General features: G+C 36.9%; 3 protein-coding genes and 1 non-coding gene across 5 annotated transcripts; 1 reads left to right on the plus strand and 3 right to left on the minus strand.

Annotated features, from left to right (window-relative positions):
* The first annotated feature begins 34,460 nt into the window (after positions 1 to 34,460).
* LOC141620876 (jacalin-related lectin 2-like) lies at positions 34,461 to 35,304 on the plus strand. Its single transcript, XM_074437632.1, has 3 exons — positions 34,461 to 34,482; positions 34,712 to 34,809; positions 34,978 to 35,304. Exons 1-3 carry the CDS (start codon positions 34,461 to 34,463, stop codon positions 35,302 to 35,304), a joined length of 447 nt encoding a protein of 148 aa, XP_074293733.1.
* A 244-nt stretch (positions 35,305 to 35,548) lies between these two features.
* LOC141618684 (actin-related protein 2/3 complex subunit 4) lies at positions 35,549 to 40,169 on the minus strand. 2 transcript variants are annotated; one of them, XM_074435766.1, is made up of 8 exons: positions 40,039 to 40,169; positions 38,693 to 38,758; positions 38,347 to 38,399; positions 37,813 to 37,840; positions 36,940 to 37,014; positions 36,733 to 36,837; positions 36,233 to 36,322; positions 35,549 to 35,824 (listed from the first exon to the last, which is right to left on the minus strand). In XM_074435766.1, exons 1-8 carry the CDS (start codon positions 40,039 to 40,041, stop codon positions 35,735 to 35,737), a joined length of 510 nt encoding a protein of 169 aa, XP_074291867.1. In that variant the 5' UTR covers positions 40,042 to 40,169; the 3' UTR covers positions 35,549 to 35,734. The 2 variants fall into 2 exon arrangements, with proteins under 2 accessions (XP_074291867.1, XP_074291866.1); XM_074435765.1 differs by lacking the exon at positions 40,039 to 40,169 and adding an exon at positions 39,392 to 39,482.
* TRNAY-GUA (transfer RNA tyrosine (anticodon GUA)) lies at positions 40,169 to 40,253 on the minus strand. Its single transcript is given in 2 exon segments — positions 40,169 to 40,204; positions 40,217 to 40,253. It is a non-coding gene; the product is annotated as a tRNA-Tyr (tRNA).
* A 1,643-nt stretch (positions 40,254 to 41,896) lies between these two features.
* On the minus strand, positions 41,897 to 53,128 carry LOC141618687 (uncharacterized). The gene is made up of 9 exons (XM_074435769.1): positions 52,447 to 53,128; positions 51,493 to 51,683; positions 51,013 to 51,139; positions 50,140 to 50,208; positions 49,941 to 50,057; positions 49,737 to 49,838; positions 49,445 to 49,659; positions 47,347 to 49,111; positions 41,897 to 42,606 (listed from the first exon to the last, which is right to left on the minus strand). The coding sequence occupies exons 1-9, from the start codon at positions 52,930 to 52,932 to the stop codon at positions 42,103 to 42,105; spliced, it is 3,576 nt and encodes a 1,191-aa protein (XP_074291870.1). The 5' UTR covers positions 52,933 to 53,128; the 3' UTR covers positions 41,897 to 42,102.
* Positions 53,129 to 58,357: the final 5,229 nt, after the last annotated feature.

The following is a 58,357-nucleotide window of genomic DNA, read 5'->3' on the forward strand; positions in this document are numbered from 1 at the left end:
ATACATATTATCCTAAATAGAATTTCGGGTTTTCACATTAGCAAGTCCAATGGTGTAACTTAGACACTTAATTGCAATTTCTTAAAATTACAAACTATTTGCTACACACCATTGGAGAAGGCCATGTATAATGGGCTTGCCTTAAGCAACTAGCTTCATTAAGCTAGTTGCTTAAATTGCCCCACTATACAAAACAACCAATAGGAAAATTAGTTCCGTAAATTAGGTTTGATTTATTTTTAATTTTTGATTTATTGGAATTTGTGATTCATGTCAAGCTAGTGTAAAAGGTAGCTAAACCATTGGAAGAGTTTAGTAGCTTAAAATGGTTGTAGCTTAGGATATGACATGGATTTGTCAAGTTAGAAGATATCCGTTTACCATTGGACTTGCTCCAAGAAATTGCAAGCAACAAAAGAGTAATTATTTTCGTTTTAGGTAAAAACAATTAAAATGAATTTTAATTTAGTCGTACCATTATTAAGCTAATTTATTATCGCATATTCCATTCCATATTTACGTTGAGTTAATATTAGGTCACGGGTTAATTCGGAACGGTTCGGCTTGCAACAGCTGCCATTTATCAGTTAAACCTCGGGTCATCTCGGATTCTCGGAGCAGCAAAGAAGGTTGACAGCTGTCACACTTTAAAACATAGACAGAAAAGAGCGTCCCTCGCACGTTATAACAAGTAACAACATGAGACAAACTCCCGTACACATTTTGGAAGTTTCCTTCCCATGACAGTAGGATAATGGACGGAGAATAAGTTAAAATTGCAGCACTAGCTATTGATGATGCACCACGTAAAAGCAGTGGAAAATAAATTGAAAGATTCCGGACAACTAAAGGATAAGGTAAGATTGTGGAGCATAAAAATTGTGAAATAAAGATATTGAAATTTGAATATAATGTCGAGTTTGTTACAAGCATGATAAAATCTCATGGGCTGTCATTAATAATACAAAATTAGTTATCTAACCTAATTCAATTATTAAAATTGTCGATCGTGGTACTCGGTATTGTGTAGTATACCTGACAAAGCTAATATTGATTATAGACGAACTTAGAAGAACAATTCAAAAATGACGAATAGGACTCGATCATTTATTATCACAACCTAAACTAACAAAATACAACGTAACTGATCCTATGCAAACACAAAATCTCATTGAAGACGGCGGCACGTATCCGTCACTTTGGAGGGACGGATACCATTTCCTCTCACAAATGACCCAAATAGAGGAGAGAGGGAAGCACATGGGGGTGCCCCCACCTTGTCCCCCATATCCATTTTGTGAGTGGCATTACCCGTCACTTGCTCCGACCCGTCTTCAGGAAGACTAATTGCTATGCAAAAATGACCGACAAACCCACTAAAGTGGGTACAAAAAAGTATGACAAATCAATCCGAGTTTACAAGTTAAACTCAAGCCTCAAATTTTGGATTTGACAAGGTTTGAGCTGAACTCGATCCGAGCTTAAATTTTTGTGTTGAAATCGATCCCGCAAATAAAAATTAAGCTCAAATAGGCTCGAATACACTCTTACCTTAGCCTCTTGTCAAGTTTCATATTTCGCTTTAGTTGTGTCAATTTTCAATTTTATTTTTTTTTGATGAAATGTGAAAATTATATTAATAATTAAGCAAATGAAGTACATAATCACCAATACAATCAAGCATTAACTACAATTTCCTTGAAATTATACTAAGAATTACATCCAAGGTGTCCATAGCATAAGTTGAAATTTGGATGTCCACTTCCAGTCTTGTCCTCTTCCCTTCACCATGGCTTGAACAGTTTTGACCGTTTAGGATTAAGTAGCTTACCCTCCAAACGTCAGATATTTCGAGCCATCCAAATCTCATAAATCATTGCCATAATAGATGTTATAACAATCTTCTTCTTCATCAATGACCTGCATCTCCACAGACAGCACCATTCCAGTATCCCTGTACTAGGAAAAACAACCCCCAACTAGGCAGCCAAAATATTCCAGCAACTAGCACAAAACCTGCAACTATACAACAGGTGGGTATGGTCCTCAGGCTGTGACATACACATAACACAAGTGCCTTCATTGATGATTCCAAATCTGAGCAGTATATCCTTTGTCATCAGTCTACATTGGATAGCCAACCAGCCTATAAAATAATGCTTGGGAAGATTGAGCATGTTCCAGATAACAGGGTCCCAAGAAACTTTAATTTGATCCCCTTGTAACGAAGTATACCCCACAGAGACATTATATCTCCCTGTGTTGGTACTCCATTTGCCATTGCAGTAGGCAGGCTTGAACTGATCCTTGACCTGCATATTTTCCTCCATGTCCAGCTTGAGCTAGCAGATGGGACATAATCACGCCAATTCTGACCTTTGATATACATATGATTGACCCATCTAATCCAAAGATGGTTAGCCTTATCAGCTAACCACCAAATTCCAAAGTTTGCAATTAACAATACCAAGACCACCAAATTTCTTGTCAACACAAACCCTATCCCAAGCCACAGGAGAAGTCTTACGAAAATCTTCAGAGCCACTCCAAAGATAATTCCTACATATTTGCTCAATTTTATCCAACACTGTAGTAGGAATGATGAAAATACGTGACCAGAAAGTATGGAGTTGTGATAGCACAGCCTGAACAAGTACTAGTCGACCTGCATAGCTAAGCTTTCTGGCTCCCCATCCACGAATCCTCAACACCACCTTCTCAACTAATCTGGAACAGTCACCCACAACCATTCTTTTATAGAATATTGGAATACCAAGATACCTGAAAGTAATTTACCCCTCTCTGAACACTGAAACCCCCAACACATACTGAACATCCTCATTACTCATGCCATTAAAATAAATATCAGACTTCTCACTGTTCATAACCAGTCCTGAAGCAATAGAGAATGTTGCAAAAGCTCTAAGAATAATGCTAATTGAAGCCTTGTCCCCATGTAGAACATTAGAAGATCATCTGCAAAGCACGGATGAGTCAGTCTAAGTGCTATACAGAGAGGATGATAGTTAAACCCCATAACATTTGTAACCGAAGCCAAGATCCTACTGAGGTACTCCGTGCAAAGAGTAAACAACAATGGTGACATGGGATCACCTTTTCTAATCCCTCTCTTGCAATATTTCAATATTATCATTGGTTTGTCGTGCAATGGCATGATACATGTCGTCGTCGTGATGTAATCATATCCCTTATGCCCTGACTCGGGCCAAGACATACTTTTACTTGTTCAAATAACAACTAAGGTGAAAATGCGTCAGGAAAAATGAATCTCTTTATGATCATACTATTTTTCAAGATTGTCTTTTGTGTATATTTACATCAAAAAGAGTATTTTGAGAGCGAATTTATTGAGTCGCGTCGTGAATTGAACATATGATTACTGATTTACTTGTCAAACGACATTGGATGGTTATGAAATTCAATACCAACTACTACCAAGATCGTGTATACGTGCAATAGTGAAGTTAGGAGGGATAGCATGAGCAGATGAGTATCTAGTTCCAAAATTCAAAGAGTGACTGCAAGCACCAAGCAAGGTCTATCCATGGCTTCATCCGATGAGCATGTTTATATGTTTCCTGACTTGAACATCTTTCATAGGCATCTGCAATACTAAAATACTCCGTATTAAATACTTCCGCCATTTCCTATATGTTCAAAGCTCTCGACAACATCGACTGGAACTTATTGTACGTTCAGACTAATTACCGACGTAAATATTTACCACAATGACGCAATCTATTTCACCCGGTATGTTTAGCTCTTCGTGTCCTTGGTAATGCATTTTTTCATATTTATGTTACAATACAACTTCAAAAATTTTAAATAATAGACAGATTTCGGTCATTTATTTATTTGTAATAGAGAGCCCGTTTATCAAGCTCAAGGAGAAAGAAGCAACATCGATGCTAAAAGTTGGTCCAATACCGAGTCAAAGTACTCAAAATCCAAGCGACGAAGGCAAACGAGTTGTATGGGATGAAAAGGGCCGAACTAAGATTGCTCAAATGTTTGTTTCATACCATATTTAGAGTCGCCTCTAGGGTTTCTATGAGGGCTTCGGTCTATGCTTAGTCGTCGCTTTCTCCTTGCTCCTGAAGGCTGATCTCTTTGATTCTTATCGAGGGGCTCACATTTTTATTTTTCTCACGTTTTCTTCTACTCCTTTCAACAAGTTTTTATTCTTTCGTAGATTTCCTTTATAGTTGAAGTTAGGGCATGGGTGACCAGGTTAGTTCAAAGACAGACAAAGGGAAGAGGGTTATGGATAAAGACGAGGAGACCTTTGTGTGGGACGTCGGAGGGAGTTCGATGGAGGAAGGTCCAGAGAAACATCTACTGGTGGGGTGTATCTGGTCCTCAAAGGCGATTAATGCGAAGGCTACCATTGATTCGATGATCAAACTCTGGAATACGAAAGGTACGATTACGGGTAACCTGATCGATGTTAAAAATAAAATTTTTGTTTTCAGTTTTGACGACGAAAAAGATAAAGCGAGAATTATGGAGGGCCAACCATGGCATTTCGATAAATTTATCTGGTGCTTTAATGATCCTTATGATGATGGTAAATTGTCGGATACGCCGCTATTTCTTGTTCCGATATGGGCTAGAGTGTATGACTTACCAGTTAGGGGGAGAGCGAATGGGGAAAATATTCGTAGGCTAGGGATGCAGCTCGGACAGTTTGTTATGGTAGATCAGACGCCTTTCTCGGAAATTGAACGAACCATTAGAATTAGGGTTGTTTATGATGTCAGGAAACCCCTAAAGTCAAAGGTTGGGGTGAGAATGCCAACTGGGTTGCAGGTAGAGTTTGAAGTGAAATATGAAAGGCTCCCGATATTCTGTTACGGGTGCGGCATCCTAGGGCATGGCGAGAAAGATTGTGATGAGGGCCCATATGACGAAGGAGAATTACAGTTTAGCGAGGCTTTGAGAGCATCTCCTTGAAAGGTGTTCAAAACTGCAACGGAGGTTAAGGCGAAAGGAGCGAGATCCTTAAATGAGGCTTTTGAGAGGGAGAATAAATGAAGGGAAGAAGAAGCGGTGGGTAACATAATTGATAAGCTGAAAACCATTGCACTAAAGCTAAAGGGGGGAAGAGTGAAAGAAAGGGAGGAGCAGGCTAATAACATGGTGATGGTGGTTGAGGAATAGGGCACCGAAAAATGGCGGAATGGGGAAACTAGGGGTGAAACGGAAACATTCAACATAGGGGGGAAAAAGGAGGGGATGCTGGCTGTGGAGGTGTGTGAGACTAGGGCTGTTAATGAGAGGGTAGGAGGGACTGCTGATGTGGAGTGTACGGAGTTTAATCAAGGGGAGGCCATGCAAACAGATGGTGGACTGGTAAAAGGGCAGTCGAAGGGGATGAGTACATGGAGGCGTTTGGAGAGAGATCATATTATGAGGGCAGGGACCGGAATTACAACTGCTGGGACGGTGATTGTAGGAGGGGCAGAGGGAAGGGGGGAGAGGGAGGCAGTGGAAAAGAAACGTAAGAAGGAAGAGGTTGCTGGGACACAGGGGGTAGACAAGCTGGATGATGTAGGGAGTCAAAAAAAGGTTCGATTAATGATAGGTGTAACTTCAACTGAGGCGGAGGTTGAGATGACTCGATCCCGCCGGGCATTATGAAAATTTTGAGCCTTAACTACAGGGGGTTGGGCAACCCCGATGCAATAGGCGGACTTCGGGAGATAATCCGAAGAGAGGCCCCTTCTATAGTTTTCTTGTGTGAAACCAAACTTAGTAGTGTAGAAATGATAAAAGGGAAGCAGTGTTATTTTGTTGGTAGAGAGGTAGATAGCGTAGGGCGATCAGGTGGCTTAGCTTTTCTGTGGAGGCCGGTGGTTAATTGTATCTTTAATTGTGCGTCGGTGCACCATATGGACTTTGTGATCGAGGGAGAGGTTGCTAAGTGGAGAGTGACGGGCTTCTATGGGTGGCCTGCGGTTCAAGACCGTCTCCTCTCTTGGCAATTATTGAGGCTTCTAGCTCAGCAGTCGGATGAGCCCTGGATTTGTGTAGGTGACTATAATGAAATTTTATTCTTGACGAAAATGAGGGGAGGGGAGAGGGCTCAGTGGCAGATGAACAACTTTAGAGCGGCTGTGGAAGATTATGGATTACGGGACCTTGATTTCGAGGGGTATGATTTTACCTATAATAATGGACAAGAAGGCGATGACAACCGTCAATGTAGGCTGGATAGAGCAATGATGAACGAAGCGTGGAGGGACTTGCTTCCGTATGCTAAACTTACACATTTGGATCGAGAATGGTTGGACCATGCTCCACTTAAGGTCAACCTTGATGCGAGAGTAGAAGGGTTTGAAGGACACAAGAAAAAATTCAAGTTTGAGCAAATTTGGGTAGGTGAAGTGGGGTGTGAGGAGACTATAAAAAAGGTATAGGATGAGGGGGTCTTCGACTTAACTGATACTATCAGCCAATGTGCAATGGAGCTGGGGAAATGGAAAGGTTCGAACATATGCCAAATACTGAAGGATTTGAAGACAAAGAGAGGTATCCTTAAGAGGCTCAATGAGGGTGAGCAGTCGAGGGCTCTGATCAGGGAACGGAAACGAGTGATAGGGGAGATTGCCGAATTGCTGCGCAAAGAAGAGTCGTATTGGCGACAGAGATCGAGGGCGTTGTGGCTAAAAAATGGCGACAAGAATACTAAATTTTGCCACTGCAAAGCCCAACAACGAAAGCAAAAGAATTTTATTCGTCAAATTGTTGATGAAAATGGTCGAAAGTTCGAAGATAGGGAATGAATCAGAGGGGCGGCTGTCAAATATTTTGGAGCTCTATTTACATCATCGGAACCGTCTGAATTTGAGGATATTTTGGAGGGAGTTTCGGGACGGGTGACACATGAGATGAATGATATCCTGAGAGATTCTTATAAAAGTGAAGAAATAGTAGAAGCGTTGAATCAAATGCATCCTCTCAAAGCCCCGGGACCTGATGGTATGAATGCTCTTTTTTATCAAACGCATTGGCATATTGTAGGTCCTTCTGTGGTCCGCATGGCTTTACAAGTGCTTAATGGTGCCCCGTTTCCTGCTGGGCTGAATACTACTTAAATTGTCCTTATCCCAAAGAAGAAAGCCCCGGACAAATTGGGAGATTTTCGACCTATTAGCCTATGTAATGTGCTATATAAAATTATTTCAAAAGTATTGGCTAATAGGTTAAAAATGTTCGTTGGCGAGCTTATATCTGAAAACCAACGCGCTTTCACACCGGGTCGCCTTATCACTGATAATATTTTGATAGCTTTTGAGATGTTCTATTATACGAAAAATTCGAGAGGGGCGGGGGCACATGGCGCATGGCGAAGTTGGATATGTCAAAACCTTATGAAAGGGTGGAATGGGATTTCTTAGAGCAGGTCCTTTGTGTGATGGGGATGGACAGGAGGTGGATTCATAGAGTAATGGAGTGTGTGAGAACAGTCTCCTATTCGGTTTTAATTAATAGGACGGAATCTGAGGCTTTTCTCCCGACTAGAGGGTTAAGACAAAGGGACCCGTTGTCACCATATTTGTTTATCATTTGTGCTGAAGTCATGTCAAGCATGCTGCGTCGTGCTATGGAGCGGGGCAGCATTCACGGTATTCGTATCGCACCTTTAGCTCCGGTTGTGACCCATCTGTTGTTTGCGGACGACAGTATAATTTTTTAAGGCCAATGTACGGGAAGCTTGCACGGTAAGGGATATCCTGAGAAGGTATGAAGTTGCGTCGGGCCAGTCGATCAATATAGATAAGACAACCATATCGTTCATCAAGGGAACCAAGGCTTTTCGCAAGGAGGGAGTGATCGGTGCTTTAGGGGTCAGGGAAGTGGAAGTGCAGGAAAAATATTTGGGGCTCCCTACGATAATAGGCCAGTCGAAAAAAGTCCTTACTAACATTATCTGGGATAAACTAAGCAAGCAACTTCAAGGGTGGAGAGGGATGCTCTTTAGTAAGGCGTGAAAAGAGACATTGATTAAGGCGGTTGCTCAGGCTATGCCCACCTATGCCATGAGTGTGTTCAAAATCCCGACGACATTCTGTGACGAACTACGCTCTATGGTGTCGGCTTTTTGGTGGGGATCGGACAATGGGAGGAGGAAAATGCCGTGGGTGGCGTGGAGTAAAATGTGCAAGCCAAAGTGTCGTGGAGGGTTGGATTTTCGAGATTTCGCTAAGTTCAATAAAGCTCTCTTAGGAAAACAAGATTGGAGACTAATGACAAATGATACTTGCCTTATGGCTCGAGTTCTCAAAGGGAAATATTTCGGGGATCGTTCTTTAGTGGACGCGGAACTCGGTCACAACCTGAGCTATATTTGGAGAAGCATTTAGGAAGCTAGCGAGGTTGTTATGCGAGGAGTGAGACGGCGAATTGGGGATGGTTGGAGCACTTCGGTGTGGTCGGATCCTTGGATCCCGAAGACTCAATCTCGACGTGTCATTTCTCCTGGGCTGGGTAACGATATGGAGATGAAAGTAGCCCACCTGTTGCGTGATGATGGCTTGGGCTGGGATCGACAGAAGGTGAGCTCCCTGTTTCTACCCTTCGAACTGGAGAGAGTTTATAATATTCGCATTAGTGCAACGAGACCAGTAAACGATTGCTGTTGGGATTTTGAGAAGGATGGTGAATATTCTGTTTGCTCGGCCTATAAATTACTTGTTGATGATGATGGCGGGATAGAATAGTCGGACTTCGCTCGAGATAAATGGCTTTGGAGCAAGATATGGAAACTGCCCGTTCTTCCCCGTATCAAGGTGTTTTTCTGGCAATTATGTCACGACAGTTTAGCTACAAAGGCGAACATCGCTAAGAGGCTAACTGGGCGTGACACGTATTGTCCGTTTTGTCATAATAATATGGAGACTTGTCTCCATATTTTTCGGGACTGTGGGTGGGTGGAGGGATTCTGGAAGGGATTGGGTTTGGTGGTGTCGGTGGAAGGTGGGGGAGAGAGGGTGAGGGAGTGGGTGGAGACCACCTTGAAGGAGATGCGAGAGGAGAGTTGTGTAGAGTTCATGGTAGGATGTTGGGCGCTGTGGAAACGGAGGAACAAGTTCATCTTTGAGGGTGTAAGGGGAGAGCTAAACGCGGTGATTACTCGAGTGAGACTGTTGGGTGAGATGAGGGCGGATAACGAGAGGGAGATGTACTTTTGCGTGGGAGATGGGTCGAAGGCGAAAACAGGGGAAAAGAGGGTGGTGGAGGAGTAGGGGATACACCCTACTACTAAGAGAATAAAAATTCTCTTAGTTTTCCCTCCAAAAAGCATCTACCTAAATTAGGAAATAAGTATCATAAAATTATCTTTTCAATAAATATGTTTTAATAATTATAACTCTAATATTTTTTATTAAATTCATAATTTTTATTTTTTCATTAAAATTAAATAAAGTTAGTATTAAATTATACATTAAAAGTTGTTAAATTTTTCAATAATGCAATAATTATTATTTTAGAGAATCACTTGACATCCCCTTTTTACTAAAAAGAAATAACAAATCTCAAACTTTTTCCGCCTAAGTTTACCGCCTACGTCGCTAACTACTACTTACAGTACTTAGTATATTTCTCTAATTAACTATTCCCCTAATTAATTTTAAGAGTAAATTATCAATTACACGCACGCTTAATCCACCTTTTTACATTTACTCCTATCTTAATTTTTTTTTTTAAATTACACCCAAATTAATAGCTCAGGTTATATTTTGCACTCAATGGCATTTTCAAGTGAAATTTTTTTATAAAATGACGAATTTGCCCCCGCGATTATAAGTTTCCGTTGGCTTTTGATTTTTCATTTACTTCCCCTCTTTTCACTTGTTTAACCTAATTTATCCCAAAATTTTCCCCCAAAAATCCCCCTCTAAAATTTCTCCCAAGTTTCCGTCATAATATCTTTTTTTTTTTTTAAACCCAAAGTGGGTAAAATCATTACTTCGAAACAAGCAAAGCTTCAGCTACCGGCGGCAACTGATCGATCCACACAGTTTTACCAACTACACCCGGTGACACATGCGCGAGAGCATGAGCAACCTCATTGTTCACCCTATTAGTATGAGACCAAACTACATTAACAAACGAAGAACAAATACGGAAAATATCGTCATAATATCTTAATCATTGAGATTTGAGAGATTGTTGATCTATCACCACTATCACTTTAGTAATTTATGTAAGTTGTCCTTCTATTTCTTCTTTCTAATTTGTTTTATTGTTTGATTTCTGCTACTTCGGTAATGTCGTGTTTATAATTGCTAGCTATTGAGTTAAGTTAGTTTTGATGATCCTAATTTCTGGGTTTTCAATTTCTGCTAGCCATTAAATTTGGTTAAATTTGTTAACTCTAATTTCTCAGTTAATTTATGGGTTTTGATTTTCCGTGTTTTATATTTGAAATTTATGGGTATTGTATTTGAAATTTCTGGGTTTTGCATATTTGTACCGTAAATTAGGTTTTCCCATCTTTGAATTTCTCCCTTATCAGCTAACCACCAGATATACTTACCCAACATAGCCACATTCCAAAGTTTGCAATTAACAATACCAAGACCACCAAATTTCTTGTCAACACAAACTCTATCCCAAGCCACAGGAGAAGTCTTACGAAAATCTTCAGAGCCACTCCAAAGATAATTCCTATAGATTTGCTCAATTTATCCAACAATTTAGTAAGAATGATGAAAATACGTGACCAGAAAGTATGGAGTTGTGATAGCACATCCTGAACAAGTACTAGCCCGACCTGCATAGCTAAGCTTTCTGGCTCCCCATCCACGAATCCTCAACACCACATTCTCAACTAATCTGGAACAGTCACCCACAACCATTCTTTTATAGGATATTGGAATACCAAGATACCTGAAAGGAATTTACCCCTCTCTGTGTTGGAGCTTGTGTCCTCCACAAATTAGTGTGATAACATTTGTAAATCTCTTACAGGTTCACAAGAGTATACTTCGTATATTTAATCAGTTGATTAACGTTTACCTAATAACGGTTAGCTTGCTAGAAAGTTTGACGTTATTATCATACAGATGGCGGTGATCAACTGGTCCCTAAAGGTCACACCTATAGGATGTGTTTGAGAAATGTGGTTATAGAAATATAATCACATTGATGCCCAATATGACTAAATAGTTAGCCAATGTGTTGATGAGATAATTATTTAATGAAAATTAAATAATATTAGTTGAGACGAATTAACTGTCAATTCGTAAATTAAATATAATAAGTTATATTTAATTAAATGTATGTAATGTTAGCTTGGAAGAATTAATCTGTTAATTCGTAATTAAATATAATCAGTTATATTTAATATCAACAAGATGAATGTGTCATAGTGGTAATAGTGAAGGTGCACATACCAAGAGATCTTGGGTTCGATCCTCACTAGATGACAATTCAACACATTTTATATATTTTTGGAAAGACCAAAAATAAAGAGATTATACTCTCCTTATTTCGGTCAGATGGGCCGAAATTATGAAAGATTTATCTTTCCTAATTGACTCCCATATTTCGGTCAGTATAAGAAAGAAAGGGAGATGATTATTCTACCTTAATTTTTTTTCTTGACCTTGCCTTCTCTCTCTCATCGGAAAAAACACAAAAACAACTAAATTTTACAGAAAATTTTAGATCGATTTCTAGCATAATCAAGGGGCATATCTCATATCGTCTTGGGTGAAACTAATAGGCGAATATCAATTTTGATATTGTTCTTAGGCCAATTTTGCTAGAACCGAAGGTTAATTCTAAATCCTTTATACTTTGTTTATGTATTTTGTTTATGACCATTGATCATCATTGTTAAATTCGTTATAATCCTTCTAAATTAAGGGAAGTACACAGATTATTTCCCACACTCTGAACACTGAAACCCCTAACACATACTGAACATCCTCATTACTCATGCCATTAAAATAAATATCAGACTTCTCACTGTTCATAACCAGTCCTGAAGCAATAGAGAATGTTGCAAAAGCTCTAAGAATAATGCTAATTGAAGCCTTGTCCCCCTGCAGAACATTAGAAATCATCTGCAAAGCACAGATGAGTCGGTCTAAGTGCTCTACAGAGAGGATGATAGTTAAACCCCATAACATTTGTAACCGAAGCCAAGATCCTAATGAGGTACTCTGTGCAAAGAGTAAACAACAGTGGTGACATGGGATCACCTTGTCTAATCCCTCTCTTGCAATATTTCATTATTATCATTGGTTTGTCGTGCGATGGCATGATACATGTCGTCGTCGTGATGTACTCATATCCCTTATGCCCCGACTCGGGCCAAGACATACTTTTACTTGTTCAAATAACAATTAAGGTGAAGATGCGTCAAGAACAACGAATCTCTTTGTGATCATACTATTTTGCAAGATTGTCTTTTGTGTATATTTACATCAAAAAGAGTGTTTTGAGAGCGAATTTATTGAGTCGCGTCGTAAATTGAACATATGATTACTGATTTACTGGTCAAACGACATTGGATGGTTATGAAATTCAATACCAACTACTACCATGATCGTGTATACGTGCAATAGTGAAGTTAGGAGGGTTAGCATGGGAGGATGAGTATCTAGTTCCAAAATTCAAAGAGTGACTGCAAGCACCAAGCAAGGTCTATCCCTGGCTTCATCCGAGGAGCACGTTTATATGTTTCCTGACTTGAACATCTTTCATAGGCATCTGCAATACTAAAATACTCCGTATCAAATACTTTCGCCATTTCCTATATGTTCAAAGCTCTCGAAAACATCGACTGGAACTTATTGTACATTCAGACTAATTGCCGACGTAAATATTTACCACAATGACGCAATCTATTTCACCTGGTATGTTTAGCACTTCGTGTCCTTGGTAATGCGTGTTTTCATATTTATGTTACAATCAACTTCAAAAATTTTAAATAATAGACAGATTTCGGTCATTTATTTATTTGCAATAGAGTGCCCGTTTATCAAGCTCAAGGAGAAAGAAGCAACATCTGTAACAACCCGGATTTTCCAGACTTAATAATAAAGTCTAAAATAGAAAACAGCGGAAGACAAAATACATATCCGAGTCATTAACTGGTTAAATAATTCAAAATATTACATAAGTGTTCAACATTATCTTAACTTAGTCAAATTACAACACATTATTTATATATGATAAGCGGCTAGCCAATCCCGTCTTCAAAATCCAAGCCCAAGTCCACGGGAAGAGTCGGTCTTCTAACAAAATCTGTAAAATCAGTGAGAGCATTGTCATTGACCATACCTGTCGCTTCTTTGAGCATTGAGCATTGTCACCGAGAATCGTTACATATGAGCATACATGTCGCTTTTTTGATGCGAAACTCCAGAAGGGCCAACCGGTTAGCCCACACATTCTTCACATGATTGAGAATGTCGAGAAGCTGGAGGCACTGAATTGTAAAATCAGTGAGAGCATTGTCATTGACCGAATGCTTCATTCTCTTCACGATGGTTTTGCCCTTTTCAGGGCGAACTATTACATGAATGACTTGAAAAAGAGTCCTCATGAGCTACACTCCCTTCTCGTACAGACCGAGAAGGATATGAAATTGAGTGGGAGCATGAAGCAGGATGTTCTCACGATTTACAACAAGAGTAAGGGTAAGGGCAAGGCTCATGGCGACCTAGCTGTAGGTAAGCCAAAGTTTAAGAAGCCAGGAAACGGTAAGAGTGCGCCTGGTGAGACTAGTGGCTCACAGGGCAAGGCAAAGAGCAAGGGCGGTGACATAGAGTGCCACCATTGTCACAAGACTGGACATTGGAGGAGGAACTGTCCCGTCTACCGTGAGGACATCAAAGCAGCCGCGTCGTTCTGTTGGTATGTCATCTTATATTCATATGATTGAGATTAACCATACAAGTTTTGAAACTTGGGTAATTGATACTGGTTGTGGTTCTCATCTGTGTAATTATTTGCAGGACCTAAAGAACATCATGCCTCTCGAAAAGGGTGATGTGGACCTGCGAGTCGGGAATGGAGCACGAGTTGTCTAGCGTCTCGAAGGAACATACGTAATCCAACTCCCTAGTGGTTTTGAGTTATTTTTATAACTGTTACTATGTACCCAGTTTATCTAAGAACAGTATTTCTATTTCCGTACTTGATATAGACGGTTTTGAATTTTCAATAAAGGATAATAGCTGTATTTTATTTTTATGAAATGATTTATGGCAAAGCAGTTTCCATGAATGGAATTTACATCTTAGATCAAACCACGGAAGTATTACACATGAATAATAAGAAATTAAAGGTTGGTGACAAAGATCAAACCCATCTATGGCAATGTCGAATGGGACACATAAATGAGAAACGTGTATAGAAACTCGTCGATAATGGGACCATTCCCGCATTCGAATTTTCTACATATGGCAAGTGTGAATCATGTCTCATTGACAAAATGACTCGAATTTCCTTCAAAGGTGTTGGAATGCGCGCTAGTGACCTATTAGGACTCATACATACTGATGTTTGTGGACCTATGTCAATTACCGCTAGAGATGGCTATAGATATTTTATCACTTTCACGGACTATTTGAGTAGATACGGATATATCTACTTAATGAAGTATAAAAGTGAGTCCTTTGAGAAATTCAAGGAATACCAGAACAGGGTACAGAACCAACTGGGTAGAAAGGTTAAAGTACTCCGTTCAGATCGGGGCGAATATCTTTCAAATGAGTTTGATCAACAACTTAAAGACTGTGGAATCGTTTTGCAGTTAACTCCACCTGGAACACCTCAATTAAATGGTGTGTCCGAATGGAGAAATCGAACCTTACTTGATATGGTTCGATCCATGATGAGTCACACGGTAGTACCTGATTCATTATGGAGTTATGCTCTTTTGTCAGCTGCTCTTATACTTAACCGAAGTCCGTCTAAAGTTGTCGACAAGACTCCATATGAAATGTGGAAGGGAACGGTCCCTAACTTGTCCTTTATTCGGGTTTGGGGCTGCGAGGCTTATGTCAAGTGGTGACACGAGGATAAGCTCGGCCCGCGATCGGTCAAGACATACTTTATAGGTTATCCAAAAGGAACATTTGGTCATTACTTCTATTCGCCTACCAAACATCGAGTTTTTGTTGCGGCTAGTGCGACGTTCTTAGAGAAAGAATTTCTCGAGAACAAGACGAGTAATAGAAACTTCGAGCTGTCGGAGATTCAAGAACCAACTACCGAGGAACGGATGGAGGAAGTTGTTCCTCCAACTGATGATACGGTTAATATTCCAGAGGAACCTAGGAGGTCGGGTAGAGTCTCTCATCCTCTGGACAGATACATTGGTATGGTCGAGGAGAATGACGTTTTACTTCTAGAAAGTAATGAACCCGCAACCTATAAAGGTGTTATGGCCTGTTCCGACTCAAAGCTATGGCTTGAAGCCATGCAATCCGAGATGGACTCCATGTATGAGAATAACGTATGGGATCTGGTTGATTTACCTAATAAGGTAAAACCTCTACAGTGCAAATGGCTTTACAAAATAAAGCGTTCTATAGACGCGCAACCAGATATCTATAAGGCACGACTTGTGGCAAAAGGTTTCACTCAAGTGCACGGATTGCATTATGATGAGATTTTTGCACCTGTAGTCATGCTACGTTCCATTCGGATAATCTTAGCGATTGCTGCATTTCATGACTATGAAATTTGGCAAATGGATGTGAAAACCGCCTTCTTAAACTGTTATTTGGAGGAAGAGTTGTACATGGTGCAACTCGAAGGTTTCATAGATCCTGAGCATCCTAAGATAGTATGCAAGCTTAAGCGTTCCATTTATGGACTTAAGCAAGCTTCTCGGAGTTGGAATCATCGTTTCGACCAAGTGATAAAAGAGTATGGTTTCACTCTATCGGTCAAAGAACCATGCTTATATATCAAGTCGAGTGGGAGCAAGATTGTATTCTTGATATTGTATGTCGATGACATACTCTTGATTGGGAATGACATTCCTCTCCTATCTTCGGTTAAAGAATGGTTGAAGAACCATTTCCAGATGAAAGATCTGGCTGAGGCACAGCGCATTTTGGGAATCCGTATCTACCGAGATAGATCACGACGGACGTTATCACTTAGTCAAGACTCTTATTTGGATAAGGTTCTTGAAAGGTTCAGCATGACCAACTCCAAGAAGGGGAACCTTCCAATGACGTCTGGGATGCAGTTGAGCAAGTCTCAGTCACCCACGACGCCTGAAGGGGTTGAGCGCATGAGTCGTGTTCCTTATCCATCAGCTATAGGATCAATCATGTATGCCATGATATGCACACGTCCAGACGTGGCATATGCATTGAGTATGACGAGTCGGTACCAAAAGAATCCATGTACCTACGGAGGACTAAGGATTGGGTATTGACTTATGGAGGAGATACTAAGCTATGCGCAACCGATTTACGAGATGCTAGCTTCCAAACGGATCTCAGTCTGGTTCGTCTTCACTCTTAGTGTGTTGTAGCAGATTCTACTACTGAATCGTTGAATTATGATAAGCATGTAGGGCACGTCATTTCCATGGGAATTAAACGTGTTCCTAAGTTGTAGTACTTGATTATGGATTTGATACATTATCTTTTTCATATACTATTTATAACTTCATCGTTTTATTATAATATTTTGTTTTTCATGTGGATTGTACTGACAACATTGAACGCCACAAAGTGAACTGAATTACATTATATTTGTTTTGGTCCGTAATCGCCAATGTGTGCTGATAACTCCGACTATTATATTGTGCAGTCGATTGATGGTGGGTTCAACGAGCCATAAGTCAAACGGTTGACTGATCGATCACAGATGCGAGATTATGACGATACCTCGTAGGACAACTTTTTGTGACAACGTAATGGAGTCCTAAATGTTTAATAACATTCGGTGCCAGGTCGTGGATAGGACATCCATTGTGTTCCTAGAGTCGATTCTTTTGACTATCGTTTGTCTCTTGAGATTAAGGCGCTTTTGGGTGACTTTGGGCTTTTTCTCACGGGTCTGCCGAATCGGAGGCTAAGTAGATTTTTTCTGGGTCATTTCATACTGTGCTTACATCTGCAGGATTCGAGTTGAGGAAAATATCCAACCCTTATCAGGTATAATTATTTCTCAAGGCCACTCGAGGAGTTGTAACTGAAATGCATGGCCATGCTCGAATGTTGATTCGTTTATCAGTTAAGTTACTCTCTAGTCGGGGAAACCACTCTTGATATTGATCGCTTGTAAAATACGACCTTTGTGAATTCGGATTTGCAAATTGTTTTACATTGAGTGGGAGAAATTTTAGGATATGAGAATCGGTTATCGCACATACACTTGTGAGGACAAGTGGGAGTTTGTTGGAGCTTGTGTCCTCCACAAATTAGTGTGATAACATTTGTAAATCTCTTCTGAGTTCACAAGGGTATACTTCGTATATTTAATCAGTTGATTAATGTTTACCTAATAACGGTTGGCTTGCTAGAAAGTTTGACGTTATTATCATACAGATGGCGGTGATCAACTGGTCCCTAAAGGTCACACCTATAGGATGTGTTTGAGAAATGTGGTTATAGAAATATAATCACATTGATGCCCAATATGACTAAATAGTTAGTCAATGTGTTGATGAGATAATTATTTAATGAAAATTAAATAATATTAGTTGAGACGAATTAACTGTCAATTCGTAAATTAAATATAATAAGTTATATTTAATTAAATGTATGTAATGTTAGCTTGGACGAATTAATCTGTTAATTCGTAATTAAATATAATCAGTTATATTTAATATCAACAAGATGAATGTGTCATAGTGGTAATAGTGAGGGTGCACATACCAAGAGGTCTTGGGTTCGATCCTCACTAGATGACAATTCAACACATTTTATATATTTTTGGAAAGACTAAAAATAAGGAGATTATACTCTCCTTATTTCGGTCAGATGGGCCGAAATTAGGAAAGATTTCCTAATTGACTCCCATATTTCGGTCAGTATAAGAAAGAAAGGGAGATGATTATTCTACCTTAATTTTTTTTCTTGACCTTGCCTTCTCTCTCTCATCAGAAAAAACACAAAAACAACTAAATTTTACAGAAAATTTTAGATCGATTTCTAGCATAATCAAGGGGCATATCTCATATCGTCTTGGGTGCAACTAATAGGCGAATATCAATTTTGATATTGTTCTTAGGCCAATTTTGCTAGGACCGAAGGTTAATTCTAAATCCTTTATACTTTGTTTATGTATTTTGTTTATGACCATTGATCATCATTGTTAAATTCGTTATAATCCTTCTAAATTAAGGGAAGTATACAGATTATTTCCCACACTCTGAACACTGAAACCCCTAACACATACTGAACATCCTCATTACTCATGCCATTAAAATAAATATCAGACTTCTCACTGTTCATAACCAGTCCTGAAGCAATAGAGAATGTTGCAAAAGCTCTAAGAATAATGCTAATTGAAGCCTTGTCCCCCTGCAGAACATTAGAAATCATCTGCAAAGCACAGATTAGTCAGTCTAAGTGCTCTACAGAGAGGATGATAGTTAAACCCCATAACATTTGTAACCGAAGCCAAGATCCTAATGAGGTACTCTGTGCAAAGAGTAAACAACAGTGGTGACATGGGATCACCTTGTCTAATCCCTCTCTTGCAATATTTCATTATTATCATTGGTTTGTCGTGCGATGGCATGATACATGTCGTCGTCGTGATATACTCATATCCCTTATGCCCCGACTCGGGCCAAGACATACTTTTACTTGTTCAAATAACAATTAAAGTGAAGATGCGTCAAGAACAACGAATCTCTTTGTGATCATACTATTTTGCAAGACTGTCTTTTGTGTATATTTACATCAAAAAGAGTATTTTGAGAGCGAATTTATTGAGTCGCGTCGTAAATTGAACATATGATTACTGATTTACTGGTCAAACGACATTGGATGGTTATGAAATTCAATACCAACTACTACCATGATCGTGTATACGTGCAATAGTGAAGTTAGGAGGGTTAGCATGGGAGGATGAGTATCTAGTTCCAAAATTCAAAGAGTGACTGCAAGCACCAAGCAAGGTCTATCCCTCGCTTCATCCGAGGAGCACGTTTATATGTTTCCTGACTTGAACATCTTTCATAGGCATCTGCAATACTGAAATACTCCGTATCAAATACTTTCACCATTTCCTATATGTTCAAAGCTCTCGAAAACATCGACTGGAACTTATTGTACATTCAGACTAATTACCGACGTAAATATTTACCACAATGACGCAATCTATTTCACCCGGTATGTTTAGCACTTCGTGTCCTTGGTAATGCGTGTTTTCATATTTATGTTACAATCAACTTCAAAAATTTTAAATAATAGACAGATTTCGGTCATTTATTTATTTGCAATAGAGTGCCCGTTTATCAAGCTCAAGGAGAAAGAAGCAACATCTGTAACAACCCGGATTTTCCAGACTTAATAATAAAGTCTAAAATAGAAAACAGCGGAAGACAAAATACATATCCGAGTCATTAACTGGTTAAATAATTCAAAATATTACATAAGTGTTCAACATTATCTTAACTTAGTCAAATTACAACACATTATTTATATATGATAAGCGGCTAGCCAATCCCGTCTTCAAAATCCAAGCCCAAGTCCACGGGAAGAGTCGGTCTTCTAACAGAATCTGTTGTTAAAAGTCATATACAAGTATAGAATATACAAGTATATAAAAGAAAACAACAGGTAAGTGAATCGATGATCAACATTTTTAAAAAAAATGCAACATCAAATGAACGATCATCCAAATAAGCAAATCAAATTTTAATCAAAATCAAGAGGTCGTATTATTTTTTTTAAAGACTTTATCACGACATACCGACCTATTATATACACGGGTTCCAAATAATGTTACTTTATTCAAAATCCGCGTAATAACTTATATACATCGCCAATCATCCCGATACTAGGGGGCTTACATTATTACCCCTATTTACCGTAATGACATAAGCACGTTTATAATTAAGTTCTTCCTCTAAACTTCAGGGTCGAATTCCGGTGCGTGGGGTTGATAGACCCACACCACGGACTAAACACCACCCGGCTAGTTATCCCCTAGGTCTATCACTACATCAAGACTTTCAGGAACCCGGATGCGATCCACCTAACACGTACGAGACTGATCAGGTCCCCACCTAAAGTATGGCCACACTCCCGCCTACTCTCGAGTCAATATCAATACATCCAAAGACCCTTCGCACGCAACGGATGGTTTTATACGGTTAAGCTAAGTGCTATTCATCCATGTCTATACGTTTACAATGGTATAAACATGCTTTCCCGCTCGTAGAGATTCCGAACTACCTCATAAAAATGCCCAACAAAATACAAAATATCAATTTGTTTTCGAAATCAACTTTTCATTTCTTATTTCCCATATCCAAGTTCTACTTGGTAAAATAAATTTCGTTTCCTTTGTAAAACCTTTTGTTACAACACGTAGCAAATAATTTAATTTTTGACGGTTTTCTAAAGTCAATTTTGTCCCTATTTATAAGCCGTGATTTGGCCACTAAACTTAACCATTGGGCCTGGTGGGTCATAGGCCCATTTGACCTTAGTTAGCTAATCTTGACTATTTTGACCAAAGGTCGGTTTTAAACTCGTAATAATCAATACAGTTTTAATTTTATTAATTACTAATTATAGTTAGACTTAGTATTTTTGAATACCACTTACGATGTAACTTAAGCATATTATTTTAAGTCCCAATACATAATGTGAGCTTATTTTAACAAGTCTTTTACCACTTTTTATTTTTAACAAAGTTGACGGTTTTAATTACTAATTCGAGAAATAATCCCAAATGACCACCAAATTTTACAATCTTTTTATGAAATTTTTTTGGGGTTTTCCTACTGTCTAAATGGTCCCCATACCATATTTTATCCCAAATTAAAGTTTCTAAGTCGGTTTTCAAATTTCGGGTTCGTTTTTCAATTATAAATTCATTTTTAAATTTTTATAACTCCTATAAAGCTAATTTTTGATACACAGGTTCATAATATTATACTTGAATAGTGTGTAAAATTACAGAATAATTCGTGGTTAAAAACTCCATAAATTAATTTTTTTAGTGAATCGTTTATGACCCGAAAATCGGTTTTATTGATTTAAATTCGGTTTTGACCAAAACTTTACCAAATTTTCGACCCATAATTAATTTTACAGAATAATTATATTATTATTATGACCCCAACATTTTATCCTCATAATCTTCCCATATTTTAATTTTTATTAGTCCAAATTTAAAGGTTTTAAGTGATATTAAACCATTATTATTGGATCTAACTCTAATACACTCAAAGTGAATTTTTACTAACTCAAAAATACAATTTTATTTAAGTTAATAATCTGGTCTATTATTATTTTTAACATGCATCCAAAGATCCATAATCAATACTTTAAATAAACTACATTTAGTGCATAATTAAATAAATTTTTAGTTACTAGTCTAATAATTCATCCTACTATAACCATATTCAACAAAATAAAGATCTTTAAGCTTATAAACTAACATGCAACTTAATAACATTCTTATCTCAAAAAATTTTCTAGTAATAATTTTTCTTTATAATAAAAATCAAACATTCAACCAACATATTATGCATGCAATAATTTCAAACAATACAATGAAAATCTTATTTTTACAAATAAAATTTTCAAGGGTTAGTCATCATTCACTTACACTAGCTAGTACACTTTGTCAAATTCGGCTTCTTGAGTATCGTAGATGTTGTCACCGTCTTCTCCTTCTTCTTCCTCTTTTTCGGCCAAAATCAAAACAAAGAAAAGATATAAATTTTCCACCCTTAAAATATATTAAGATTTCCTTACATAAAATAGTTTTAATGTGGTAAAATATTTTACTTATGATTAGTAAATTTTATAAACAAATTCAATGTAGTAGATTTAACTTAGTTTAAGAGGGAAAAGGTGAGTAAAAATCACATTTAATAATATGAATAAATGGGTGTGATTAAGCTTAAAGAGTAATTAACTTACCAATTAATGAAGAATGAAGAGGTTTTTTTTGTATAGTAAAGGGTGTTTCACGGCAAAGAGGAGAGAAATGGAGGAATTTTTTATCAAATTTTGTTTAATGTGAAGTAATGATTAGGAGTGTAAATGCATGTATTTTGATTGGCTATAGCTTTAGCATGACACTTGTCCTCATGCATGTAATAAGACACATGCATTTTGCCAAGTGTTTCATGGTGGGGACGATTCTCAAGACGGAAGACAGATCGAGTTTTTGAGACGATTTTAATAAAACGTATTTTGAAAATAGCGTTTTTGAAACGGATTATGTGCGAGAAGAATTTTAAATAGTTCGAAATTTTAGACGGTAAACAAAAATAAATTTTTATCTTAAAAGTTTTTTGGGTGGTGAAAATTTACGATCAATGTGTCCTACTTAACAAAAATATTCTAAGTTCGGGTTTTGGGTTACCAATAAACGGGTTTTACTTACGTAATATTACCGCATTATTAACGTAATAAATATAAAACGATATTATTAAAATGTAGGGTGTTACAGTCCTACCCCCTAACAAAAAGTTTCGTCCTCGAAACTTGAGGTCCACCTTAAGTGAAAAGCTCGGGATATTTCTCTCGCATCGATGCCTCGGTCTCCCAGGTTTCTAACTCGGTTTCTTGACTCCTCCAAAGAACTCGGACTAACGGAATAGCCTTACCACGAAGTGTCTTCTCTTCTCGATCCAAAATTTTAATCGGTTTTTCAGAGTATTTTAAGTTAGGCTCTATAGCTATCTGGTCTGGTTCGATTATGTGGGAAGGGTCGCTACGGTATCTCCTTAACTGGGATACGTGAAACACGTTGTGGGTATTAGATAGGTTAGGTGGTAATGCTAGGCGGTAAGCCACTTGACCCACTCTCTCCAACACTTCAAATGGTCCTATATACTTTGGACTAAGCTTCCTTTCACTCCAAATCGTCTAACCCCCTTCATGGGTGAGACTTTTAGGAATACCTTATCCCCAATCTCAAATTCGATGGCTTTTCGACGAGGATCAGCATAAGCCTTTTGTCAATCTTGGGCCGCTTGCAATTTCTCTCTAATTATCTTAATTTGCTCTATTTGCTCCTCAATCGTTGTTGGTCCTACTCGAACATGATCACTGGCATCATCCCAACAAACTGGGCTTCTACACTTTCGCCCATATAAAGCCTCAAATGGTGCTCGTCCAATGCTAGAATGATAGCTATTGTTGTACAAAAATTCTACTAATGGTAAATTTTTCTCCCAATTGGTATGGAATTCTAGAGCACATGCTCGCAACATATCCTCAAGGGTTTGAATAGTTCTCTCGGACTGACCATCTGTGGCAGGGTGAAATGCGGTGCTCATAAGTATCTTACTACCCAAAAGTTGTTGTAGTTTTCCCCAAAATTTAGACATGAATCTCGGGTCGCGATCTGAAATGATTTCTAATGGTATACCATGGAGGCTAATTATTTCCTTTTTATATGCATTGGCCAACTCCTCCAGGCTCAGTTTTTCTCGATAGGTAGAAAGTGAGCTACTTTGGTGAAACGGTCAACAATTACCCAAATGGCATCTTTCCCGCTCGGTGTTCGGGGTAACCCCATAATAAAGTCCATAGTCACTGAGTCCCACTTTCCTTCTGGAATCGGTAGTGGTTGCAACAAACCACCTGGTCTTTGATGCTCTATTTTCACCTTCTGACAAATCAAGCATCTAGAAACGTACTCGGCTATGTCACGTTTCATGTTCTGCCACCAAAAGCGTAGCTTGAGATCCTTATACATCTTGTCGGCTCCAGGGTGAACAGAATATCTCGAATGATGGGCTTTATCGAGGATTTTTCGTCTTAACTCTTCTCTTTCAGGTACACACCACCTCCCCTCGAAAACGATGCCATCATTGTGAATCTCAAAATTTTGAGTCTCTCCTCGTTGAACCAACTCTCTATAATGATTAAGCAGATTGTCCTCCCATTGTGCTGCTCGGATCTCGTGAAATAACTCGGGTTCCGCGGTAATCGGAAACAACTTATCTACCTCATGAAGAATAACCTCAACATCAAGTTTCACCAAATCTCGCTTGATATCTTCGGTTAAGGGCCTAAGAACATGTAGCCCATGAGCTGACTTCCGACTTAGAGCATCGGCTACAACATTTGCCTTTCCTTCATGGTATAACAATTCCAAGTCGTAATCCTTAATGAGTTCCAACCATCTCCTTTGTCGTAAATTCAACTCCTATTGAGTAAAAATTATACTTGAGGCTCTTATGGTCGGTAAAGAATTTGCAAGGAACACCATATAGATAATGTCGCCAAATCTTCAAGGCGAAAATAATGGATGCTAACTCAAGATCATGAGTCGGGTAGTTACGCTCGTGATTTTTCAACTGTCGGGATGCATAAGCGGTCACCTTACCATTCTGCATAAGTACACAACCCAATCCATTTAGTGACGCATCACTGAATCCATCAAATCCTTCGCCATCAACTGGTAGACCTAAGATAGGCGCGGAAGTGAGGCGATTCTTAAGCTCATTGAAAGCCTTTTCACAGTCCTCTGTCCACACATACTTAGATTCCTTTTGTAATAACTTGGTCATAGGTTTGGCGATCTTAGAGAAGTCCTTGACAAAACGACGATAATATCCTACCAAACCCAGAAAGCTTCGAATCTCAGTTACATTCGTTGGGGATTTCCATTCCATTACCGCTTTAATCTTTGCGGGGTCTACCATGACTCCATCCCTGGAAATCACGTGTCCAAGAAAGGATACTTATTCCAACCAAAATTCACACTTAGACAGTTTAGCGTACCATTGAGACTCTCTAAGAATACCGAGTATTGTATGAAGGTGCTCGACATGCTCCTCCTTGTTTTTTGAATATACCAATATGTCGTCTATGAAAACAACCACACACTTATCAAGGTATTCGTGGAAAGTTCGGTTCATTTGGTCCATGAAGACTGCAGGTGCGTTGGTTAGTCCAAATGGCATTACTACAAATTCGTAATGTCCATAACGGGTCCTGAAGGCGGTTTTAGGGATATCTTCACTTCTTACTTTAATCTGATAATACCCGAACCGAAGATCAATCTTTGAAAATACTCCTGCTCCACATAACTGGTCAAATAAACCGTCAATCCTTGGAAGAGGGTATCTATTCTTGATGGTCACTTTATTGAGCTCTCTGCAGTCAATGCAAAGTCGCATACTCCCATCTTTATTTTTCATGAACAACACAGGTGCTCCCCACGGCGACACACTTGGACGAATGAATCCTTTTTCGATTAGCTCCTCTAACTACTTCTTTAGTTCTTGCAATTCTAACGGTGCCATGCGGTAAGGGGCTTTAGAGATAGGAGCGGTTCCGGGGACTAGGTCAATGGAGAATTCGACATCACGGGCAGGGGGCACTTCGGGTAACTCATCGGGAAAAACATCAGGATATTCTTTTGCAATAGGTATTTCCTCAAGTTTAACTTCATCTTCAGACTTGGTAATATTGCACAGTAGAACTTCATAACCTTTACGGTGCATCTTCGCCATTTTCATAGCAGACACGATTTTAATTCCTCCTGACACCTAGATGCCTTGGTATGACACACGATCACCTAAAGGACTCCTCAAAATAATCTTTTGGTTTCGACACTCGAATTTGGCATGATGCTTGGATAACCAATCCATTCCCAATATGAAGTCAAACTCCGCGAGGTTAAACTGAACAAGGTTGGCGTGAAATGTGGTATTGGATATAACGATTGGGATGTCTTTAAACAAGGATGAACAACTAACATTCTCACCATTAGGCAAGGCTATAGAAGTGTACGATTTATCCTCAGTTTTCATGTGGTTTCGTTTGACAAATTTCGTGGCAATATGAGATAATGTTGCTCCAGTGTCGAATAATACTAAAACTTTAAAAGAATTAACAAGGAACGTACCCGAAACAACATCTGGGTGATCCTCGGGATCCACCTCGGTCATCATGTACACCCTTCCTTGAACCCTGACTGGAGTTGCTGATGGCTTTTTAGGGCAAACATTAGATCGGTGTCCCTTTTCCTTGCAGTGCCAACACTCGATAGGAGAACCATCACATTTAGTGTTAGGGTGACGTGGCTTCGGGCAACCTGGGCACTTGCTGAAATCACCTCCAGGTTTGTTAAAACTTCCACCAGGTTTGTTGAAGTTTCCCCCGTTTGCAGGTGCATTTCCCTTACCAAAATCACCTCCCGAATTAGAGCGTTGCTCTGACTGTCCAGTTGGCCTCTGGAAGTTGTGCCTCTTAGTCAAGGCTCCACGGAAGTTCGGGCTAGAGTACTGGGGTTTCTGAATGAAGCTAGACTTTGACACGGGTGGGGTAAAGTTCTTACATGCCACTTGTTTAGCCTCGATGTCTTCTCCCATGATCGAAGCATTCAGACTTAAAGCGGTTTGGTATGCCTTGCTGATATCAGAGATAGGTTGCTGCAGCATTGCGGTACGGAGTCTACCCACCATGTGGCGAATATAGAACTGCACCAAATCATTCTCTGAGGGCACGATCCTTTTAGCAAAGCGAGCCAGTTTCACGAATTTGTCATGATAATCCTGGAATGTCATGCCCTCCATGCTTATCCTCATAAACTGTACCTACATCTGCCACTTTAACTCTTGTGGATAATATTGATTCTCGATAGACGCCTTAAAGTCTTCCCAACCAAAAGTGGTGTCTTCCATCAATGTTGGTCTAACCATTTTCCACCAATGATTAGCCTCACCCTTCAGGTAGTATGTGACACAATTCACTTTCTCCTCCTCGGGAGTATGAGTCAACTCGATTAACTTTTCCATTTCATCCAACTAGTTGTTGAGCACATTAGGGTCAGTTGATCCAGAATAAGTCATAGGGCGGTGTTTGGAGAATCTGTCAAAAGCTAATGGTTGATATCGGGGCTGATTGTTACTGGACTCGGTGTTTTCCATGGCTTTCTTTGCCAAGACAATGATGGCTTTTCGGTATTCGGAATCCTGGTCACCGGCGGCGAACGAATTCTTAGTGCTCGTTGTGCCATGGGTACTGGAGATACTCTCCCGGCTAGACTTTGAACTGCTTCCACTTGACCCATCGCGGCTGGATCGTTTGGAGCTAGCGCTGCTTGATCGAGTGTTATCAGACATATGACGATTAATACACGTGTAAGTAAACAAAATTTAAAGGCGTTAAGTAAGCACAAAGAACACTTGAACGAATGAACTTAGAGATCACATGTTCATATTTTCACATAGAGGTTTGACGATTGATACAAGTATTTCATCATGTCAAGCATAAAGTCTTGCAAGGTAAGTTACAAAATACGTAATACAATGCATCTTAAGAGTATTTATGATTTCCAACTACGAAATACGAAGTCAGTGACATTACGGCCATATAGCCTAACAATCTAAGGCATGCTAGCCACTACGGATTTGCCCTGGTGTAAAGGTACAAGGCAAAAGAATAGTCATCCCAGTCGATAAACTCATCTACACTTGGCCTAGGACTAACTCGTCTCCACCAAGACAACACGTCACTGTCCAGATAGCTGACTGCAACCTGGACCCACAATGATCGTGGTACGTGACGTCGACGGAAGAATCTCTCCATCCTGTCCAAATAAGGAATCATGTCATCTCGGGTCCCATCAAAAGGTGTTATGCCAAAGCACACCAATCGCCTGATCACTCGGCGGTCCATCCAGACTCCGAAACGATATAGAGGTAAGTGAGGTCTATCAGCCCAAGACCTCCAATCGATATCCTTAAACGCACGGGTCCTCCTCTGGTACTCTCCATACTGACGATATCGCTCGTGACGCTGGACTCTAGTCAGGTCGCCAATACGGACTCCATCTTCCACAAACTTTTTAAGACTCATCTGAAAAATTTGTAAAAGAAAATAGCAGAAATCAGATAAAGGTTATTTGTTAAACTTCTAAGGAAGTTCTCCACATAACACTTGATCAGATTACCGCGATTTAAAGAAACATATTCAAAATGCATTTTAAGAAACTTTAACTAATAGGTTTATTATACATAATACATTATATCTAGTTTTCAAGTTTATAGACTTTAAAAGTTACATATAATTTTTAGAACATAATCAAATATTTTATCAAAGTACTAAGTTTCCCAAAATATGTCAAATTTTCTCTAGAGTACAACTGAAGATGATAAAAGAAGCTTATTACTAGTGCTATTAAGCAGTATGTCTAGAAGTATTCAGGGTTATCACTACGATAGTCCACATATGGGTCACGAAGAATACGGTGTCTTGCAGGGGTGGCCTCCTCTCGGCTTTCCGGTGGCGTCGGATGCATGTCCCTCATGCGCTCCAGCTCAAGAAAGACCTCAGTGATGCAGTCGAACTCCATCCAGTAAGGTGGCTCCAACTCTATATGTCCTGGGGACCGGCACCCAAGCCTCCTCATGTGAGTGGCATACCTATATGCTATCTCCTTACGTAACTGATACCAATATCCTCTCATCGGTAAGCTGAATATAAACTCCTTGCCTCTAGCAATCTCATCGGTGTGACAGTCATGGGTACAACCCGCAACATAAGTCTTGGTCCACTCTCACATCCTTTCGACGTGATGCTCCATGCGGTCTTCCTCCTCCATGAATGGGTAACGTGGTGAAACGGGTGGTCCAATTAATTGAGGACGGTTTCCAATAGCACGTAGGTACGACATACTACGAAACACATTGATTATCAAGCAAGTAAGCACTCCATTAAAACAATTAGCACATAATAAAGTAAAATCTATGGGTTCCTAATCTAGGTCGGTCCTTAATGGTTCCTACCCTTTTTACCCCTTTCAAGATATTACACTCTTGTTATTTAATCCTTTATATTAGACTCGTGTTTCCATTGATTAGGAAGGTCGAGAGAATGAATTCTCTCTTATCGACTAGTCGGGAGCGGATTTCAAGTTCGGTGCTAAAATTTGGAGATTTGAGCACCTTACCAGAATAACCACGCTCTGATACCAACTGTAACAACCCGGATATTCCAGACTTAATAATAAAGTCTAAAATAAGAAACAGCGGAAGACAAAATACATATCCGAGTCATTAACTGGTTAACTAATTCAAAATATTACATAAGTGTTCAACATTATCTTAACTTAGTCAAATTACAACACATTATTTATATATGATAAGCGGCTAGCCAAACCCGTCTTCAAAATCCAAGCCCAAGTCCACGGGAACAGTCGGTCTTCTAACAGAATCTGTTGTTAAAAGTCATATACAAGTATAGAATATACAAGTATATAAAAGAAAATAACAGGTAAGTGAATCGATGATCAACATTTTTAAAAAAAATGCAACATCAAATGAACGATCATCCAAATAAACAAATCAAATTTTAATAATTTATGAAAACATCAAAATCAAGAGGTCGTATTATTTTTTTTAAAGACTTTATCACGACATACCGACCTATTATATACACGGGTTCCAAATAATGTTACTTTATTCAAAATACGCGTAATAACATATATACATCGCCAATCATCCCGATACTAGGGGGCTTACATTATTACTCCTATCTACCGTAATGACATAAGCACGTTTATAATTAAGTTCTTCCTCTAAACTCCAGGGTCGAATGCCGGTGCGTGGGGTTGATAGACCCGCACCACGGACTAAACACCACCCGGCTAGTTATCCCCTAGGTCTATCACTACATCAAGACTTTCAGGAACCCGGATGCGATCCACCTAACACGTACGAGACTGATCAGGTCCCCACCTAAAGTATGGCCACACTCCCGCCTACTCTCGAGTCAATATCAATACATCCAAAGACCCTTCGCAAGCAACGGACGGTTTTATACGGTTAAGCTAAGTGCTATTCATCCATGTCTATACGTTTACAATGGTATAAACATGCTTTCCCGCTCGTAGAGATTCCGAACTACCTCATAAAAATGCCCAACAAAATACAAAATATCAATTTGTTTTCGAAATCAACTTTTCATTTCTTATTTCCCATAACAAAGTTCTACTTGGTAAAATAAATTTCGTTTCCTTGGTACAAGCTTTTGTTACAACACGTAGCAAATAATTTAATTTTTGGCGGTTTTCTAAAGTCAATTTTATCCCTATTTATAAGCCGTGATTTGGCCACTAAACTTAACCATTAGGCCTGGTGGGTCATAGGCCCATTTGACCTTAGTTAGATAATCTTGACTATTTTGACCAAAGGTCGGTTTTAAACTCGTAATAATCAATACAGTTTTAATTTTATTAATTACTAATTATAGTTAGACTTAGTATTTTTGAATACCACTTACGGTGTAACTTAAGCATATTATTTTAAGTCCCAATACATAATGTGAGCTTATTTTAACAAGTCTTTTACCACTTTTCATTTTTAACAAAGTTTGAGACGGTTTTAATTACTAATTCGAGAAATAATCCCAAATGACCACCAAATTTTACAAACTTTTTATGAAATTTTTTTTGGGGTTTTCCTACTGTCTAAATGGTCCCCATACCATATTTTATCCCAAATTAAAGTTTCTAAGTCGGTTTTCAAATTTCGGGTTCGTTTTTCAATTATAAATTCATTTTTAAATTTTTATAACTCCTATAAAGCTAATTTGTGATATATAGGTTCATAATATTATACTTGAATAGTGTGTAAAATTTCAGAATAATTCGTGGTTCAAAACTCCATAAATTAATTTTTTAGTGAATCGTTTATGACCCGAAAATCGGTTTTATTGATTTAAATTCGGTTTTGACCAAAAATTTACCAAATTTTCGACCCATAATTAATTTTACAGAATAATTATATTATTATTATGACCCCAAAATTTTATCCTCATAATCTTCCCATATTTTAATTTTTATTAGTCCAAATTTAAAGGTTTTAAGTGATATTAAACCATTATTATTGGATCTAACTCTAATACACTCAAAGTGAATTTTTACTAACTCAAAAATACCATTTTATTTAAGTTAATAATCTGGTCTATTATTATTTTTAACATGCATCCAAAGATCCATAATCAATACTTTAAATAAACTACATTTAGTGCATAATTAAATAAATTTTTAGTTACTAGTCTAATAATTCATCCTACTATAACCATATTCAACAAAATAAAGATCTTTAAGCTTATAAACTAACATGCAACTTAATAACATTCTTATCTCAAAAAATTTTCTAGTAATAATTTTTCTTTATAATAAAAATCAAACATTCAACCAACATATTATGCATGCAATAATTTCAAACAATACAATGAAAATCTTATTTTTACAAATAAAATTTTCAAGGGTTAGTCATCATTCACTTACACTAGCTAGTACACTTTGTCAAATTCGGCTTCTTGAGTATCGTAGATGTTGCTCTTTTTCGGCCAAAATCAAAACAAAGAAAAGATGTAAATTTTCCACCCTTAAAATATATTAAGATTTCCTTACATAAAATAGTTTTAATGTGGTAAAATATTTTACTTATGATTAGTAAATTTTATAAACAAATTCAATGTAGTAGATTTAACTTAGTTTAAGAGGGAAAAGGTGAGTAAAAATCACATTTAATAATATGAAGGGATATTCTCTCGTGTACCCCTAAACCTTTTCGTTTTCTAAGGTGTACCCCTCGTTTTTCACAAAAAAACTTTGACCGACAATAATTCTCAGTTACAAGTTCAGAAAGCGGTAATTTTTTTTTTCAAACCGAATATCTCGTCAATGCCTTGAATTTGTAAAAAAAATTCACCGCTTTTTGAACTTCTAGCCGGTAGTTATGGTTGGTCAAAACTTTTTTAACGAATAAACTTTGATCGACCATAATTCCCGACTACGAGCTGAGACGTCGGTGTATTCTTTTTCAAACTGAAAACCTCTTAAAGACGGTCAATTTGGGAAAAAAAAATTATCGTATTCTGAACTTGTAGCCAAGAGTTATTGACGGTCAAAAATTTTTTTCAAGAAAAGAGGGGTACATCTTAGAAAACGAAAAAATTTAGGGGTACACGAGAGAATATCCCTAATATGAATAAATGGGTGTGATTAAGCTTAAAGAGTAATTAACTTACCAATTAATGAAGAATGAAGAGTTTTTTTTTTTTTGTATAGTATAGGGTGTTTCACGGCAAAGAGGAGAGAAATGGAGGAATTTTTGATCAAATTTTGTTTAATGTGAAGTAATGATTAGGAGTGTAAATGCATGTATTTTGATTGGCTATAGCTTTAGCATGACACTTGTCCTCATGCATGTATTAAGACACATGCATTTTGCCAAGTGTTTCATGGTGGGGACGATTCTCAAGGCGGAAGACAGATCGAGTTTTCGAGACGATTTGAATAAAACGTATTTTGAAAATAGCGTTTTTGAAACGGGTTATGTGCGAGAAGAATTTTAAATAGTTCGAAATTTTAGACGGTAAACAAAAATAAATTTTTATCTTAAAAGTTTTTTGGGTGGTGAAAATTTACGATCAATGTGTCCTACTGAACAAAAATATTCTAAGTTCGGGTTTTGGGTTACCAATAAACGGGTTTTACTTACGTAATATTATCGCATTATTAACGTAATAAATATAAAACGATATTATTAAAATATGGGGTGTTACAACATCGATGCTAAAAGTTGGTCCAATACCGAGTCAAAGTACTCAAAATCCAAGCGACGAAGGCAAACGAGTTGTATGGGATGAAAAGGGCCGAACTAAGATTGCTCAAATGTTTGTTTCATACGGCAAAGACTATATCAACTCCATTGCTTTTCAATACATTGAAGATGGCAAGTTAGTGATTTCCCCTCCGTTCGGGTCTCCTAACCTCGACGGTTCCAACTTTGTCGCGGTATCTCTCCCACTGTTCTTGTGTCCGCTTTCCCGTAATATAATAAAAAGATTCACTTTCAAGGGAAAAAAGAAAAAAAGAGAACATCATCAGTTTCTCACCTTTAACTTAAAAAAAAAAGGCATGCATGAATTCACGGAGAAAATTGCTTGGACACTTGGATTTGTTGCAATCTAACGAAAATACCCCTATCATGATAGTACACCATTTGGACTGATTGTGGAAACTAAAGGCCAAAATTGTCAAATGACAAATAAATCCAGTGTCCCACGTAATTTGCTCCGTGAAATTAGGGATGTCCTAAAAAAATCATACCACCTTTACCATTTAAGGTATTTTCATCTGTTCGGAAATACATTTCATTTTTCATTATTTCACCGTCCCGTATTTTAAATTTTAAAATCTAATTTATTGAAATATAAACTAATATTGCAGCTAATGTTTACTGATCCTACAAACGAGTATATTACGAGGTTGAGTGGTTTCACATGGTAAAAAGGACTACAGAATCGGTGAAGGAGTGACGTCTTTGACAATTGAAACGAATGTAGCAACTTACGGCCCGTTTGGAACTTCCGGGTCAAATGACCCGAAATTCAACATTAGCTTTGGGCCTGAACATCAATTTGGTGGATTTCATGGGACTTCTTCTCCAGAGATTCTTACTTCTATTGGAGTTTATGTCAAGCCTATTGATGATTTGGCTACCTTGTCTAAGAAAACCGAGCTTCATGTTGAATGAAAGTTTAACGTGAATCTTCCATGAGACGATCTTATTATACACTCGTAAATATATATTACTCGTATGTATTTTTAAATTTATAAGTGTAGTCCATCTTAAAAATTTGATGTATGAATCCCCTCATTGTCAGCAAGGGCATTAGAAAAACCGTAATAACTACAGTATATATCAGATGTATGAATCCCCTCATTGTCAGCTATACGTAAAAGATAGTTATCCTCACCAATCTATCATCTCGATCATTTATCTATCTTTATTCAGCATTTTGTTAACAATAAACAATTAACGGAAAAGAAAGCGATAATATTCACAGAGTTCAAATGCCAAGCAAGGTCGTCTATCCCTGGGAAATGGATCCTCTCCATTTCCTTTCTCTCCATTTCCTCTCACAATCTCTTTAAAATAATAAATTCCCTTTTCACCTTCATTTTCCTTTATCTTTATGCGTAAATTTAGAACCGTTAGATTTTGTCCACATGCGATCCAAACTGTTAATAGGAACTTGCCTCTCCATTTCTTTTTAGGAAATGGAGAGAATTTTGGCTCATCCCTGGCTTTATCATAGGAGCACGCACACATATTCCTGACTTGAACCGCTTGCATTAGCATATGTAATACGGAGTACAAAAATATATAAAGTACGTTGGTCATCCCCTATTTGTATCATGAACGTCTCGATGTCGAACTTATCCTACTAATAATTAACGTTGTACTGTAAAAATATTACCACAACTAAAAAATAATGGCGGAGTCTATTTCACCCGGTATGCTCACTAGTGGAAAAAACCTTTATCGTAGCCGTTGTAAATGACCTTTTGCGGCGTTTCTCAACTGTCAAATATTTCAGTGTCGTATTTTTTCCGCGCGTATCGGTCTTACAATCGCCACTATAGCTGATACTCCTGATAGCTCTATGAATCCTTGCTAATTAATGCTTTTTCATATTTCAGTCAGACTAAAAATACTGCTCTACTACGTACAATATATTTGAAGAACACAAAATCATACCACCTACGTACAATATATTTGGAGAGTTGGTGATGTCTCCCATTTTTGGTTCCCCAGAGCTCAACGGTACCGACTTTGATACGGTATTTCTCGCACTTTTCTTACATAATCCCTCGATTTCAATGAAGTAATCTCATTTTACTTTGATGAGAACAAAGAGGAGATTATTCATTGAAATGGATGGAGAGTGTTTCTTAAACTTTTACTCTAATTGTCAAAATTTGATTGAAATATAAACACGCATAACGCAGGTAATGTTCGGTGATGCCACAAACAACGAGTATATCACAAGATTGAGCGGTATGTATGGTAGGAAAAACATCAAATTTGGGGAAGGGGTGACCTCATTGGCAATTGAAACGAACTTAGCCACCTATGGACCGTTCGGAACAATGATCCCAAAATACAGTTTTAACTCGGACGACACGAAATTTAACTTTAACTTCGGGCCTGAACGTCAATTTGGTGGATTCCATGGAACTTCTTCTCCAGATATTCTTACTTCTATTGGAGTTTATGTTAAGCCTACTGCTGATTTGGCTGCCTTCTCCAAGAAGACCGATCTTCGCATTGAATGAGAGTCTACCATAAATATTGTATGAGACGGCCTTAATTCGATTGATACTAGTCCAAATATCATATGGGTAGCAAGTCTTGTACAGGAAATTGTGAGAACTATTTCTTTTTTAAAAATTTCGAAGATGAGTTAAATATCATTACTAATATCATGCTGTAGTGTGGGATCTATACTAGTAAAATATCATTACCAATATGGTGGGCACTACAGCAGTATCACCGAGTGACGCCATATCATTACGTTTCACAAGAACTGCCCCAACTCCTTAGTAGTTAGTACCCCATACCACATAATAAGTGAGTTTTTCGGAGAACACTTCTTGTAAATATGACGTAATAAAATCAATTAAAATAAGGTATTCTCAAGTAATAAAGTTGGAGACAAGGTCTTACTACAAAGACTTCAACAGTGATGAATTGATTTCATGTGCTTCAAATGAATTGCTTCAAAAACTCAGTAGCCACAAGCCTACCTCGGGTGTTCACTGATAGTTTCAATTCACCAATCTCTTTATCGATGTCCTGTAATACGCAAACAAGATATCAAAGTCAGGAGGGTCAAATGTACACCATGTTCCCCTATATTGAAAATACAGCGGCTGTTTCTTAAAGGACTCGTTTGGAAACAACTAGTCAATATGGAAAACAAATTCCACGTCATTGGATGGAAAACAAACAACCGTACAAGTAACATTTGGGTTGCGACCATTATAACAAAGAAGAAGAAAACAGACATGAAAATTGACTATACAGCCTTGGTAAATGCACATATTTTATAAAATATGCTAATAAATTTAACTGTTCTGGAATCAGGAAGCTTGCCGTCAGTAGTGAAGCTTGCAGTCAGTAGTCAACACACGGTACATACAATATCAAATTATAAAATTAAGGAGACTAAATTCGAAGATAAAAAGGAGGAAAAATCCATACCTCCATAAACTGAACAATAAAATCTATAAGCCTTTGTTTTTGCATCTCCTCACAGTGGAAGTTGGTGATGAGAAAGCTAATGTCATAACCCTGTCAAGAAAAATGACAGAACGCATTAAATCACATCACATTGCAAGACTGCAAGTAGTCCATCCATCGCATTCATATTGTTTTAGTTCACCTTCTTGGACTAAACAATGTCGATTTTGACCAATATATAGTCACTATATACAATCACTGCAGCTTTTTAAAAACGTTATACGAAAATATAGGGTTTGCTAAAACAAACTTGACAAATCTTCCAATACATCTCTACTTATATGTTAATAGAAGAAATTGACATTGGTTTACCATAAACGTCAAATGAGGTCATTGATTTGTTTGCGACTGCCAGGGCACAGAAATCTTTCCCTGATTTAGGGCTATATTTACTAGTATCCAGGATCATTGATTCCGGTCCATCATGTCCACAAATATCTGTTAAGTACATTTGTGAATACCTGAACAGGTTTTCGCCTTAGGACCTGAAATGCTTCAGCCCTCATTGACAGAAATCTGAGGAACTTCTTGGTTAATATATTTTCAAGTTCATCTGCTTGTTTTACCTGTTAACATGCGTAAACATGAAACCGTGAAGGACGGAAATTACAAAAACTTTGAGAGAAACACGTATGACTTGAAGTAAAACTGATTATATATAGCTTTACCTTGAGGCTAATTCGCAAGGAATTTATCGACGTTTCTATCAAGCACTTCTCAGCCTCATTTCGACAAATCAAAATCTGTTAGGATTTTATAAAGGGTACTCAATGAATCATGCCATCATCTGCTCAGTCGAGAAAACCATAACGCAACATAGATGGGCAAAATAATACACAGCAATAATTCCATGATTGGAAAAGGACGAATAAAACAAAGAAATAAGAATATCTAAATTGTAGTTCTTGTGATTATTTTGCAGACTTAGTTCTGCAACGGTATTCGTAATTAATACTAACATTACCATGGCAAGGACAACTCGACACAAATTACCAGGGAACACAGAATTACAAAGGAAAGGGAAGGAAAGGAAAGCCAAAGAAAAACTAAATGCGCCAATTGACATAGGTTTTAAAATCATAGCTGCAGAGCCCTATTGTTTATAAGTTGGGAAATTAATGGACAGTGCCTTGAAAAGCTTGAATGGCGTCTTTTCAGGACTGTAGGAGGGTTTTTACAATGATGTGGGGAGTCATGTACACCCAGCATTACATCCAGATTTGACAAGTTATATCACTCCATAAAGTTATCAAAAATACATCTAAAATTTCATTGGGGTGTAAAAATAGTGTGTTCTCCGAAATTAATAATCATCAAAATCAGCATAGAAATTCAATTTTGATGCACAAAGAATAGTTCACTTTTCTAGACGCTGCAATTTGGAAAGCAAAAAAGGATTGGCTCCAAGGACTATAATCTAGTGATTTACATAAGCTGGATCAGGAAGACACTGGCTAAGAAAAGCATCTACTTAAAGCTCACATATCAAGGAAACAATGAAGATAATGCTATGGCTTACAAAATGTAGAGAATCTTCTTACAGGATTTAGCAGAAGCTCGGGACTAGTCCTGAAAAGCCAAATATGAGATATAAGAATGACTTTCACCCAAACTCATTGGAAACTGAATTGACACAGATACTTTCCGAATCTGTTTTGTGAGACAACGAAAATAGATTTGGCCTAAGATGAAGTGTCTAAGTGTCTTCTCTTGTCGACATACGACAAGGAGCCAACATGACATGTCAAAGTAACATAACATATTAGAAAATCCCACATTTACATAGACTCGCAGATCATACTCAGTTACTCACCGTAACATAAATGCTAACTTTCCAAACAACAATGAACCCTCACTCCCAAACTGAATTAGGGCAGGCTAAAATAATAAGTCCTAAGGTGTAAATGGGAACCTGAATATGAAAATACTCGAGTAAAATTTGATAAAATCTTCTAAAAAAGGGTTAAGAGGGATGATCAAAATGTGTAATTTCAGGAACACCTAGATACAATAGAGGGGATAATCTATAATTTTCTGGAAATCAAATACTAGCAGTTAAGAGTTGAATCACTTACTTCATTTCCACCTCTGGTTTATTATGTCGCTCCACTTCTTGGCATGGAAAATTCTGCAAAGCAATTTAACGTAAACACTTGCTAGATTAATTTCTTGTGAAAAGAATACTTTTGTCAGAACAGGGGCATAAGCAGAAAGGTCTCTTGTAAAGGGTTTTATACTAAGCTGTTGGAAACCGCGTGTAATTTACCCCCACTAACCCAAGAACAAGAACTTATAATAACTATCTATAGGGCTATTAGGGTAAAAAAAAAACATGCGGTTTTACAACAACACTTGTGTAAAACCGCCTTAGGTACTAGCCTAAATTACAGATAACCAGTGGAAAAAATATCAAGACTTTACCTGCAGGCACATAGCAGCCTCGAGAGTGTTCCTTATGCAAGTCAAATATAACCGCAATGTATTTGCCTGTCATCAAACCAAAAAAAACTTACTGTCATTGATCTAAGTTATAGAACGTCAATTAAGGCAATATTCTATCCAAATAATCCATGTAAACACTATCCACTTTTATGTGTATGGCAGTAATCAAATACTTTCTCTGCAGTACAGTAAAAGACATTTGAGGTATTGGCTGATAAACTAAGAGAAAAATGAAAAAGTTAGGAAATCATTTTCCTCTTTTCGTCTTACAACTCTGGAAAATATCATCAAGACTTTTCCTCAAACCACCAGGTGGCGACTACCGACTAACAGATTTCCAAAACTTCTACAAACAAGTCAGTAATCTGATAAAAACAGGTTTCACAATATACTTGAGCCCTAGTAAACAGCTTTAAAAAACCAGCAATACCGTCTACACTACAAATAGCTGCGCAACGACAGACAAAAGGGGCATTACAAAGCTGTAAACAAACATATGTAAAACTATCATCGAGCATTCATAAATTCCACGACTTTAACATAACATATCCACAATCAACGGTCTACCCATCCCCAAGAACTCCCATCAGTATCCTCCGAACCCACGATAACAAAAATCACGGTAACAAAAATACATAAAACCAGAAAATTTCAAAAAATTTCAACAAGCATCCTTACTTTTTCAATTGCAGCAATCATTTTGCAACAACTTCCAAAAACAAAACCCAATTCAATCAAAGACACAAACTTTGCTTCAAATATGATCCAAGGTAGTTGACAAACTTAGATTTCAATTTTTCAAACCCTTTTTACTTCCAAAAAAGTTTCATTTTTTTTGTTCTCCAATCAAATAATTGAAATTCAACTCTTATAATCATGGTACAAAGAAGAAGACTTAGTAAAACAGTCACCATCATCAATCTTCCACCACTAAACATTAAAATAATACATTAAATGCAAAATAATATTATTATTACCCTTGATCAAATCAAACCCATAAAAACAAAATTCCCAAATGCCAGATATTTAGAAGAACATTCAATTTTCTCCCTTGATTAACATACTCCCTCCGTCCCATTTATTTGTTTACCTGTTTTCTTCTTTGTGACCGGTATTTTAATCACAGGTAAACAAATGATTGCGACGGGGTGAGTAGTCTGAGTACCATATAAAAAAAAGGTATACCTCTTCACTAAATAATTCCATAAGATCTTAATAACAGAAAAATAACACAAACCCAGTTCAATTCTCTAGCTAATTACACTAATTATGACATTAATTTAACAAAAAAAGGTAAATGAGAGATAGGGTAAAAGAAGATTTACCATGGAAGAGGAGTGATTATGTGGGTTTTGATCCGAGAAATTCTGCAAAAATAAACACAGTGGCAATGTGTTTGTGAGAGAAAATGAGAAGTAAATGAATAAGAAAATGTTGAAATAAAAAAAGAAAAAATCCGACCTACCGGATTCGAACCAGTGACCTAAGGATATCTGCAACCTACTACAGTCCTCCGCTCTACCAACTGAGCTAAGGTCGGTTTGTTGTTACATATTGGTATAGAATGAATTAAATATACTTATTACTACCTCCTATTCTCCTACCCTCATTTTAATTTATACATACATTTTACTTGAATTGTTTTTTCTCGACTAAAAAACATGTTTAAAAAAATTAATGGGATGAACAAAGAAAAAGTGTATTGATTATCAATGTTTAAAAAAAATTAGTACGTAAGCTGTCGGAGAATCTTATCTTTAGTAATACAAAAAGACAATACTCAATCTTCAGCGTGCCACGTCATTAATGCAGTTTTTTTTTTGGAAATTCTTGTTATGGTGAGACCCGTGAGTGTGCAATGTATTTATTTATTCAGATTTCCGTCTTTTCAAACATGCGATAAATTCCGTCTTACAACAAATTCTATGAAATAATATTATGAAAAAATTCTATGAATTAATATTATGAAATAATTTTATACATTCCGTGTAAATAAAATTAATAACATATACGCAGAATGAATTACAAATGCGAGTAAATGAAATTGAATTACATAATTTTTAAAACAAAATTACATAATAATAAAATTACATAATTTCAAGAACGAATAACATTTATTTACGGGATCGAACATAAAACGCAAATGAATTACATGCATATGTTAAAGTTGATTATATTAGATTATATTTCTTTTATCCGGATGTAAAGTTTTTTATGTATGCAATTTTTATTTACGAGAGTAGATTACGTTATTTCCTTATAAACCAGTGTATGTGAACACGTGTTTGTAACAAATTTAAACATAAATTATGTAGATCGTAGATTTAGACCAACTAGATAAGTACAATAGAAATGCAAAAATAAATATACATTCAAAAACATTAATACTGGCCCAAATACATACCCGTGCAATTTTGCACAGGTTTAAAACTAGTGATAATTGTATAAGTGTACAAGTGTGAAGTATGTGTATAGGTGTATAATTTGTTTTTCGTAATCCATAATAACCACAATGCTAAGGGAACGATCCCCTCCGCATAGTAACGAGGATTCGTCATAGACAACCAATAGACTGGTACTTAGGGAACGAATAAATTGATACTCGATGTTCATACAGTGCACGTAAAAAAAAAAAAATATGTGACTGCCATACTTTAGAAAAATGTAAATGATCAATGTTTTTCGGCGTAACAAACAAAAAAAGGACTCGAGTTCTAGCGTAACAAAAGTAGTGTTCTGTAGAACTCTACACAACCCTCAATTTAGGAGAAATGAATCTTGAAAGCCTCAATTTCAACTCCACATATTAAGTGCTCAATCTCTTCCCTCTACACCCTGAATAAATTGGATGTTTGGTGACCATTCTGGTCAAAGAAAATAGTTCCCGACCTTCGTCTAGATACCATTTCATTCGGAACAAATATCAGCTAGAAAAACTGGTAAAGTCATAAGAATGTGGCACTCTTAATTTGGATCCGAAGCCTGTCAGCATATAAACTTCTTGTAGCTCCTTTCACCAAACAAAATAACTGCTGGCTGCTTCATCCATCAATAGTACTGCAATCTCATCTCCGAGATTTTCCATTTCACAGCCTATATTCAGAGGAACTAGATTGGTGAAAGTCCACCCTCTGATGAAATAACCGAACTAGGAAAGTAACAATTAACTATGAAAAACAATAGTTTCCAACACTGTCAGGAATTAAGATTAGAAAAATAGTTGCAGGCAAAATCGATATTTCTGTTAAAATTATAGCAGTTGCAGAAAGCTTGTGACATCAATCAGTTTCTACCAGAGTTTTACAAAAATGTCAATCTGATGTACATTTTCAAAATCACATTTATTCCTGCAGTATAAATAATGTGAACAAAAAATTAGATACCTAGCTTCAACCCCATTGCCTTTTTCTTTTTGGCCTTTGTCCTACAGACTCGGTTGTTTCAACTAGTTTCACAACTTCTGGCTTCAAAACAGAATCTCCATCCTTTTTCCCGAGTATTGGCTCCTTAAATCGCTCCCTTCTCTTTTCCATCTTTGCCATTGTTGCAAGAATCCTACTCTCATCATATTCACAACTACCATTCTGATTAACACAGTTCTTACTAACAGTCAATTGTCCTTTTTGACTGCTTTTTCGAGTAAAACCTCCAGAATCAAACTTCTTTGTGGGATCTTCTGTTGGAATTTGACCCTCTTCGAGATCATAATAGGTCCTGGTAGATGGCCTATCACGCAATTCATCGAACTTTTGAGTTTTTTTTACCGTTGTGTTATCGGGAAAAGATGCACCACGATCTTGTTGCTCCTTTCGGTGCTTCTGGAACCTCCCAGCACGTAAATGAGCATCGTTGCTTGGAGCACTCCCGGGTTTGGATACTTTAATACCACTTGACTGCAGAACAAGCACATTGCAAAAAAAATGTCATAATATCAGGCATGGTGATCCCCTCGAATTTCCAACCAAGAAACTCAACACAGGCACAGAATAACATGGAGAAGACATAAAATGACTGCTGATGCAGAAGTATTTTGAAAGACTCAGACAGCAGAAAAAGATGGTATAATTATTTTAAAGACACATCGTCCAGCACTAATTAAAAGACCGACTTGTTGAGGTAGTACTGTAGTACCATGATCATCAAAGCAGATTATTAAGCTATATGTGGACCAATAATATAAACTTCTGCATTGACCCCCAAACTTATGGACCACATATGAACATCAGAGAGAGGGAACAACCCATTATACAGTCTAATATTATAAGCTACATTTCCCTGAAAGATCGAAAGTCGCATCACTACTATCGTGTTTACTATAAACCAATATATTCAGTAAACCAGACACCTACTAGTGGATATATCCCCAGGACTTCAATCTCTGGCTACGACCAAATCAAAGAGGACGGTGAAAAGAGTGAAACTTACACATGCCACAGTAAAAAAAAATACAAAATTGAGCACATTAATAAAGAAAATAATAATAATAATTATTATTACTATTATTTCAACAGCAAGAATCTATAATAACATCACAAAAAAGTGCCGTCTAGCTAACCACAAAAGTAGCAACTCCAACAGATATCTAGTAATTGATACAGCCAAACAATATCAGCACAAAATTGCGAAGTAACAAGTATCATAGATATATAAACAGCTACCAGACTCATTAAGGTAAATAAAATCAGGAATTAAAGTAGACTTTACAATATTATGACAATCGTGTAGTTAAAAGTCAAGGTGAAATGCTGCTAAAACATCCATCCCTGCAGAGAATGGAAGCAGAAAGCATGCAGTGCATGACAGCGCAAAGAAAAGTTACTCGTAAAAACCCCAGTTTCTCAAAGAATATAGACCTTTCTCATCAAAGTACAGTTAGCAAGAACAAGGGCAATAACACCGGTCTTTAAAAAAAAAAAAACAATGCCTAAACATCCAGGCCATATGGCCACAGCTTCATTAACTAAAAAGACAACGGGCTAACACCTATAATTCAAGGGGTTGAGGCGATGCCAGACGACTCCTAACCCCAGTTTCTCAAACATCATAATGAATATTCTACACAAGCTTACCCTTGAATCAAAACCACCTATCAAATGTGTCAACAAAGCATTGAGTTATTTTGCTTTATTCTATATTAATCATATCTTATAATAATCAAAGCCAATCAAAAGTGATGTTTGGCAATACCAAGAAAAGAAAAATGAAATATATAAATGCAAGTTCAAAAACAAAAATACATACCTCTAACGTACAGGTGACGTACAACAACAGGCGACAGTCTAAGGGCATCTTACTTCTACTCCCTATATAACCATTGGCATATCATATAGTAATATATGAACCCTATCATTATCTAGCTTGGACAATCTCAGGCTAGTCTCCATTAACAACCCAACCAACTTAATCAGATACAATTATACAATCACACTCAAAAGAACTGCAAAATAAAAGATACCGCCAAACAGATGGAAAAACAACTGTGAACATCTTCAACAAATCTATTTGAAAACTAACATACGACCTTCCATATTAAACAAAGTTGACTAAACCACTTAGGGCTTGTTTGGATAGCAAAATAGGAGGGAAAGGGAGGGGAGGGGAGAGGGAATGAAGTATGGGTGTTTGGACAGCAAAGTAATAAAAAAAATAATAAAAAATACACGTAGAACAGCAAAAATGAGCAGAAAAACGAAATACACATAGAACAGCAAATGGAAAGGTTCACCAAAAACAATTCTCAGAGGGAAACACAGCCATATGGCAGCCAATCAAAAGACTAAGACAGAGACGACAGATGAATAAATAAATATATTCTCTGAAGAACAGTTCGACTATGGGACATACAATTATGTTATAGCTATGGAAGACTTCTAAAATGTGAACAAGAACTGAGAATATTAAACATCATTCACAGCAGCATAAGAAGATAGTGTAAGTAATCAAAGTTTTTATGAGCACTATAATAACTACATTAAGACAGCACCCCTCATAGCAACAAATAATGAAACCTTAACAATTCAATTGATATATTCGTCCTTAAAAATTCCACGAATCCACGGTCATCTCTCTCTTTTTCAAGCATAATGCCATAAAAGGGCAGCCCGGTGCACGATGGCGTCCCCGCTAGGCGAGGGTCCGGGGAAGGGTCCCACCACAAGGGTGTAATTGGGGCAAGTCTTCCCTTGCCATTTTGGCAAGAGGCCGCTCCAAGGACTTGAACCCGTGACCTCACGGTCACAAAGCAACACCTTAACCGGTGCACCAAGGCTCCCCTTCCATAATGCCATATACAATTATAAATTATAGAAGTTGTGAACAACACAGCAATAACAATGAAATCATCCAAATCAAGCATAAACCGCATGAATGTGGAATTCTGTCTACTTTCATTTCGCTGATTTCATCAAATTTTCTCCTTGTACCATGTTACCAATAAGGTTGATTTGTAGCCACATGACAAGATCATATGCATAATCCGATCAGATGGAATCCCACGGGCGGCCACGGCTGTGAAAACTGACATGCTACTAAAACATACAACTGGGTGCTAAGAAAGTACCAGATATATCCAGTACACCCTAATAGAACGGGGGGGGAAAAAAAAAAAAAAACATGCTTGAACCAGTACCAAACTTTAGCAAATTAATATGTTGCACTGAAACAGAAAACAATATGGACTGACCATACAGGATGTATTAGTCTGCACAAACAGATTGGCAAAGTAGGTACACCAGCTATCGGATATGCATTATGTCATTTACATGTACCGTAAAGGATTATAGCTTCAAGCAAAAGCCTACGAAATAATAGGGTCATTTGATATTTGCCCAAATGATAACAGGTGTTTCACCACATCATGTGACCATTAACACACAAACAGAAGCAGTCCCACTGCAAATCCCACGATGGTGATAATTATTGTACGTGAGCAGATAAGAAACAATAAACCAGGGAAATGGAATTAGACACACCTGATTACATGAGCACAAGCAAATAAGAGTTGAAAATTTCAACAAAAACTTCTAGCTGACCATTTGAAATAGCATTAACTATGTCAAATCCCATGATTAAAACCTGAATGTACAACATGCAGTAATCTGAATACCTTTAGTTAGCCTCGCCAAGCCATAAAATAATTGGCTTCTCCAAGAAATATAAAGCAAAAGAGACCAATCAACGAAAATATTAGATAAGTAACAGCTTACGAGATCAAAAATGATAACAAAAGCTATGTTACTTAGACTCTCCTGCAAGTGTCAGACACGACACGGGATCTGAGTGTCATACAGTTATTTTTCGCAAAGTTTTCAAATTTTTCATTTAAAATGAAGTGTCTTAGTATCGTATCGTGCCTGTGACTCCCAAGTGTCGGACAGGCGACACGCAACCAAAGTGAAGGAAGAGCAACATAAAATAAAAAGGGGAGTACTTCTGGCATAAAACCAAATTAAAAAAAAAAAAGTAGCAGCACACTAAACAGTCTTGCAAAGTGGTACAATAGATCATGCATGCACCCGAAGAAAAGCCCCTTACTGAGTGAACCCAACATTGAAAAAGGCAACCAGGAGCATCAAGGACCCTAAGAATGACTTCCACATCTAGGTTGAACCTCGGTGCTCTTATAGTCTTATGGGAGATCACTAGTGGGTCCCAACTAGCAAACATAGCATTTACAAACAGTGCAAACAAGGTCCATACAAACCCAAGCAAAAAGTAAGGGTCTAATTCACTTGCCAGAAGAGATATCAAGTACAATCCCAACACACAAGTCAATGAGAGGTTCCATTCAACCGAATGGGTCATAGGAGCAGATGACTTATATAGTGGACGAACCTACTCAGTTTTAGTAAAACAATACTAACAATGTCTATAACTGTTTCCACTGGAAAGGAAAGTAAAATACAATGAAAATGATTCACAACAACAATTAACAACACCACCACCCCAGTGCCTCAAGGATTCCGCAAGGGGGTCGGGTCTACGCAGCCTCATCCCTGTTATAACACAAGGCTTTTTCCGAATGACCCAAAACCAAGATGATTTAAAAACATAAAACAGGAACCGTTTATACACCTAAGAGAAAAAATCTTACAAGTCTAAAATTGTAAAAATTATGAACCTTGAACCGCTTACACGACAAAAAAAAACATATCCGACAGTCTGAACCTCTGACGTTTATATACTACAAGTGGTAGAACAATAGCATACTGCAGATATGAATCTACAATTGTACTAGCACTAATGAAGCTAAAATAATAAGACAAGGTTACTGGATACTATAAGCAACCAACAAAATGCACTATGATAGAATAATCAATTTTGATTATAATGCATGTTTTACATGTAAGAATCTACATTTTTACCTCTTCCGTAGCTACCTTCCCAACCTCGGTCACGAGTGCTTAGGTTTTATAATCTAATAACACAAAACCAAGCACAATTGAAAAAACATTTACGAACTGTACTTCTTTATAATTTAATGGGACTCTGAGAAAGGGAGTACAAGGTATGGCCCACTTTCGAAGAGAAACGCAACATGCAATGAGAATAGTGATTTGTCCCAAAGTTTTGAGATAAATCATGTATACAAGTACAAGAGCATAGAATCTCAACCATAATTTCCCCAAATTTACCTTTTTCTCCCTAAACTTGTGGAATTCCAGAGGATTTCTGCACCAAAATCCAGCGCGTTCATGCTTAGCAAAAGTTAACACCTTGGAACTTCTATCAAAAAGTTTACTCCCGGCACTAATAACACCACGCTTATTCTTCATGCCTTGTATGGGTAAATTCATTTCATCAGAGACAAATCCTTGCTTAGCTCCATGACACCCATGTCCTGGGATGCTTTTGACAGAATCCAACCTCTCATCATAGAAGGCGTTATTAAAATTACTTTTAGGTAGGGCATCTTCTTGCCAATCCATACCCTCATACTGAAAATCACGTGTCCTATCCTCAAAATAATCACCCTGATCAAGATATGCCAAAGTATAGTCTCTATCATAAGCATCCATGTTATCACAAGGTTGTCTAACATCTCTGCTCTTCTTGGAGGAGATATACCTCCTATTTTTTTCGTATTTATGACAGATTTGATTATAGTCAGCATCATCTCTTCTGAGGGAAGAATAACGCCTTCTTTCAGCATGGACAGGTTGCTCATCGTGGTAATTATGGATAGAAGGAAATGCTTTATCATCCTGATACTTATGATCCTCTCTGATAAACCCCGGGTAATCTATGGCAGATGATGGATGTTCAAATAACTCACCCCCTCTGTCAGAAGCTCTGGCTTCCCTTCTATAATATCTTAAACGTCTTTCATGTCCAATCTCCGAGTCCAAATAATCATTTTGCCAGCCATATAAGGGGCTGTGTGCGCCTTCATCAGTCATAGAACAATCATAGTTATATTGGACTGGTGAGACATGTTTGCTTCTTTTGTTCAGATAGTCATCATGATACTCACTATATTTAATCTGTATATCCATATTAGCAGATGAACAATACTCTGACATGGGGTGAGGTGGATTTTTAGACAGATATTTTTCTTTCCTAAACGTATATTCTCTTTCTTCAAGATACCACTCTCTCCGTCCCATATCACCCCTTGTTCGCCGAGTTCTCTCAGAAAAGAATTGATCTTCATCCCATTCTCTTTGAGCATTCAAATTTCTATCATCCTCAAAGTAGAAATGGTTTTCCACAGAGCGCCTATTATAACTTTCAAGGGAATAATCTTTTTCCCTGTAACTTGGCCACTCTTCATCAATGAAATCAGAAGCCAGCCACCAATTCTCATTGCCGTGGTGATGCCTAGAATAACCACCAGTATGCATATGCCTCGGTATATCAATACGGTTATCATTATAATTACGATGGTGACTCTTCATTTCTGAATCTCCCAAATGATGTCTCCGATTGGGCTTCTTGCCCTCTTCAATGGGACTTCTGGCTCTTGAAGGATACTTGCCACAACTTCCTATACTTCTAGCATCATCCCTTTTGCTAACCCTAGAGCGATGATGATCAACCTTAGTCACTTGGCGAATATCCATGACGGAGTCTGGAGATGAACTTCGAGAATTTCGAATTCTTCTCAAATCACGGTGATCATCATCGTTTAATTCCTCAGAAAGAGAATAAGATGAAATTGTGTTGCTCTCCATATGGTCATCAGATAATAAATCTATCCCTGCTACACATGGATTTGTGTCAGTGGAATCTCGGTCACCACTTGCATCATCTTTTAAGCTGTTTACGGCTCTTTGATTTCCTCCTGAAAATGTATCCACCTTTCCAGAATTCTGTGTGTCTGTAGCTGAGTTCGGCACTTCTGTTTGAGTACGAGACTTTTCAAGTATACCACTTAACGATATTGCAGACTCGTGCGATCTGAACAAATAGCATAGAGACAATTATTTCAATTGAACCATTGTTGCAAAGACAACAGACTAAAAAAGATGCAATTACAACTGATATCAAAAGGTAAGAATAATTAGTTCTTAGACAGTGTCCTTTCATTCATCACAGCTTGAAGTGGCATTGGAAGTAAAATGTACAGATTATATAATTTGCAGAATAAAGTTGTTGAGTAGGTCTAGGGACTAGTATCAAGTGCTGTGATTCTTTACAAGGAAAAAAAAAGGTATCATATACTTGCAAAGAAAAAGATTTGTGAGTAATTGATCCACTAGAAAGAACGAAATTAAGGGTCAAGATAAGAACCTTCCGACATCAGTTGATGGAGTTGGACTGCGAACAATTTCCTCTTCAGCCGAAAATTTCCTCGGATCATAAGCCTCCGAATCCACAGATATATGAGTTTCTCGAGCAAGTTTCCCTTGATCACACTCCTTTTCAGACCCTTCAGATTTAGCTTCAAGTTTATCAGCAGGCTCCTTATCTAAATCAGAAAGCACTTCTGATTCTTGCACAGCTATCTGCCAAAATCCTCAAAACAGCTGACAAAATAACTCTTAATCAACAGTCAATTGCATTCTAGTGTAAAAGATAATACCTCTATGATGACATCAGAATCGCAAATTCGTGGAGGCTTTACATCCATAGATGGCTGGCGCTCAATATTGCTGTCTTCTACATGAATAGCTTGACCAATTTGCTGAACATAAAACATGAATGTGCCAGTGCTTGAAAATAATAAATTTAACACTGTAGAAACTTATTTTGAAAGTAGTAGAGAGAAAATATTCAGCAACAGTACCCTATTGAACTGCCATGTAGATAAATGTAATTCGTGAGAAGATATTGTTTTTTGTCCACTAGCAACAGACTTGTGCCCTGAAAATTCCTCATAATCTAGCTCCTTAGTGGCTCCAGCCTAAATTCCCAATATAAAAATATGAGACAAACATAACATTCGTACGGAAGTTGCTTAGAATTCATCTCAAGTTAAATCATACCAAGTTGGATCTCCAATTTCCATATCCTTGTTTCCTTGTCTGAGTAAATGATGGGTGGCGTAATTGTTCCTAACAAGAATACGTCAGGAGATAACATCAGAAAATTCTTATGAAAAATATCTTAATAACCAAATACAACCTAGTGGAGCTACCAGCTAAATACCAATGAGTATCCGTCAAGTATTTTATGTTTACACAAGGTACTCGAAAAATGAGATCCAGCCAGTATTTCAGTTAAAGAAATGAGATCTCAATTTCAATCACAAGCAAAATTCCAATGCATATCCTTCAAGTATAAAAAATTGATTACAGTACTTCTATACTTGAGCTTGAAGGGAACAAAGAGAGGGATTCTACTCTGTACCAAAAAGATCTCCTAAATCATTTGGCAGCTCACTCAAAGGAAGTGTTTGAGCCATTTATGGAGCACATGTAGTTGTAATTTGTAAACTAGTAATGTAAGTTGGGCCGTGCCTAGTCTAAATAAGCATGTCAAATGTGGTACGTTGCTAGGCTTTGGTAGTACTGGCAGTATCGTTTGGCTTAACAATGTACCACATCCAGAGTTGAAGGATACAAAACGGGCCTGGGACGGTAGGAACTAGTTTTTGCAGCCGCTATCTTCGGGGGGATGACTTGAAAATGTAGCAACTGGTACCAGCTGCCAGATGCAATCTTCAAACAGTAAAACAAGGACAAGTATTCCAAGCACTCAACCAGGCAGCAAAATTAGGCGAGTATGTTAAAAGGGGTGCTGTGTCATGGAGTCTTCATGACAAGGAAATTTATATGCTAGTTAATGTGGCTGACATTCATGACATACAGAGAGAGTATGAGAAGGAAGGTGTTCTAGTATAAAACAAAATCACTCACCACTAACTGACAATAGCTTCTCCAACTACCCTCGTTAAAGCCAAAATTAAAATAGTCTGTCATATCAACTCCAGAGTGTGTCCAAGGCTTCTGCTCCAATGAATCAATATCCACGTCGAATATTGTTCTGAAAAACAACGAAAGTACATTCACATGTTGATTGATGCCAAGCATGCCCCCCTATGTTCCTTAGACGCAATTAGAAGTAGCCAACACGGGTGCATGTCCAAATGTCAGACTCCGCTAATTTATGAAAAACAAAAATTATTCATGCTTTTGGTTTAAAATGAAATGTCTTGGAGTCATAGCCATGTGCGAGAGTCGAGAACTCAAGGTAATATGAATATCCGATGTAACACAGATGCTACCTGGAAAACTAAAAAATATCAAAAGGCCAACGCACAAGGAAAACATCTTTATTATATCCTAGTTATAACCGAAACAAGATCAGCTATTCAACTGAGAGCCATTATAATTTACCTATGTCGTGGAAGCCAGAAGCCATTTCCCTGGTCACCAGAACCAAGTACAGCAGAGCCAGCATGAGCTGGTTCAAACCGACCACAGCTTGATCTTCTAGGTTGAAAACACCCCATATCCTCCCTATCAACTGTTCTCAAACTTGCATCTCTTTGAGCATCCAGTGAAGTCGATCCAAATCGTCTTGCATACTAAAAGTACAAAACAAAACACGAAATTAGTCTCAATATAAATATCCATCCAGACACTCTAAAAAGAGTACACACACTAACAAAGAATGCATCGGATGTTAATAATATGGTCGGGTTCCGCGCCTTGACACATTTTCAAAATGCCCATGTTATGCAAATCAACAAGTAGTCATATCAACAACACCCTAGTTCCTCAAGGGCTCATGCATATTGTGTGGTAAAGGGGTCGAATGCACGCAACCCTACCCCTTCATTAGCAAACAAAAGGGTTTTCCGCATCACCCCGAATGAAAAGTGCACAGACAGTAACTTCACTATCAAAACAAAAAAAAAGCAACCCATCTAATGAGTCGTATTGTTTTATTCTATCATAAAACAGAACCAAAGAATAACGAGTCGTTGGCTCCACTGTATGTAAAGTAAACTAAACCTACTGTAACCTCATGTAGCTTCAACTGAAGGAAATGCAACAAGGAACCCTAATAAACACCGATACAAATCTGCATTCATATGAAAGTATGTCTACACCAAAGAGTATCACATTATCCCTACATGAATCAATGAAAATTAATCACAAAAAACATCTAATCACAAACAACTCCCACAGCTATGTAATAAAATAAACCCGAAATATATAGTACTCTTTCCGTCCCAATCATTTGTTTACCTTCGATCAAAATACCCCTCACAAACAATGTAAAAGGTAAACAAATGATAGGAACGGAGGGAGTAATCGAAATTAAGCCTCGTGAATCAAATTCACCTTGTATTGTGAATTACCACCAATTAACTTCCCTACATTGCCAATTACCTCTCCTCCACAAACATTACTATGATCAATTCCATTTCCAGCCAAATTACCCTCATTAACCACTAATTCAATCTCCTCATCACCCCTCCTTCCCTCCACTACACCCGCTTTCGCCTCGAAATCGTCATTATTAACAACAACTACAAAATCATCATCCTCGTCCTCATCCTCGCTTTCAGTTTCATTTCCATTTTCAACTCCGACATCTCCGACATTGCCAGTTCCTGAATCACTCAAATTAGCATCATTCTTACTCAAATTTTGTTCATACAAAGAATCATTTCTGGAAGAATTGATATCTACGCGATTAATCTGGGATTGGTTTAACAAATTTGGGTATGATTGAGTGAATTGTGAAGCGTCATTAATGGCGGAACTTGACGTAATTTCGATATCGGCGTATAGCTCGCCGAAATCGTCGCCGGCATCGATCATCATTCAAATGAAATCGATTGTAGAAAGTTGATGGTTAGGGTTTAATGTGGAATGAAATTATTGAATTGAATCTTCATCGAAATGTAGAGGCTGACGAATTGGGGAAAATAGGATGATGATTGATTGACTGATGAGAAAAAGACACATAGGAATAACCAGATATTTAGTTACTAGGGTTTTAGGGTCATTCTTAAACCCTACCCCAATTTCTAAAACCCTTCGTGTGTATATAGATTGAGGCATTGAGCCTTGTGTTAAACTTATATGGTTGATTTTATCGGCGCGGATTATCTTCATTTTCTTGAAAGAAATGGTCCTTTATTTCTTATATAAACTAGTTTAGGACCCGTGCAAAGTTGCACGGGCGTGTATAGATTGTATATTTAAAAAAATTCGTAAATTCTTCGATTTACAACATTGTTTTGGTTTCTTATTTGAGGTAATTGATTTTCCATATGTTACATGAAAATTATATACTTGACAATTACAATTACAAATACAATACTTCTATAACAGTATATATAATCTACATATTTAAATTATAGTATCAATTTTTTTTTTTCAAAATAACATTAGTATTAAGAGAGTATTAATTGTAAAAACATAGTTATACTCTTGTTGTATATTATGGTTACATCGTCGTATCTCATATCTTTGATTAGAGCATGCATATGTCGACATGTTTACACCTATGTTAAAGCATGTTAATAATTTCAAATATCAGCAAATTTTACCATATAGAATAAGTTTTGAAATGTTTGCAAAAAAATTAAAATTGAAATGAGGACAAACTAAAAAGTAGAATTAAGAATTAAGTCAAAATAATATCAGTTAACGTATACACTTGAAAATTTGGCATAAAAGGAAATAACGGTTATGAGTTACACATTATGATATCTCTATAAATTATTTTCTATTTGATATACTAATCAGTATATATAAATGATCGTACTAAAACCTCTCTGACCTTTTGAAATTATTTTACGACCTGTTAATCGCGAATTGAAACATATTTGGTCTCTATGTCCCATAGCATTACTCATGTCTCATATCTTTTGATTTACACATTCAAAAGCCATAAAATAAGTTGAATTTATTTTTTATTTTCAAGGTATTCAATGTTTGACTGGTAGAAATTGGTACAAAATCAATTTAAAAATCAATTTGAGGTTCATTTTTGTTAATATTGTGGGCTCATTTCATAGGTAATATTAGTCGGGTATGAGTTAGTACTTAGTAGATATAAATTTGATCATAAATTTGATGATATTTAAAAATTAATTTTACCATTTGATTAGTGGGCTAATGAATTTTGGTAAAATTGTGTTTGGTATGAGGTGAGTATTTAGGCGGGAAATTAAAAAAGATATTTATAGTTTGTGTTTTATTATTTATAAGAAATAAGAAATTGATCACTTTTATCAATGTAATTAGAATATAGACTGGTAAAAGTGACCAATTTATAAGAAATAGAGAACATTATGTGTAAAAATGATTGTTTTTTTTAAAGTAGTCACTATTAGTAACAAAATAGTGGTAACTTTTAATATCAAAAGCTAAATTTTTACCATAAAATGGTCATTTTTATGTGGTCGCACCATATCAGGGTATAATATCATAGTATAATTTGTGATTGAGAATTAGGCCATTGAAACTCTAGAGTACCCCTTATTCATGTTCGCTAACGTTAAATATACATCCAATCAAAACTCTTTAATACATATCCTTTAATCCTTTATTAATGTTTAAACAATGTCAACCTACCCATAATCAAATTTCATTCGTATAAATTGCATTAACCAATAAATTTTTTTTAGGGAAATCGGAGATAGTCTCTAAAGAAGTTATCGATATAACATTGTAATCATTTATCGTTTTCATGACCATTATATAATTATATTGTTAATCATGACTTGAAACGACTCTTTAACTTTGTATATATTCTTATAATAAGTGTACTCATTTTATTTTTAATCATGTTTTCACCTGTTTTATTGCCTTGGTATTGTTTTGTATTGTAATTATAAAATAAGCTCATAACAAAATTATTATGAGACATTTATCCAATACTTCTCAAATTCAATTTGTCAGTTGTTAGATTATTCAATTTACTCGTGCAAGGAAAGGGAGATGTTATAATAACATGATAATCGAAGATCGACAACAAAACATTAAGTTCATAGTAAAAAAAAAAAAATCAAGATACTATGGCAATTGTTATTGTTTTATTAATTAGTATAGATAGTTAGATAGAAAGTTATGAACACTTTAACATGACTGACCACTTTAACAAATATCTATTCACACCGGTTTAAAAACGTAAAAGGAATGATTTTGAGACTAACAATTATCTAAATTGCATGATTAAACAATATTGTTTAATCGAATAACAACATGATGCTTAAAAAACGCAAATACCATAGTACAACCGGTTGTATGATAATACTATACAACCGGCCCACTTCACAAGTCACAGCCCAATCTAAAAAAAAAAAAAAAAAAAAAAAAAATCTCAAGCAAATCAGCAAATCAGACGATACACAACCGTCTTTCCCAAAACCAAACTCTAAACCTCTCAACTTTAACCTAAAAATGGAGAAAGAAAACCAATTGACAATCCCATCAAGAAGGAAGAATGCAAGTAACAATATTCAAAGGTAAATTCTTCATCAATTTGTACTATTGACATGTATTTTATCATTTTTACCCAAATTATCATAACCCTAATTTTTGTGTTTGATACCGTTTTCTCTAATTATCTTAATTGTTTGATGTTTCATGATTGTCTTCATGTTTATAGTCAGTAACGAATTGAAATTGTACAAATAACCCATCTTGTTTAAATCTGGTCAGTTCTAATTTTGTGATAATTGTGCTATATATGGGATGCGTCATATGGAGACATACAAAAGAAATGGCTTGGAGGGCTGGAACGTAGGACTTCAGAAAGGAAAGGTAACACCGTCGTATACAATACAATGCAGGCTTACTTTTTTTTGTCTTTAATTTTAATGTTACTTCACCAGTTATCTAGTAATCTTTTCTTTGTTTTTGTAACAGTTCAAGCCTCTACAAAAATTTGAGATTCAAATACGCGTACGAGATTGTCAACTTTGAGGGCAATGAAGCAAAATCAGAAGCCTTTTCATTGGTTGAGCAGCTAGTGAAAAAAGTCTAAAAGTGATTTATTATATGTAACAGTTTTAAGATCATTTCTATGTTAATGATGTTTTTTTTTAAGGGAATAACTCTTTCTGATGTTGGAGAGACAAGTTTGGAATAACTTGTCAACATTTTTTGGACACTTTTTAGCTTTCGAGATTTTATGATACATTTTGAGCTATCGAGTAAACTTCCTGAGTTCCATAATTCTCTTAGCCTTGTATTTCTTTTTCTGCTTACGTAAGCAAGGGTTCCGAGCTTTTACAGATATATGCCGAGCTACGAAGTAAACTTTCCGAGCTACTTATCAATAAATTTTGGTTCGCTCAATACATTATTTGAACAGCTCAGTAAGTTATTTGTATTGCTCGAATTGTTTTGCGTACATAATTTTGGACTTAGCTCGGAAAATTTATTTGATAGCTCAGTAAATTTTATTTGATAGCTCAGTAAATTTATTTGATAGCTCGGAAAATTTATTTGATAGCTCAGTAAATTTTCAGAGCGATACAAGAAACTTTACGATCGAGTTAATAAATATTATGAGCTTACCAGAGGCTTTCAAGATTCGTATGCAACTTAAAGGTCGGGAGTTATTAATAAATTCGTACCTTTTACAACACTCGAAAAATATTATGAAAGTTACGGCTTTTTATGAATGGAATCCAAAAATCATAACTCACAACATATATAGGTAGTCGAGGCTATATTCTGAGCTACGCAATAAACTTTCCGAGCTTATTATGATATTTTCCGAGCTAGGAAACATCCAGCTCCATGTAAAAAATAACTATAAAATTGCAATAAGCCTTGACAACTTATATGTAAAAAATTTCAAATTAAACCAGAACTACTATTACATAAGCAAGTAGAGTGCTACTTTACAATGTTAAGAAAACTACACATTATAATCCTCCGGAGTCATCAAAATTTCCCTAAGACCTACGTGACTAGTACCAAGATTACTAGTAGGAGGCACACCTCCAACTCTATCTCCCTCTTTCTCTACATCATTTGCTGCATTTTTATGTGCACGAGTCTTAGCGGCTTTGAATTTCCCACGAGCTCGACTAGTTTGGATATCTATCAAACTCCTCTTCCCAGTAAACCTTTCCCCCTTCTTTGTCTTCCCCTTTGGATTTTGTATTATATCAACATCGTCAACTTCTACGTCCGAGAATTGGATGCCACCTAGTACAGCCTCAACCTCTTTCCTTGCCTTCTCAAAGTAATCATTAACAATGCCCCTTGTGATCTCATTTTCACTGCTAGCAATAATGAGCTTATGAAAATGTCGCTGCATATCCAATCTCTACACAGGGCCTGCAACCTTACCTTTAGACCCTTCAATGACATTATCTTTTGGCTTTGCGTCCTTCGTCCAACGCTTAAGAACATAAATATTAGGTATCTCGTCAACACAATTACCGTTTTAAATAAATAGTTGTACGCAAAACAATTCGAGCAATGTCTAAGTTAATCGTCTATTTACGATACTAACAAATTATGATTTAATGAGCTATCATTTAAATTTTCCGAGCAATGTTTTAAATAAATAGTTGTACGCAAAACAATTCGAGCAAGACAAATAACTTATTGAGTTGTTCAACAAAAATATTGAACAACACAACATATTACAATTTTGATAAAATTACCGTTCCTCGTCTATTTACGATACTAACAAATTATGATTTAATGAGCTATCATTTAAATTTTCCGAGCAATGTTATAAATAAATAGTTGTACGCAAAACAATTCGAGCAAGACAAATAACTTATTGAGCTGTTCAGTAAAATTATTGAGCAAAACAACATATTACATTTTGATAAAATTACCGTTCATCATCTATTTACAATACTAACAAATTATGATTTAATGAGCTATCATTTCAATTTTCTGAGCAAAGTTAAAAATAAGTATTTGTACGCAAAACAATTCGAGCAACACAAATAACTTATTGAGCTGTTCAATAAAAGTATTGAGTAAACAAACAATTATTGATTTTTACCTTTATGAGGAGCAGTAACTTCATGTTGTTTCTCCGGATCCGTTGATATTGACTCCAACAATACGATATCCATTGAAGTATCAATTTCCTTATAAGTCTCGCTGTCCATTGGTGATGATAAATCTATTGTTTCATCTACCAAAAAACATTAAATCCACAATCGATTCTTGAGGATACAAAATGCAAAAACAATGAGAATTACTATATCTTATTCAAAGTATGATGCAAACACTATGAAACAAGTTGCAATAACCACCA

Source organism: Silene latifolia, chromosome X (genome assembly GCF_048544455.1).
Source record: "Silene latifolia isolate original U9 population chromosome X, ASM4854445v1, whole genome shotgun sequence".
In the NCBI taxonomy this organism is placed as follows: Eukaryota; Viridiplantae; Streptophyta; class Magnoliopsida; order Caryophyllales; family Caryophyllaceae; genus Silene; species Silene latifolia.

Coding starts and splice junctions, on each gene's coding strand:
- LOC141620876 (XM_074437632.1), top strand. CDS start 34,461: ATGGCGGAGTCTATTTCACCCG. Junction 34,483..34,711: donor GGCGGAGTCTATTTCACCCG/GTATGCTCACTA, acceptor ATATATTTGAAG/AACACAAAATCATACCACCT. Junction 34,810..34,977: donor ACGGTACCGACTTTGATACG/GTATTTCTCGCA, acceptor CGCATAACGCAG/GTAATGTTCGGTGATGCCAC.
- LOC141618684 (XM_074435765.1), bottom strand. CDS start 39,412: ATGATTGCTGCAATTGAAAAA. Junction 38,759..39,391: donor TGATTGCTGCAATTGAAAAA/GTAAGGATGCTT, acceptor GTTTGATGACAG/GCAAATACATTGCGGTTATA. Junction 36,838..36,939: donor CCTTGCGAATTAGCCTCAAG/GTAAAGCTATAT, acceptor GCATGTTAACAG/GTAAAACAAGCAGATGAACT.
- LOC141618687 (XM_074435769.1), bottom strand. CDS start 52,932: ATGATGATCGATGCCGGCGACGATTTCGGCGAGCTATACGCCGATATC. Junction 50,058..50,139: donor GAAATTGGAGATCCAACTTG/GTATGATTTAAC, acceptor TTGGGAATTTAG/GCTGGAGCCACTAAGGAGCT. Junction 49,660..49,736: donor ATTCTGATGTCATCATAGAG/GTATTATCTTTT, acceptor GGATTTTGGCAG/ATAGCTGTGCAAGAATCAGA.